General features: G+C 41.9%; 1 protein-coding gene across 3 annotated transcripts; it reads right to left on the bottom strand.

The window, feature by feature from the left end:
- Positions 1-8,912: 8,912 nt before the first annotated feature.
- Positions 8,913-62,271, bottom strand: MORC4 (MORC family CW-type zinc finger 4). 3 transcript variants are annotated; one of them, XM_077889780.1, is made up of 17 exons: positions 61,891-62,271; positions 61,700-61,772; positions 55,607-55,739; positions 49,999-50,216; positions 49,211-49,358; positions 46,434-46,566; positions 46,001-46,129; positions 41,795-41,914; positions 40,077-40,177; positions 28,636-28,734; positions 25,310-25,438; positions 23,760-23,828; positions 23,268-23,319; positions 21,718-21,893; positions 10,755-11,442; positions 10,167-10,450; positions 8,913-9,848 (listed from the first exon to the last, which is right to left on the bottom strand). In XM_077889780.1, exons 1-17 carry the CDS (start codon positions 61,990-61,992, stop codon positions 9,695-9,697), a joined length of 2,808 nt encoding a protein of 935 aa, XP_077745906.1. In that variant the 5' UTR covers positions 61,993-62,271; the 3' UTR covers positions 8,913-9,694. The 3 variants fall into 3 exon arrangements, with proteins under 3 accessions (XP_077745906.1, XP_077745908.1, XP_077745909.1); XM_077889782.1 differs by having other exon boundaries at positions 10,205-10,450; XM_077889783.1 differs by lacking the exons at positions 49,211-49,358; positions 49,999-50,216.
- Between the last annotated feature and the right edge of the window lie 2,346 nt (positions 62,272-64,617).

The raw sequence follows: 64,617 nt of genomic DNA, 5'->3' as shown, positions 1-64,617 counted from the left end.
TCAGTATGAAGGGAGGGTCTGGCACCATTTGAGCTATTGGAGGGGGTGGGGTGCAGAGGGCAGGGGAAGGATGATCAAAAGAAAGTGCTTTCTGCGGTCTCCGGGGCACGGGAAACAGGGAAGAAAGGCAGACAGCAGTGTTCAGGAGGGAACAGGATGGTACTGCACCGCCCACCCAGAACCCCTTTGAGTTTACCTCACAGGACTCCCAAGTGGCTCCAGCAGAAAGAGTGACCCTGGGGCTCAGCCTCCCGTCCTTTACCTCCTTCTCTGGGGCAGGTCTCTGGCATCTGTTGGGGGCAGCAGAGGCAGTGCCCATCCAGGTAACCTGAGGCCTTTTGGCCCCGGACCAGAGAAGCACAAATGTGGGAGAAGGGAGAGAGGAAGGAGAAGTGTATAGTGCTAAGGGAAAGCACACAGGGCCTCGCAGGGTCAACTGTGCCCTCCCACTCAGCCCTGGGCCTGCGGGCAGGAGGTTCTTTGGTGCCTGTCATAGCTGCCCACTCGGGGACACAGAGGCTCCAGGCTGGGAAGCGCATGTGCTCCTCAGCTGGCTGGAGCCTGGCCTTTGCCCAGCCTGATCTTCCTGGCCAAGCGGCTGAGAGCTTTGATGGGAAATCCTGTTATCTCAACAGGAGAGAGATCCTTAAACAGGAAGTCCAGCAGGTTATCTCTCTCTTTGGCCCTAAATGCGGTGGCTCATCCATGCCGCGATGTGATCACTGATAAAATATTAACAGGTTTTTATCTGGCACAGCGATACAGAAGGTGTGATGGGACCACCACCCTGCCTCACACAAGCAAACCACTTCCCTGAGAACTGCTGCTCTGGAAGTCCCAGATAACTCTTGTCCACAGTTCCTTGCCCTGGGCCTCTTTCCTCCCAAAATGAGCGAGCAGCAGTGCCTCAGGGCTTCACAAAGCAGGAGGTCACCCTACAAGGGCAGATCATTTGGTTTGGCTCTCCTGATGTCCCCTGAAATTCCTATTTCTCCAGAATGGCACCCCTGCCACTTCATAAGTCACTTCCTCAGAGGGCTTCGAAGAGCTTTCTATTTGCAGTCATGGCCCTGGGTGGGTGGGTGGGTGGGGTAACATTGAGAAAACACTTGTGCTCTCAAACAGATATGTAAATAAAGCTGCGTGAAATAAGGTGCCAAATGAGCATGAGTGGCTGGAGCAGGCAACCCCGAGTTTCGGTGGCAGCCCTTTTACTCCAATGGCCCTTTCTAGGTCTGTGACATTTGACAAAGTTCCTTGCGGGTTGCTCAGGAGAAAAACATGACAAAATCACAAGCAGCCTCTTTATTTGCGTTTATTTCTGGAATCACCCAGTGGGAGGCAAGGAGGTGCATCAGCATCCCCCACAAAGACTGTCTGATGATATGGTGAAGACTGCTCCTTTGGTTGAAAGGCACTGAGTGCCTTGATGGGTGGGGGGTGGTGGTGGAGAAAGCACGTATGTTTTTCTTTTTTTTTTTAAAAAAAGATTTTATTTGTGTATTCATGAGAGACACAGGGAGAGAGGCAGAGACACAGGCAGAGGGAGAAGCAGGCTCCATGCAGGGAGCCCAATGTGGGACTTGATTCCAGGACCCAGAGATCACACCCTGAGCCAAAGGTAGACGCTCAACCACAAAGTCACCCAGTCCCATGTATATTTTTCTAGCAAGAGAAACCCATTCAGTCATAGATTAGCCACTGCCATCAGCATTTGCACTAGTTTCTCAGTTTAGTGCTCTTTAAAAAGGAGCCAGAATGAGAAGAGGAGTCCAATGGGCTTAAGAAAAACTAGAACACTGATTCAGAGGCAGTGGACACTGGAATCTCAGGGGGAGTAGGGGACTTCTCTGAGTAACACATGCACTCTTCAACTAAATCATTCAAGAGCCTTCCATGGAGATGAAGTAGAAATCAAGAAAGAGACAAGATGACAAAGATGGTGTCATTTTTTCTTGGCAATTCCATAGGCACCTCAGGTGGTTAATTTTACTCTTCTGTGTGTAATCATAAACTAGTGTGTTCTCAAGTGTCACTTTTGCACTCCCCAAGAAACTTGCCCACCTCAGCACTGTCTGCGGTGGGGGTGCGGTACAAAGGAGCCAGTAAGAGCACTCCCAGCAGAGGCCAAGAAGTCCAAGACCTCCTGGAGTGTAAGAATAGGATCTTGATGGCTGTTTTGATATCAGGAAAGCTGCCAAGTGACAGCTCTGAGTGAAAAACCCAGTCAAGAGGAAATGAATTTCCACATTGTTTGGAGGGATATTCGTTACATAAGTGAACAATTTCCTGATCATGAGGGCAGTTAAACATTGTGTGAGACTGTGGAACTTTCTTCCTTGGAAATTCCTATTAGTGTGGGCTGGCTTTAGCCTTTTTCTTATCAAAAGGAGGAAGAGGAGACTAGTTATTTTCAAGACAAGCAGTGGGAGTAGTGGGCCAAGAGCCTGGGCTTTGGAGTCAGACAAACCCGGGTTCAGTTTGGCTCTCTGTGTGGCCTTGGGAGAGTCACTTCAATTCTTTACACTGTAGTTTCCACAAATGTGAAATGGACATGATGCCTGCCTCTCAGTGTGGTCATGGCATAGAGCAGGTCCTCGACAAGTGATTAACTGTGTTCTAAGCATGTTGGTGACCCAGAGGGTCATGTCAAAGTCACAACAAAATGTGTGCCTGTGGGGAGCAGGGGCAGATGACAAGGTATATTTCCCACCACAGATCTGAATCTACACCAGCAAGGGATACTTTCTTGGGTCAAAACTCCTCAAGATTCTTCCCAAAAGTCAAAATACCTTGGAGACCTTGGGTGGATTTCGGCTCATCAGATTCCATTGACAGAGGCCAGAGGAAGAGCAGATTTGAGAAGGTAGAGAAGAAAGGAGGGGTGATGGCTCTTTGCCCTTCATCCAGATCTGCAAAAAATCTGAGGCGGAACAGAACCATGATCAATCAGGACCTACTTCTAGAGAAAATCTTATTCCAAGGGGACTGCAATCTGAGTTAATGCCCCCAACTCTGGGACGGTTGGGGAGATACAACCACCACTTTCCTATTTCGTAGCCTACAAGGGTGCCATTGGTAAACAGATTTAGCATTGCCCCCACCCCCATCCCCTTACTGATATGCCCTGGCCCTTCTCCGGCCCTTCTCCATTCTGTTCCTGGTGCTTCAAATGAGATAATTTCACATTCCTCTAACACACTTGGGTATTCCTTGATTCATAACCCCTCCCCCCACCTAGTCTTGGGACTTTACTAACATACTCTTCCCTACAACCTGGAAAACCCTCCCCCACACACCTCCACCTTCCGCATCCTCACTGGTTTCCATAGCCTTGTGGAAAATCAGACCTTTTGGGAGCACCTTCCTGAGCCTCTGCCTGAAGTCATCTTGCCTGCCCTTGAGGACTCAGTGGTCAGAGGTGTGAAATATCTTTGGCACATGGAAGGCACCCAAACCATCTGAACTAATCTCATCTAAAAAGGGTTGGGGGATCCCTGGGTGGCGCAGTGGTTTAGCGCCTGCCTTTGGCCCAGGGCGCGATCCTGGAGACCCGGGATCGAATCCCACGTCGGGCTCCCGGTGCATGGAGCCTGCTTCTCCCTCTGCCTGTGTCTCTGCCTCTCTCTCTCTCTCTGTGTGTGTGTGACTATCATAAATAAATAAAAATTAAAAAAAAGGGTTGGGGTTTCAGATGATTCATACCAAAACTTTGGACTTGCAGATGGAGGCACGTAACAAAAACACATTACTTCTGCAGAAAATGAATGCTATGTGTGTCTCAAAGACTAAAGTTTCAAGACTACCTGGGTTAGTTCTTTCCAACCATCTAGTTCATTATCCAACCATGTGCCCTGACTTTGGATTCAGAAAGTATGGTCCCTGGGGGGCACCTGGGTGGCTCAGTGGTTGAGTTTCTGCCTTTGGCTCAGGGCGTGATCCCGGGGTCCTGGGATTGCGTGCCACATCAGGTTCCCCACAGGGAGCCTGCTTCTGCCTAGGTCTCTGTGTCTCTCATGAATAAATAAATAAAATCTTTAAAAAAGCACAGTCCCTGAATTTCCTCTCTCCCTGAGAAGTAAGTTAGGGGGTGTCCTTGTTAAGAAGAACACGTTATTCTCTGGGGGAAATTACACTTGACTCGGCCTGAGCTCATCCCTAGCTTTCTTGAGCATACCCCCTGCTTCACTCCTAATGTGGTACTACAGAGACAGCTTTTGATTCATACATAGTACAGAACTCTGATATGTGCTCTATCTGGGGACTGCCCTTGGGAACCGAGAGCCTGCCAATTAAGCCTCTGCTTCTAAATTATTGACCCAGATTATTCGCAATCACTGGACATGGACAACCATATCTTTCTGCCCCTCACCCAGGGGGCCACCAAGTCTCTGACTTGGTCCTCTGCTAGCTGCCCATTTGTTCATCCAACAAGCATGTACTGACTTCCTGACATGCACCAGGGACTTATTTTCTTGTAGAAAATAGAAAAAAGAGAGGCTTGCTCTGTCTACTCTTTATGGGTAGCTCCTATTTATCCTGTTGTTGTTTTTCTAAATATTTTAATATTTATTTATTTATTATTTATTTATTTATTTAAAAAGTATTTATTTTAGAGAGAGAGAGAAACTCAAGCACGCCCTGAGCCAAGCATGGAGCTTGACTTGGGGCTCGATCTCAAGACCCCCGAGATCACCACCAGAGCAGAAACACTCAACTGACTGTGCCACCCAGGACCCCTGTGTCTTCTCTTGAAAGATGCTATCACTGCTCTGGGCAAAAGGGAATGGAAGACCTCTTCAGAAATGTTTTTTTTTATTCTTCTTTTAGTTCTCTCTCTCACGATCTGGTCTCTATAGACCTCCTGACTGCAGTCTGTAAGTCTCAGTATTTTAAAATTGCATGCTAGGGAGCTTCCTTTTGATAACATTTGGAGTCTGTGGGAAAGAACAGCCATATTCCCTTTTGCCTTTGGCAGCCTTTCCAATTATCCAAACGAAAACTCAGCTTAAGAGAAACGCTAGGTCACTCCAGCTCATGCATTCTGAAATGCTTTATGTCTGTTTTTATCTACCTAGCTCACAATGATTTAGCCAACCCCTTCTATGAATGAAGTGCTGCTACAGGCTCTCGAGGGAGATGGAAATATCGACAAGTTCCCATCATTAGCTCATTCATTAAGAATTATTGATTACCTACTATCAACCAGGTACTATGCTAAGCTGGGGCATAAAGCAGTTGGCAAATACCAGTGTGGCCCTTCCCCTCGTGGAACTTACTAGGCAAAGAGACACACAGACATCGTGTGTGCTGTGTTCACCACTGTGTATCACACAGGACATAGTAGGTAGCCAGTATTTGTTGAATGACTGAAAGTAAACAGCCAGATAGGTAACAGAAAATTGTAAGAATTGGAGAGGTGGGTGTTCTAGAAGAGCAAACAGTATGGGTAAAAGCTCAGAGGTAAATAAGAGCCTGACCTGTGTCAGTGGGAAGACCATGGTGAGGAAGAGGAAAAGTGAGTAATGATGAAAAGTTGCAAGACACAAAGTAGACGAAGTAGAGAAGGTGGATTTTTAAAAAGATTTTATTTATTCATGAGAGAGGCAGAGAGAGAATCAGGCTCCCTGTGGGGAGCCCAATGCAGGACTCAATCCCAGGATCCCGGGATTATGGCCTGAGCCGAAGGCAGACGCTCAACCACTGAGCCACCTAAGGGCCCCAGGAGGGTGGGTTTTATTCTAAGTGCAATGAGAAGTCATTGGAGGGCTTTCAGCAGGGAGTTATGTCATCGGATTTGTGTGTGTGTGTGTGTGTGTGTGTGTGTGTGTGTTTTGTTTTGTTGTTGTTTTTTTACATCTGGCTGTTGTGGTAAGACAATTGTGGGAATGAGAGTGGAAGCAAGGACACCAGTTGGGAGCCACAATTATCTGCGGGAGTTGCTGGTTGTTTGGACTAAGGTGGCTGTGGTAAAAGCCAGTGAAGTCAAGATCTATTTTGGCAACAGAACTGACAGATTGGACGTGGGGGACTACGAAAGAGGAAAACTAAGGATGACTTCCAGGTTTCTAGCTTCTGTGACAGGTGGGTGGAGGTGCCATTCTCTAAAATGAGGATAACTGCGGGAAAGAACTGTCCTGGGGTGTGTCACTGTTTATTTTTATTTATTTTTTTAAAGATTTTATTTATTTATTCATGAAACACACAGAGAGAGAGAAAGAGGAGAGACACAGGCAGAGGCAGAAGCAGGCTCCATGCAGGAAGCCCGATGTGGGACTCGATCCTGGGACTCCAGGATCATGCCCTGTGCCGAAGACAGGCGCCAAACCCCTGAGCCACCCAGGGATCCCTTTATTTTTATTTTTAAATATTTTATTTATTTATGAGAGAGAGGAGAGAGAGACAGAGAGACAGAGAGAGACAGAGACACAGGCTGAGGGAGGAGAAGCAGGCTCCATGCAAGGAGCCTGATGTGGGACTTGATCCCAGGAATCCGGGATCACACCCTGAGCCAAAGGCAGATGCCCAACTGCTGAGCCACCCAGGCGTCCCATCACTGTTTATTTTTAACAAATTTTATTTGAAATGCCTGTGAGACATGTAAATGTAAATGTCAAGTAGGCAGTTAGTTATTTGAATCTAGAGCTTTCTAATAGGAAGACAGGACAAGGAAGTTTGCGATAAAAGCCTTGTGAGTGACACAAAACTTACATCTTCAAAGAAAACATTATGCCTGGCTGGGTTACTTAGGGGAATTTGTGGGGTGGGGGAGGTTGACATTCCAGCCAAAGGAAAGTTGACGAAGGAGAACACTCTAGGTGAAGGGAACTGAATAGCAAAGGTGGAGTAGAACATCTCTGGGCAGGTTCAGAAACTGGGAAAAAAAAAAAAAAAAGCTCAGCTAGGATGGAATGAGGTTTGTGCTTGTAATGCTAAAAAGAGGAGTCTAGAGGGCACAGTGCCCGCCACGTGGGACTCTGTATTGCTTTTGCTCTGGAAGCACCAGCGAGTCTTTGAGCAGAGGCACAGCCCTGAGGAGGTCATCCAAAGCAGTTTCATGACAGTCGAGTGGATGGAAGGCACGAGAACAGGAGGAAAGGGAGGCCAGTGATGAGCTGATTTCCATTTTACAGGCATGAGATGATCAGGGCCTGAAGGCTGATTGGGAAAAGGAAAAGTTAAAGGGTGAACAGGAGGGATGTTAGAAAGGACAATTATCATTATGTTAACCTAAGAGGAGAGCCAGGAGGAGGTGCCCACTTCTGGTTTCTGGGTGGCTTTTGCCTCCATGCTGGACCAACTCTGGTAAGGCTGGGGGGCATTCTTTAATCTATCGTGGCATTTAACACTGGTTAAAAGGTCCTCACACTGGCGTGGTTTCACTGCAAATAGGTAACAAAGGGGAAGCTCTGGAATCGGCATTGTAGTAAATGGAGTCACACACGTAAACTGTTGCTGGAAGCAGCCCTCTGGGTTGGGCCTCGGAAATGGGCGGGGAGTAAGTGCTCGTAAAGAGTGGTGACATTTCTCCAACTTTTTTCTATTTTTTTCCCCTTTACAGATTCTATCCATTTATTCGTGAGAGAAACACAGAGAGAGGCAGAGACACAGGCAGAGACAGAAGCAGGCTCCTCATGGGTAGCCTGCCATGCGGGACTCTATCCCAGTAACCCCAGGATCAATTCCTGAGCTGAAGGCAATTGCTTGACACTGAGCCACCCAAGCACCCCCCCTTTTCTTCTTAAGAGCCCAACTTCCCATATTCTTTCCTACTTTGCCCCTCACTCACCCAACACATGGCCGCACATGCTCACTCCCTCCGCCACAGGCTGGACCTTCAACACTATGAATGTTTTTCTGATACCATCTTCCATCCGTGTTGCCTGCCTCCAGGCCAAGTCCCACTTTTGCACAGCACCCCCTCTGAAGAGTAAGGATCGCTGAGAGGATAGCTGAATGTGCTTCCTACCCCCCGGTCCCAATTTCAGTACATATTTCTATTTAGACAACTGGGGCCTTGGATATCATACCCCAAATGTCTGGCTTGAAGATGAATCAGGTGGCAGGCTAGAGCTGCGGAGAGGTGAGGGCCCGGGGGTGGGTGGTGGGGCCCGGGGTAACTATCAGCACTGGTTCTGCTGGTGGAGCCTGGCTCAGGCCTCCTCCCACTCCTTACGGTCTCACTGGACAGTACCTGGACCAGGCCTCATCTCCAAGGAGGAAAAATAAGCTCGGGAGGGTTTTCCAAAGTAACTCTGCATGGGAAAAGATCTCCAAAACATTCCTTGGCACTACCTAATCCTATTGCCATTGCTTGATCCCGCCGCCCCCACCTCTCCCACTTTGATTGCTTCTCCCTTCCTACTTCTTTTTCATTGTTGGTATATTTTCATGTGTTCATCGTTCAACGTCTGATGAAGAGTGCCTTGAACTTTTTGGAGAGTCCGTTCTATATAAACACAATAAAGCAATGAGTAAACAAAATGTCTACTTTTACAAGGGTATAGGTTTTACTATTTTCGGGTAATAGGAGATCAGCCCCCTTCCTCAGCACTGTTCTGAGTGAGGGATAGTAAATAGATCTCCCTGCTCTAAAATAGCTCCCTCGCTACCTGAAATCCCAGTCTGGTGACACATATTTTTTGAGTTGGGAGCCCTGATTTCTTTTTCAGAACTTATGAAAGTGCAAATACTGTGTGCGGCTGGGGAGATGGGCTGTTATTCAACCTTGGTTCCCTTTACATGAACCCATCGTTTCTACCAAATGAACATGCTTTTCACATTCCAGCTTTTCCCCTGCTTTTGGACATGCTATTCTTCTGGAGGTGATGCTAAATATAATATCAATCATAAATATAAAATTACATTATATGTTCAAGAGTCTCTCATCTGAGATCTAAATCCAAACCTCATTCTTTTTAAAAACAATTTATTTTTTTCCAATGTAAGACGAATAATGGGTTTATTATAGAAAATTTGAAAAAGGCAGGAAGATAGCAAGAAGAAAAAAATATCAACCATAGTCCTATCATCTAAAGAACCACCATTGTTGCCACTGTTGCCAGCATGGTCATGCTTGTTCTTTAAACAAATCTAAGTTTAGGTCCCATTTCTGATGTGAAGCCTTCCTTCACCTTCCTCCCCCAGAACCTCCCTACCATGTCTGTACCACTCACTTGTACCAGTTAGTTAATGTGGTATGTGTCCTGTGTTTCCAACTAGGTTGTTCAGATTCTTGAAGGCTGAAACCATGAATTATACTTCTTAATTTATCTCCCAACACCTACTCCATTGGACACAGTATTTGCTGACTGATTGAACCTAAGTGCATACAAACCATTTCAGAAAGGATATGAAACAGGTCAAGTATCTACGTCATGAAAATTAAAGCTTTCAGGTCACCTGGCTTGGTGACTATTGCTTTTCTGTTCCTGGAACTCCTGAAAGCCTATGAAACTAGCCTCTTTCTCCACACGAAAACTGAATAAGAAGCAGACTGAGTAAGAGCCAGGATTTACTCAAATATTCTCTACATAAGGCATAAAGGTGAGAAGGAGAAAGAGACCACACACACAAGGAGAGAGAGGGGGAGAAGGGGAGGGAGGGGAGGAAGAAGTGAAGATAAGAGAAGACCAGAGAAGACAAAAGAGCAGGGTAGGGTACAGAAGGGTATATAGAGTATATAGTCCGGTGCTCAATCCAGTATGTGATTTGCCTCCAGCACCGTATACAGGATCCCATCCACTTGTTCTGAGTCAAACCCGATCTCACGAAGCTCCAAGTGAGGGAGGACAGAAGTAAGGAGATAGCTGACGTGGATACGCAGCCGCGTAAGCTTGGCCAAAGCCCTGTATGATGGAGTGAGGGGGGCAGAAGAGATGACATGAAGTCATTAGCCATCAGAACCAAATGAAGCCCCTTAAAAACGGGCCTACATTCCTCAATAATGATGCATCCATTAGCTAGGCAGAAAGAAGAAAGCGTGGTGCCATTGAGCACGGGGAGGCCGACTGCAGCTCTCTAGGTAACTCCTCGATCCTTGGTGGTCTCTAAATTAAGGCTTCCTCCCTTATCTATGGCCAGTGACAGGGGGTAGGGGGGGCGGGTCCTAAGGCCTGCTTTCCCATTAGCACTCACAAACTGAGAACTAAACCCTAGGAATTAACCTTTCTAGGTCATCTCCCTCTGGGGTCCGGTAGGAGACCTGAGCCTTCTGCAGCACTTCCAGGTGTGTCTCTGTCTCCTTCAGTTTCTCTTTCAGTTCCTGCTTTTCTTCCTTGGTTCTCTCCAGCTCAGCTTTCAGAATCTGGAATTCAGCTTGGCGATAGCCCATGTGTTTCTTGCTCCAGTATAAGCCTTCGGTCTCCTGGGTGGTGTAGGTTACCAATTCACTCTGGACTTTCTGGAATTCGGAATGCCAGTGATTCCTCTCCTGTTCCAGCTCCTCCACCTGCAGTCCAAGAAACAGAAACGCAATGACCCCCACATGCTACGAGCGTGCCAAGGCGTGTCCCCTAATACATTCACTCCACGGGTACTCCATACACGGGCCACTTAGGGACCTTCTCCCAATTCCCCCAAATACGGGAGGGGAAGCCCATTCTCGTTCATTCAATATGAGACAAGGCACAGAACGATTCAATGGTGTCTTTTGCCTTGAGGCCTCCCAGGCCAGGGAATCCACCTGAGCCTCGGCTTTGGGCTCTCCAGGTTAAAACGCTCTCTCAGTCCCAGCAGTAAGGTGTGGCCCTGACCTTTTGCTGGAACAAATTCCGCTCGGCCAAAACACGTTCCAGTTTTTCTGTGGTTCTTTTCAGTTCTTCTAGCTCCCTGTGGTTCTTCATCTTGGGTGCGCTGTGGCCTCCGCTCTCGTCGAAGCCTCTGCCTGGTCCCCCAGCGGCCGTAGCTGGGGCTGCGCCGGAGGCCCCAGAGGAGTAGGGTGCTGGGTTCCAGGACTCCACGGCTTTTCTCCTCTCGGCCAGCTCCTCTCTGTTGAAGGGGATCAGCTGGATGGGAGCCCCCGAATCTCGGACGCCTTTGGCGACGCCGACCACAGCTACAAAAGGTCCCTTGTGTGCCTCCTCCTTGTTTGTGCTGCCTCTGTTAGACTCTTCTGCTACCAACCTGGGCATCTGGTCTTCTAATTCTTCGTGGAGCAGGGACCCCTGGTGGTGGTCTGGGGCCCCTGAATACAGCACTGTAACCTCCCGGCTCTGACTGCTATTCTTGCTTGCTTCTGGGTATTCTGGAGAAAGGTATGGCGGGGTGCTTCTCTCCGAACTGGATTTCTCGTGGCTGTTCTCCCCTTCTGGGTAGGCGGCAGCTGCCTCAGCCCTCCTGTAAGGGCCAGGCATGGAATAATCTAGAGGAGGTGTTGTCATCTCATTCTGGAGCCTTCTGCGTTTCTCTACCGGCTCCTCTCCCAGAATCCATTTGTACTTGCTGCAAGAAGAAGGGAAAATTAAATGTTAGTTTTAAATTAAAAATTAAATTAAATTGTTGAAATACAAGCTAGGCATATTCTTTTCCTTTGGAGTCTCTCTCCAAACTCCATGGATTAGAGCAGACTCTAGCTGTTAACCACACTCAGTTTGGGTTAGGAATACAACTCTACCTACCCCTGCCCCTACTGCTGGAACATCAAACTCTGCACTCATCCACCTTGTTGAGACAGCAACCAGTCTGAAGGGAGAGGTGAAATCAAAAGGTATGAGAGCTAGCTAGACCAGGCTGACTGACCTTGGTAAGAATTCTGAAAGTAGGACTGAAACCAGCCCAACTCAGAAGTCTCCAAACTGCAAAGAAAGGCATAAACACACACACACACACACACACGCAAAATCCTCTCACACGAGAATGGAAAAAAAGGTCATAAAAAGCCTAGTAGAGTATGCGGAGGAAAACTGAGCCAGCTCGTTAATTTTAAAGTGTCACAAAAACCTTCCAGTTTCAAAGACTTAGGCACATATTTTTTTATTATTGCAACAGAACACCACGCAGTTCCTTTGCCAGCCAACTGGATTGTGGCTACTGCCCATTATTCACTCGTAAAAGTTAATTAAAACACAGGGCCCTCGTCGTTGTCGTTGGAAACAAACAAGTTAAATCGGCCAATTCAAGTCATTTCCCTCTTACGGCAAAAGAACTCCCTTCTGCCAGGGCAAACAGGCACTCCCTCATTTCTTCAGGAAAAGTACAGGATAGGAATCTCAAATTGCCTTCCATTTCTGGCTGCTATATGTACTAACTGTTCTCGAAGGAACCAATGAATCTGGTGCCAATGAAATCTATAGGCAATTTAAAAACAGCCAGGAGGATGGGACCTCCCCCTTTCTTTCTCCCCCATCCTTTTTACCCTGAGCACTATTTTGGCCCTCCCTGCACAAAACCATGACATTTCGAGGTGAGAACCACTTTTCAAATTTTTGATGAGAAAGAGTCCAGTATATTATGTATCAGCCATGTCACAGTACAGTATTTCAAGGCCATCCGCCCACTCGTCTCTGCAAGTTCTGAGAACATCTGTAAGACATCTCAAAACTTGGCTTCTCACAGGGCCCTGAATGTCCCTCGAAACTAGGGTTCTCCTGGAAAGAAAACTGGTCTGCATCTTAACAGAAATTGCTGTGTCAACCTTAGGGGGAAAGCAACAGTATTTAGGGGCAGGGTGAAGCCAAATGTATTCCTCTCTGGCATGCTAGGGGCCACTGCAGAGGGTCCGTGTAGTTGTGCTATGCAGCGAGACAGAGGAACAGTCAGTTTGGATGTAGGGAGGAAGGGTAGATGATACCAGATAGCAACACCACAGTTCTATGAAAGGCAATTGGAGTCAGATGATCTCCCTTCTCTTCCATTTCCCACTTCTAGGGGTTCTGCCCTTAATCACCTCTCCCTGTATTTCTCTCCTTGGGTAATCTCACACAACTCCATGGCTATAGCCTCCCAGCCCTGGTCTCTAGTGGTGCACTTCCAGTTGCCCATCCCATATTCCTTCCTGGTGGTCCCCACCGGTATCTTGGGATGTATAAAAGTGGCCTTTTATTTTCAACTTCAAACCTGTCCCCTCTCCTAGGTTTCTGATCTGTGGGATGACACCAGCCAACTCAGGAATTTTATATAGTTCTATGGGCTATCGACACCCAGGTTTGAGCTCATGTAACTGCTCCTGAACCACTGCAACAGCTTCTCCCCAGTCTCCCCTTTTCTTACCTCCGATCACCTGCTGCCAAGTTAATTATCTTCCTAAGGCACTACCCTGATTATGTTACACCCTTCTTTGAAATCTTTATCTGTTGTTCCCCACAACATAAAAGCTTAAACGTCTGTCTTAGCTTGGTGTTCCATTCCGAATCACAAAAAATATTTATTGAGCACTTACTCTGTGTCAGACAGTGTGATAAGGGTTTAACGTGTATGGTCTCATTCCATTTTCCCTGAGGTAGGTGGTATGTTTGTCAGAATTTTTTAAAGAGGAAACTCAGATGTAGAGAGGTTAACTTTCTCAAGGTCATAGAGGTAGTCAGTGGCAGAGCTGGGACATCACTTGGCCCTAGCTTCCTTGAAAGATGCCAGCCAAAAGAAATGCCCCATGATTTCTCATGCTGCTTGTTTTGATTGGAATGCCCTTCTCCAACCCAACACTGTATGTCTAAGACTAGCTCAAATGCTACTTCTGAATTCCTATAGCACTCTAGCTCTCTATTATAATACACATCACTTTTTACCTTGTGTGTGTGTGTGTGTCTTGTATGTTCCCTACCAGAAGGACTAAAGTATAAGCTCCCCTACAGAATAGAGCTTAACTAACTGCGAGGTGGGAAGAAAGGAACGAAAGTCTGCACCTAAGAGGAAATCAGAAAGCAACTACTGTGTGAATGAGAGGAAAAGAAGTGGATTTTACGGAGTGGTTCTAGTACTTAACTAGTTCTATAAGTAACGGTCTGGTTCTTCCCTTTAGGAATTGATTCTTATTCTAGACCTGTCTTCACTCATTTAATAAGGATTAATTTTGGGTTCACATACCAGGGATTCTTTTCCAACTACATAGCTGGTTTCTTCTCATTTTTTCTTTTATCATACACCTAAATTGTCTGTCTACAGCTGATATTTTCACAGGGACTGCATCGAATCTGTAGCTCAATCTGGGGACTACTGCCATCATAACAACACTGTACCCTCTGATCCATAAACATGAAATGTCTTTCCATTTATTTAGGTCTTCCTTAATCTCATTCAATAATGTTTTATGGTTTTGTTTCCAAGGCTTACTTGCACTTCTGTTAAAATTTATTCCTGAATACTGTATTCTTGAAGCTACTATAAATGGAGTCATTTTACTAATTGCTTTCTTAATTTTTTCAGTGGCTTTTATTTGAAGTATAGTTAATGTAGTGTTTTATTAGCTTCATATGTACAATATAACAATTCAACAATTCTATACAGTACTCAATGCTCATCCAGATAAGTCTACTCTTAACTCCCTTTATCTATTTACCCCCCACACTTCCCCTCTGGCAACCACCAATTTGTTTTCTATATTAAAGAGTCTGGTTTTTCTATTTGACTCTTTTTTCTTTGTCTCTTTTTTAATTTGTTCACCTGTTTGGTTTTGTAAATTCCACATAGGAGTGAAATCATATGGTATTTGTCTTTCTATATATGACTTTTCACTTAGGACTATACCCTCTAGTGCTGCAGTGGTAAGATCACATTCTTTTAACAGCAGAGTAATATTTCACTCTGTGTGTGTGTGCACATACCACATCTTCTTTATCTATTCACCTGTCAATGAACATTTGGTCTGCTTCCATATCTTAGTTATTGTAAATAATGCTGCAATAAACCTAGGGCTGCATATTATCTATTCAAATTAGTGTTTTTATTTTCTTTGGTAAATACCAGCAGTGCAATTACTGGATCATATGGTAATTCTATTTTTAATTTTTTCAGGAACTTCCATACTGTTTTCCACAGTGGCTGTACCAGTTTGCATTCCCAACAGTGCAGGAGGGTTCCCCTTTTTTTACATCCTCCCCAATACCTATTGTTTCTTGTGTTGTTGATTTTAGCCATTCTGGCAGGTATGAGGTGATATCTCATTGTGGTTTTGATTTGCCTTTTCCTGATGATGAGTGATTGACCATCTTTTCATGTGTCTGTTGGTCATTTGTATGTCTTCTTTGGAGAAATGTCTGTTTAGGCCCTTTGCCCATTTTTTTAACCAAATTATTTGGTGCTGTGTTAAGTTCTTTATATATTTTGGGTATTGGTAACCTCTTATTGGATATATAATTTGGAAACATTTTGTTCCACTCAGTAGGCTGCTTTGTCATTTTGTTGATGGTTTCCTTCACTATGCAAAAGCTTTTGGTTTTGTTAAATTTCCATGTGTTTGTCAATTTCCCAAATCGCCTTCTGTTGGTGATTCTATTCCACTGTGATTAGAGTAAAACCTTTGTATACTATCAATCCTTTCAATTTATTGAGGCTTGTTTTGTAAACACATGGTCTATCCTGGAGACTATTCCATGTACATTTGAGAAGAATATGAAGTGCTCTATATGTATATGTCAGGTCCAGCTGGTTAATGGCATTCTTCAATTCTTCTGTTTCCTTGTTGATCTTCTATCCATTATGGAAGGTGGGGCACTGAAGTCTTCAATTATTATTGATATCTGTTTCTCCCTTCGATTTTGTCTGCTTTTGCTTCATATATTTTGGGGTCTGTTATTAGGTCCACATAGAAGTGTAATTGTTACACCTTCCTGATAAACCCTGTCATTATGAAATGTCCCTCTGGATTTCTGGGTAACATTTTTTGTTTAAAGTCTATTTTGTCTGATAGTAGCATAACCATTCCAGCTTTTGTATGGTATATCTGTTTCCACTCTTATTTTCAACCTATTTATATATTTGAATCTAAGGCATATTTCCTGTATATCTGGATATTTTAAAATACATTTCTTACTATGGTGTTTCCTTACTCCAGTACTGCTTTGGTCCTACTCTCCTTCTTTATGCTATCATTGTCAAACATTTACATCTGTTGGATGAGCCCAACAATAAAGTTGTATGCATATATAAAATCATATATATATATATATATATATACACACATATAGTTTTATGAAATTATTCTTTAAATTAGTTAAGAATAGAGACTGGGAAAAACGCCATTATACTGCCTTTTATAATTGCCATTGCCAGTACTCTTGTTTTTTTTCATGTGAGTTTGAATTACTCTTTGGTATCTATCACGTGCTTTCAGCCTAAAGAACTCCCTTTAGTATTTTTTGAAAGGCAGTTTTTCTAGAAACAAATTCCATCTGCTTGTCTTTACCTGGGAATGTATTATTTCACCCTCATTTTCTTTTTTTTTCTCTTCATTTTCTAAAGATAGTTTTACTGGACTTCAGCTTCTTGCTTGATACTCCTTCTTTTACTACCTTGAATATGTGATCCTACTGCCCTCTGGTCTCCACTGTTTTTGTTTGTTTTAGTTTCAGAGGTAGCATGTAGTGATTCATTAATTGCAAATAATACTCAGTGCTCATTATATCAAGTGCCCTCCTCAATGCCTATCACCGAATTATCCCATCCTTATAATGGCTGCCTTGAAGTCTTTGTGGGCTAAATCCAACATGTGGGTCTCTTTAAGAGCAGTTTCTATTATCTGCTTCTTGCTTTTTCCTATGTACAGGTCACTTTCCTGTTTCTTTGTATGTTTCATAATTGTTGGCTGAGACTGGATAGTTTATAAGTTTTTTTTTTTTAATTTTTAAGTAATCTCTGCAGTCAGCGTGGGGCATTAACTACCAACCCTGAGATCATGAGTCACACACTCCACCAACCAAGGCAGCCAGGTGCTCTGACATATGAATATTTTAGGTAACACAGTATAACACCTCTGGATACTGCTACCATCTCCCTGAGTGGTTGATGTTGTTGTTGTTTGCCTGGTTGGTTATCTAGTGACTTGGCTGAACTGTCTCCATGAAATCTACTTCTGCTACAGGATGCAGCCTCCAATACTCCTGCTCAGATTTCTGGGTTTTTCTATCTCACCTGGCAATGTGGGATTCACCCTGGGGTCAGCATCAGGCCACTTACTGATCAAGGATTATGTTTAAGTCCTCTTAGCCAGTTAGATTTTTACCCTTTACCACTGGATGTATGTGTGGCTTTGGAAGCTGCTATTACAGTTCAAGGAATCTACTTCTGCCCCATGTTCAGCCAGCCCAGTAGAAGTGGCTTGACTTTTCCCTCTCTAATCACCTCTCAAAGGGCACAACTTTGAGCATGCACACAGTCTTCCCATCTACCAGGATATGTATGTGTGATTTATTTTTAAGTATGGTTTCCTAGGGGTTGCCCCTGGGTCAGAAAAGCTTCTTTTTCATCCAGTGGTTCCTCAGAGGCCATGTTTAAGCCCCTACTGCCAGCGAGGACCCTGTCCCCTTTGTTGTTTGTTCTGTGTGAGGTTGGAGGGCTGCTTTAAAGCCCACCTCATGTCCTAGCCAGATTGCTCCTGAGTAAACCGTAGCCTTGTGCTTATGCACAGCCTTGCTAATACCAGAGCTGACTGTGATCCCAGGAGAGGTCTCCTTGACTTTTTCCTTTGCTCTGTTACCAAACTTCTGACTGCTTGGCCCTTTTGCTTGTTGCAATGTGTATCATAGAGCTATGAGTGCCCTCAGTTATGGTTCACCAAGACTTCCATTATTTCTGAGAATGCTTCGATGTTCTCTTGGCTTGCTTCTTCAGGTATGAACTTCTGCCCTATATGCATGCAAGCTGTGGCTGGGGCAATAAGAGTCTGGTATTGCTGGCATGTTGCTCCTAAATGAGTGTTTCCACCCTAAATGGGGGCTGGGTGGGAGAAGAGAGACCCAGTCCTACTGGGTCGGTCCAGAAGAGAGCTTTTGCAAGACAGACTTGGGGAACATGTGAAATGTTGGAGGTCTTTCTGACCGTGGTGAAACCATAGCTGTAGACTGGGAGCAAGGGAAAGAGGAGTCCCTAGCTTCTTGACCACAACCACCTGGATAAGAGCTCCCTGAGCCCCCCCTTCCCCCCTTTTGGGTAAAATATAGCTTGGAGGGGGATGGCAGCAAGCTCAATGCTGAAGATTGTTGCCGTTCTCTCCGAGATTTCATAGATTTTCTTGAATGGATGTTTATTTGCTGTAAGCCTCTGGGACAATCCCCAGGAGCTTCAAATGCTTGTTTTGTTTTGTGTAAAAATATTTTCCACTCAGACGGTTATTTGTTGGTAAGAGTCTGTCACATTCCTCATTTCTCCATTCTGGAAGTCTCTCTCATTAAACTGTTAAAACTGGCTGCTGAATCAATCTTACTCACTTAACAAAATTGTTCTTCTGTTTCTACCTTGTGTCTGTGGTTTCAAATATGCCTTTAGACACATCAGAAAGTCTGTCTTCAACTCCTTCAACTATTACAGTGTAATTTCTTTTTTTTTTGTTATCCTTTTAAAACATGAACTATTTAAATTAGCCTTTGATGTATAGTTTATTCAAGGGGTCTCTAAATATCTAAATAAATTACAGCTACTAATTGTCTCCTCTATCCATATACTAGTGGGTACTTTTTTTTTTTAAATCTTTTTTTTTTAATTTTTATTTATTTATGATAGTCACAGAGAGAGAGAGAGAGAGAGAGAGAGAGAGAGAGGGGCAGAGACACAGGCAGAGGGAGAAGCAGGCTCCATGCACCGGGAGCCTGATGTGGGATTCGATCCCGGGTCTCCAGGATCGCGCCCTGGGCCAAAGGCAGGCGCCAAACCGCTGCGCCACCCAGGGATCCCTAGTGGGTACTTTAAATATTAAGTTTGCGACCACACATATGAAACCCAGCATGTACTGGGGATACTTATGTATCTAACTTAGACTACCATAAGCTCCTTCATTCTTGATTCCATCACTGCCTTAGAACATTTCCTTTCATACAGCAAGCACTCAAATGTATGCAGAGTGAATGAACACAAAGAACTATTTCCTTGAACAGAAATAAGCAGGAAGATTATGCTTGCTTAGATACTGGCTGAATCCATTCTATACTGCAAGTCCTCCCATCCCCTTGGCTAGTTTGTGAAACTCACAAAGCTATTTCCAATGACCCCTCTGAGGCCCCTGCTGGGTCACAGAACTTACCCTGCTAGAACCTTTAAAAACTCTCTTGTGTAGTGTGGGCTTTATTTAATCTAGAGTTGGAAGGCTGTACTACATGACCCAAGGACTCTTACCAGCTTCAGGTTTTGATTAATAACAAAGGAGACCTTTGTAACTCCTGACTAAACCTATTATTTCATTAACATTGTTTTACCAAGAAAACCCTGTATGTTTTATGAAACTAGCATACCTTCATTTCTCCCTACAAAAAAGGCAGACTCTGCAATCGATCTGAATCTCCTTATACATGTAGCTTATAATGACACAATCAGCTTACTGACCTTACATAAAGCATGACATTAGCAACATCAACTATCACATTCTGTCTTTCCCTTGAAAGGATATTATTCTCAAATTAAAATTATACACGAATGAAACACTTTACCTGTCCTCTACAGCCAAAACCCAAATCTGGACATAGCAGTTCCATAAATATTTCATACAGAAATCCCATTACAGATTGATGAAGTATGCCACCCAATGGACGTACTGCTGTACTGCACTCATCGAATACACACATTTATGTATCAGCAGTTGATATCTCCTTCAGGTGTACGAGAAACCACTCTAGAGTAAGAAAAGAGACACTGAAGAAAAAGCAAAAGAAAGTGGTCCCAGCAGGGAAATGATAGCCTTCTGAGAGCAACAACACCTTGAAATGCCAATGGCAATTCAGGTGCATGATCACCTCAAGGAGATCAAAGTAGAAAGGCAACAATGTGCTTCAAAAACGCACAGCACTTTACTGGATGTCACTCTGGACCTAAAGTGGGGGGTAGAAAACTATGGATGGGAACAGAGTGGAATTAGACTCAAGGCCCTGAGACTGGCTGGACTAGGTCTTGCTGCACAGTTCTATGTTAGAACCAGCTCCTTCCCTAGGGCTCCAATTTAACATTAGTTACCAAGTGCCTACTATCTTCCAAGGCACTGTTCTAGATGAGCTCACAGATTCTCATTTAATTCCTTTGGAGTTTTTTTTTAAGATTTGATTTATTTATTCATGAGAGACACACACAGAGAGAGAGAGAGAGAGGCGCAGAGACACAGGCAGAGGGAGAAGCAGGCTCCAATGCAGGGAGCCCAACGTGGGACTCAATCCCGGATCTCCAGGATCAGGCCCTGGGCTGAAGGCAGCACTAAACCGCTAAGCCACCGGGCTGCTCTCCTTTGGAGTTTTATTAGTTTCACTCCTAATAGCTTACTTCCTCTTGAGACTTTTTGTTCATGTTCAGGGAGAGTCATGGGGTCCTTCCAGTTATCTACAGGGCTTAATTGTGAAGAATCACAGAATAGGGGATTGCACACATGCAGAGATGTTTGTCTAGGTGAGAAGCTGAAAAGGCTCACCTATGAAGCAAGAGACAAGGAAAAGAATCAGTATCATTAGGGGAAAAAGCCAGGAGTTACTTTTTCACCTTGATATGTATTCCATTGCTTCTACCCTAGAATATATTAAAAGATACCCCAAATGAAAAGGGTCAATGAAAAGTCACAACCCATTACATAATAGTCACATAATCGACGACTACATTAGTTTCTACTGTTAGGGAGCAACTCTGTACCTGCCTTATGGTTTGGCCCTGCCAGAAGTGAGAAGCATAGTAGAGAGGAGAAGGCAAGTCATATTAGGAGTCCTGAGTTCCAGTCTCATGGTAGTAGAGGGGCAGTCATATCTTTCAGCACTTCACATATTCCTGTTATTTAAGAAAAATAAAAGGTATGCTCCTTCCTGTTATGAAGACTAACAAAATTATACCAATGAGGTGCTAGAAGATGGACAAGTAAAACCCAAAACGAAACTCACATTCATAATTGATTCTAGGAGACAACAAACTAGAAGGCTTGCCTCACAGCAAACTTCTTTTTTTTAAAATATTTTTAAAATTTATTTATGATAGGCACATAGTGAGAGAGAGAAAGAGAGAGTCAGAGACACAGGCTGAGGGAGAAGCAGGCTCCATGCACCAGGAGCCCGATGTGGGATTTGACCCCGGGTCTCCAGGATTGCGCCCTGGGTCAAAGGCAGGCGCTAAACCACTGCGCCACCCAGGGATCCCTCACAGCAAACTTCTAATAGTTATTTTTGATATGTGGTCAACATGTGCTAGGCCTAGGGGGCCCCACAGGACTTCTATATTCATCAACTTAAGGGAGAGAAATAATACTTCTCTATGTAACATCACCTTACATTTGGATTGTACATTATGCTTTTCAAAGACTTTTCAAGTCCATTGTTTCACTTAACATGGTTCCCAATGTAATGTGACTACATAACACATTAAAGAGTACTTGTCAGAAGATTACCTCCAAAGAGAGACAGATAGACTTGACATAGCAGTTTCAGCAGTAATACTGAAAACATGCAATTACATGCAACACACAACTCTATTGACCCAAAATCGTGCGTCTCTACCCAAAGTCCATTGCTAGACATTAGGAAAAACATAAACATGATAACCATACCAGCTGACTTTACAGGAAAATGGACCCAGAGGCTTATTATTGAAGAGACTATGTTTCTGACCCACCTGGAAAACTGAAAAACACTGGAGTCCAGAGGCTTAAGCTGAAGAGAAGGTGTCCTGCTCTCTTCTCCAACAGATGGAGGCCGGCTAGGAGTATCGATTCCCTCATATCCGATTGTCTTATTGTTCAATTCATCCACATTTTGAATAGCAGGGATCTTCAGTGGATTAACAAATACCTAGCAAACAAAGAAATGATTCGTAAATAATCCTAATTTCAAACAAAACACCAAAGGATGAGTCAATCCTTCAGATGCTAGGAGAAAAGCTTGGCCAAAAAAAAAAAAAAAAAAAACTGGTTTCCTATGGCAAACAAACAGCGCGCAGTAATGTACACTCGAACACTGAGCCCAGTTTGGTTATAACCTTAGCAGCTGGACACCTACAGACCTCCCTAACTCACTTACTGGCTTCTAGAGTTTCCCAACCCACAACATAAACCCAGGCCCCCTAATCACCATCTAATTTTCTCCTGTGGCCCAGTTTAAGGCTGGGTTTTCACTCCTCTGAGATCTGTGATGCGGGCAGGGCTGGAGGGGCTAAGCATTGCAGCAAGTGTCAGGGCTGGTTTCGAAGAAATGCATGCAAGAGACTAACACATAATCACAGTGCACACACACAGAGACATGCATCTAAGATCTTGTGGGAGAGCCAGCTGATGGAGACAGCATAAATGATGAAGGTGGATGAATATAAAGGGGAGGTAAACTGAATGAGGACAGGGCAGTCCCAGGAAATCTCCTGATCTCCAGATCAGACTCTTAGGCCAAGACATGAGGGTATGAAACCTGTTATGTTCATATACCTGGCTTTCGGTTGGATGTCAGAAGAATTAGTATTAGATTGCCTCTATCCTCACCAGTCTGACCTACCCTGATTGAGTGGGGGAGAAGGTGCATCTAACATGCTACGAGCAGATATCTTTGGGAAAGAGGGTCAAGAGGAAAATCATGCAGAAAGGCGAGGTTGGGTGGGGAAGATACATGGGTGCTATGGTGGCTGTCAGGAAAGGATTGTCCCTGAGAGGACGGCCAACCTTATTGCACCCTTCAGCGTCCGGAGCTGGGCAACCATGTCCGAGAGACAGTGCTCCTGAAAATTCAAAACAGCAGAGTCTTTATAAAGCCAGCCAGCCTGAAAGCAGGGATAGGGGAGGGGCACAGAGAACCACCCCTTCTTCCCAGAGAGGAAGGAGGAAGGAATCACCCCTGAATTCTGGAAGAAATGAGACTGAGGAAAAAACAAGAGCAGCCTGTACGAGGATGCACAATCCTGAATATTCTGTGACACTGAACGTGACTGTCCAGAATCAGTGCGAAATCCAAATCTGGGAAGTAAATGACTTTGGCTCTTCTATTTCTGGTGATCTGAACATCAGTAACAGCAGATCAAAGGATCAAAGCAAAGTCAAAAGATCCCATGGGAAAAAGACCACCAGAAGCAGTGGTTCGTTATTTCTATGCAGCTCTCAAGACAGCTGCCTCGTTCAACCTATGTCCTCTGTTGGGGGAAAATTTTGCATGAGAAAAGAAAAAGGGCAGACTGTCTCTCACCTGGTGGTTCTCATTGTCCACCAGCAGCTTCTTCCTCTCAAGGGCTTGATCTCTAGGAGAAGATAAGAGGGCTATTTAGTTCACTCATGGCATTTCTCTGTCTGAAATGGATTACCAATTGTAGCCTTAGCTCATAATGTCCCTGCCAAATTAGTGGGCCCCACTGAGTAAATGATGCTGGAGAGAGGTCAACTGCCCCCACCCAAAGAGTGAGGGGGAGGGGAGGGACAAAAGACAATCACTAGTTAAGATACACAGGAGATGACTAGAAGGAATAAAGAATTGGGAGAACAGGGGAGGGAGAGGGAACTCATTCAAAGCCAAAAAAAAAAAAACACAAAAGAAAGAAAAAGAAAGAAGAAAGAAAGAAAGAAAGAAAGAAAGAAAGAAAGAAAGAAAGAAAGAAAAATCTCTCTTCTCAAAACTTCCCTGTCCTGTTAGGAAGAGTCAGGCCCCTCGGCTGTATGATCTAGAATCTTAAAGATACTCAACTGTTTCTTAGCTTTGCTCAAGTATAGGTCTTCATCGATGAGTTCTTGTTCCTCTGGAACAGAGCATCTCCTGTGATACAGAGAAGAAATCATCTTTTGGAAACAACATGTGCCCTTTGGTCTTACCCTTTAGTTTCCCTATAGCCTTAACAAGGTAGGTCTTGGAGGCTAATAACAATCCCCTGACATTACAGAGTTCAGATTCCCCCCACATTACAAAACCTGTGTGCCAAGTTAGCATGTAGCAATTCTTAGTTCAAGGCACACTGTCACCTATTTTTGGTGCATACATTACCTTTCTCCCAAGACATTCAAAGTACCTAAAAAAAAAAAAAAAAGTACCTGACACCTGCAAAAATCCTACTATTGGTGGACAGCAAGAGGCATAAGCTCTATTTTTACAGTGGATTTCCAGCACAGGAGAGACCTGCCTGAGGTTCCATACAAAGAAATCATTACAGAGACCAGAACCTGAGTCTTTTGCCTCATTTACTGAGAAGGTATTCCCAAGGGGCAGTCTAGAAGCATGAGACTAGCTAAATGAGGTGATGATGCCTGAAGAAGAAAATCAGAGGCTATGACAGAGAGAAGCAATAAGGGATTAGGAGCTTAAGTCATAAAAACAACACAATGGAGGTTAGCAAAGAGGAGAGAAAGGAAGAGTCTATAAATGGAAAGAGATCTGCTATATGTAAAGCACAAGGAAGAGAATCTTATGAGTAAACACCGAAAGGCATACTCAAAAATGTATTCAGTGGTCAAAAGCAATCCTAGGAACAAATATACAAACGTTAGTAATAACTGGAAACCCTATGGTATACCCATTTTATAAGGAGGCAGTGTCCTGGAAGTCTACATGTCCTGGCTATGTGTAAACTGACTGAAGATTCAGGCTTCAGAAATGAGACTCCCAAACACTCCATCCCACATTCCAGTCCCACAATCCCACTGCTGCCCAGGGAGAGCCCTTGTTCCCAAATAGTTTACAATCTCTTGAAGAGCTGAAGTACATACATATGCAAAATGTCTAAAAAATACAAAACCGTATTGAACAAATGTCAAGAATTAAATACCACAGGAAGCCAGCATAAAATTACTGTAAACTATTATCAATAGGAGAAGTATATCACACAGAAATACTTCAGCTTCCCAGATGGATATGATTTGGATAGGCAGATGGAATGCAGAAAGTCATCGTAAACAAGAAGAATGACACTGTCAAGTCACAGAGGAGGGAACAGTCATGGCCCATGTGCGGAACACTGGAGCCACAGGCCTGGCTAAAGCATACAGTGGAAAATAAGGCTGGATAGGTAGGGTGGGATCAGTTAGCAAGGGGCTCCGGTGTTAGGCTGAAGAGTGTGGGCTGGAGATGAAAAGTATTTTAGTGGGCAAAATGAGTGAAAGAGAGAGGGGTTCCGCTTATGGAATGAACGAGTCATGGGAATAAAAGGTACTATACTCAAAGAAAAAATCTTTTTAAAAAGCGTTTTTAGAATATAGAGACAAATCAGCAATTTTCTCTGCCACAGTAATGAGTCCTAATCTTACCTGTACTTTGGATGGGAGTTATAGTAACAAAACCATCTTGCAGGTAATGTAGATGGATCAACCTTGCCAGGAAGCTTCCTCCACTTAAGACACTCATCACACTGTACCCATGTCTGGTCAGGAATCTTCCTGAATGAAGGAAAATAGAGGTATGACTGTGTATATCCTAGCTCTGTGCCCTTCTGTTAGAAAGGCACACCCTAAAAGTGAAAGAACAAAATTTTGTACATGAAATGTGTTAGAACTCTAATGTTATAGTCCAGGTATCTAAAATACATATCTTGAACTTCACAAATAAGATAATAATAGAACTATGCCAGATATGGATATGAAAAAATAGTAACAAGTATTCAACATAGTAAGCTACCATTATTTATGGAAGTAAATAATGTTTATCCAGAATCTCTTGTTCTAAGCAAATGAGGATAATTTTAACTCTAAAATTAATTAACTAGGAAAACATTTATATACATATAAATATACATGTTAACACTATTACCAAGAAATAAAACCAAAAGATTCATTTTATTTGCTTCTATCCAACTGTGTGACTGATTTGAAATGCATTTGTGGGAGTCACGGAAGCATCATCATCATAAAGTCTCCCTCATTTCCCTGCAGACTCCCTAGTCCTCTCTTTTTTCCATTCAAAAGTCTTTGTTTATACTTCAATCAAAATTTTATTAGGTTGATATTCCCAACATTAACCTTTTAAAAAGTCCTACAAGTGTGATTAAATTTCATAGTTAAACATGGTCACTCCAGTCCAACAACTGGGTTAAATAAAGGTAAAATACTTCTAGACTTCTATGCTTAAGACACAAAACCACTCCCATCCCTGGCAGGAAGCCTAACCCGGTCACCTACACCTCATAGTGAATGTATTTCTCTGTGAATGAAAAGAGGTGGTCCATATATATAATCAAAGCAGTGAGCATCTAAAGTGTGAAAAGCAGACTAGAGGGAGAAGGCTAGAGAAAAGAAGCAGAAAGAGGACAGAGGGGCACCAAGGGCCAATTTGAGAAACATGTAATTTAGCCTAGAAGTATGATGTGTGTGTTACATTTGTGCCGCTCTTATACTAGCCATTTCACTAGAGTGATATGGTTCTTTTTTGTCTTAGTTCAATATTCTCCTTATCTTTTTTTTTTTTTAAGAGAGAAAGAGAATGCAAGCTGGGGCTGGGGTGGGGGAGGGGAAGGAGGAAAGGGAGGGAGTGACTCTTAAGCAGGCCCCTTGCCTAGTGTGGAGCCCAATGTGGGGCTCGAGCCCACGATTCTGAGATCATGACCTGAACCAAAATCAAGAGTCAGATGTTTCACCAACTGTGCCACCCAGGAGCCCCTTCCTTATCTTTTTAAATAATGGGGTTATTTTATAAAAATGTAAGATTATAGAAAACCTAGAAAATACAGAAAGATATAAAAAAAGACCAAAGGTACTCGTATTTCTACCCCTCAACCACAATGTCCTCTTCTTGTTTGAAACTCTATTTTAACAGAGAATTCATACATGTTTTTGGATATATAGCTCCCCATCTCCTAGCTCCAGGCTGCTCCAGTTTTGTAATCTCTAAACTCTGAGCTCAGGTCTGACCTCTGGTGTCCATGTATTTCCATTCAGCCACTGTTTTATCTAGAGCCAGAGATAGCCAAAAGCAGTTTCAGCCTTAGTGGGAGGGGAGAGGAAAGGTCCTATTAGCTTTGATTTTACATGTTAGACACCCAGAAGACCTGCTTGCAGAAGCCTGCCACTATTACTGTCTTGGGGACTAGCAACTCTTAGCCTCAGGTTACACTGAATTATGGGAGATCCTTCCATCCAGGCAGATAGGAGAGGCATTTGGCTCGTACTTGCAATAAACAGGTAGTTGGAGGGGTTGCACAATATTCCCCTCACTGCATCCTCCTTCTAGAAGAGTCATGCCTAAGAACTTGGGCTTTCGGGGGCTGACCACCTGTATTTGAACCTCGAATCTACCACTTTCTATTTGTTTCATCTTGAACAAGTTACTTTTTTTTTTAAAGATTTTATTTATTTATTAATGAGAGACACACAGAGAGAGAGAGTGGCAGAGACATGGGCAGAGGGAGAAGCAGGCTCCATGCAGGGAGCCTGACGTGGGTCTCGATCCTGGGTCTCCAGGATCAGGCCCTGGGCTGAAGGCAGCGCTAAACTGCTGAGCCGCCTGGGCTCCCCTTGAGCAAGTTACTTAAGCTCAGTGTATCAGCATCTACATTTGTAAAGAGGTAATAATGTGATTCTGTCTACCTCACAGGGTTGTTGTAATGATCAAATAAATGTAAACCACATGTAAAGGACTTTTACAGGGCCAGGTACATAAGTACTCAATAAACAATAATAATTATTACAATTGTGCCCCCAGAAAGGTCTTATAACACATGCACACACACTCTAGCAATATATGAACATCTGCTTCATTGTATTAATCACTGCCTGTTTCAAAAGGCATCTCATCTAAGTTGGCTTTTTTTTGACAACACAGAGGCTGGACAGGAGCAGAGATCTTTAGAGTAAGGCAGTGATATTCACACAACAGCCGATCATGCTACATTTGAAACAAAATCTTGTATCATACATTTGCCTGATCATTTCCATTTAAAAAAAAACCCACAGGTGTCAACCCCCAAAATGAACTTTTAACACTCTATAATCTTTGTCACGATGGTGGTGTAAGTGATTATACATGTATTGTCACACATTCTATACTCTGTTTTATGCTCCTTTTGTGGCTCACTGAGCCATGTCATCCTGATCCATGTTCTGTATGGAATTCTCCATCTTAAATTCAATAAATTCCTGATATGCTGAGTTCTCTACTTTTACCCTCAAATTTCTTGGTACAGGTCCAACAATGTTCACTAAAACAAAGAGAAGGGAAGTTTGCTAATATTTTTGAACACCTACTATATGCCAGGTCCTATACTAAAAATGTTATGCTATCTAATTTCAAATTCTCCCGGAGGTGAGGTAACTTACTTACCCAAGCTCACCCAACTATTAAGAAGCAGATCCAGATTTTCAACCCAGGAGTGTCTCATTTAAATGGCCATCATCTTCCATTATATCACACTGCCTGTAGGATAAACTCACAGCACTAAACTCTTCATATTTATGCTCTAAGCCACACAAATGTTAAACCAGAGTGAAGAGGTCTAGAGAATGATGAAATCAGTACCTGTGATTTCCCCTTTTTTTGTTAATTAAACCTCCTTAAATGAAAAGCACCATCTTACTCTTGTTCCTTCCATTTGCTCTATGGATATCACCCCAAATACCTTTATATTCTGTTATTTACTACTCACGGTATTGGCCTGGCTATGGCTGAAGACTCAAAATTTTCTTGAGATGTCTTTTCCTTCCAATAAGCATTGAGCTTCTGGGCAAGGGCATTTATTGTCAACCTGAAAGAAAAAGCAAGAAGTATGTCAAAGCTGGGGATCTGTTGAACAATTTTACGATCTTTGAGATGTTCCCATTTAACAGAAGTTGACACTGCAGAATAAGCAGCCTAATGGTGAACATCTATACTTTCAGAAACTAGGATGGGAATTCACTATCTTTGCAAATGACATGTCAAAATGATGAAGCCATAATGTCGAATGGTCACTTTGGTTGCAAAGGCAAAATGGTCACTAGTCCCAAAAAGTACTGTATTCTTCAAATTTTCAGGACTTCTAGAATCATGAGGTGGCAGAATTAACATCATAGACAATGACAGAAGATTCAACTGCAGAGGCAGGACAGAGACAAATACTGGGAAGTTGATGGGGTGTTGCTTAGGCTGTCAGAAGACTACAGGTAAACAATTCAGGACCAAGTTGAAAGTCAGGGGATCAAATACTGCACCCTACCTATTACAAATCCATCCAGTACTAACTTAAAAACTGTCTACAGTAAAAACTGTCTACTCTGTCTACACAGTTCTTCATTCAAATGTTGATCATGGCAGTCAGGGCACCGATGGACAATAACTGTCTACACAGTTCTTCATTCAAATGTTGATCATGGCAGTCAGGGCACTGATGGACTATAAAGTCCCCTTCAACCCTCTGCTATGTATCTGTTAGTGGAGGCTGGACCCTAGCTCTGGCTCTTGCTCTTTCTCTTTTATCTCTCTTCCCCAGTGAACAACAGTAAACCTACGGTCAAACAATGTAATGTGTATAAGTCAAAATCTGAATTTCACTTTTTTTGTTTTTGGATTTTACTTTTAAAAACTCCCAATTTCTAATGACTAATCCCTATTTAATTCTACAACCTAGGATCACACCTTAATGCAGAGTTGTAGACACCTGAAATACTACAAATTTAGAGTTCTTAAAAAATCTCTGGACTCCTTGGATCATTCCCCAAGGGTTTTGTAGACCTCTTATCTCCTTCAGAGGAATTCTTCCTTACCTCCACCTAATATTATGTTAGATTCTGACCACACAGAGAAGAGCTCTTCTATACTCTCTCTCCTCCAACCTACTGATGGTCACACTTCTATGTTTGTATCTTTCCTTCAAGTCACAGATGAAGAACTATTCCAAATTTTCTCTTAAAATTCTGTTTTAAAATTATTTTCAAAAGAAGTAGATTAGGGGCACCTGGGTGGCTCAGTCTACTAAGCATCTGCTTTCAGCTCAGGTCATGATCCCAGGGTCCTGGGATCCAGCACTCGTATGTCAGGCTCCCCACTTTTCCCTCTGCCTCTGCCCCTCCCCCTGCTTTGTGTGCGCTTTCTCTCTCCCTCTCCCTCTCTCTCTCATGTGTGCACACACTCACTCTCTCAAATAAATACAATCTTTAAAAAAAATAAAACAAGTAGATTAGATGGGATTCTGGAAAGATGGAGTAGGAAGCATCAAGACTATATCCCTTCACCTAGACAGTCATTGCACTGGCAGAATTGTCTGAGCTATTTGGAATTTTAGAGTCTACTAATGCCTTGCAACTTTCAGGAGGCTTAAATGATAAACTAGCAAATTTCAGCTCTTAAAACAGGAAAACTGCTATAAAATATACACAAAAAGAAATGAGAAATAAATTGTCACTATAAAAAATCAACTGAACACAAAAGAAGACAGTAATACAGGAAATTAGGGCCAAAAAATCTTATGAGTCATACAGAAAACAAAGCAAAATGACAAAAGTCCCTCCTTATCTCTAAGTGCTTTAAATGTAAATGGCTTAAACTTTCCAATCAAAAAAGAGTTTGGTGGAATGAGTAAGAGAAACTCAAAAACCATGATGTAAATATATGCTGCCCAGAGGAGATGAACTTTAGACACAAAAGACACAAGTAGGTTGAGAGAGAAAGGATGGAAAGAATAGTCCATGTAAATAGTAACCAAAAGAGAGAAATGGTGGCTATACTAGTATCAGATAAAATAGACTATAAGTCACAAGGGCTAGAATGTGGAAGCAACCCAATTGTCTGTTGATGGATGAATGGATAAGCAAACTGTATTGTGCATGCACGTGTATGTGTACACATATAGATATATACACACACGGTAGAATATTATACAGCCTTTAAAAAGGAGGGAAATTCTGGCACATGATAAAACATGCATTAAGCTTGAGGACACTATGCTAGGTGAAATGAGTCAATCACAAAAAGACAAATTACTGTATGATTTCACTTAAATGAGGTACTTAGAGTAGTCAAAATCTTAAGAAACAGACAGTAGAATGAAGGTTGGCAGGGGCTGGTAGAAGTGGGAATGGGGAATTATTGTTTAACAGATATAGAGTTTCAGTTTTGCAAGATGAAAAGAGTTCTAGAGATGGGTGGTAGTGATGGTTGCATGATGGTGTGAATGTCCTTAATGCCACTTAACAATACACCTAAAGATGGTTAGGATGGTAAATTTTATGGTACATGTATTTTTACCATGATAAAAAGGAAACTGGGAAAAAAGGGAAATAGATTATGTGGTTGCCAGGGATTGGAATGACTGCTAATGGACAAGGAATAGCTTTCTGGGATGGTGGAGATGTTTTGGAGTTCGATACTGGTGATGGTTGTACAATTTGTGAATATACTAAGAACCACTATAGTGAAGACTTAATTATGGTGACATTCATGGTATGTGAATTTTATCTTAACTAAAAAGAAAAATAAAGCTCTGTTCTCATGTATCCAGGTAAAATTTACAGAGTAGAATGCATCTTTTTAAGTGTGTAGTTCCATCAGTTTTGACAAATGTATACAGTCACATAACCACCACCTCAACCAAGATAACCATTGCCATGTATTCTGAAATCCCATTTCTTCTCAAAAAACCCTGGTTTGACTCCACTGTTCTATTAATCTCCTTCCTTTGGCTTCCCCAATCCTGGTCTATGTGGTCTACACCTACTACTTCCTCTTCATTCTCCCATCTTAACCTCCTACAGTCTAGTTTCCACAATCGCCACCCCATGAAATGGTTCCTTTGTCCAAAGTAGAGTCATTACTTTATCAATGATCCTGCCAATAACCCACTGTACTAAATTCAAGACTTTGCAGTGATCTTTTGATTCTTTTCTCTCCTTTATACCCCTTATTTAACATGCCACCAAAATCTTTTGAACTTTTCTTCACAGCATCTGTCCTCTACTTCCTTTTCCGTGGCTCTTGTTTCAGACATTCATCTCACACCTAGGTTACTCCAAGAGCCTTTAATCCTTCCTTCAATCCATCCTGCGTCATTTCCAGATTTATCAACTGACCTAATTCATGCCAAGCACCTTAAGAACCATAAAGCAGTATATGGTTGTAACATACTATATCCGGAAGATAGAACTGTTTCAAGTCACTCCCCTAGTCAAGAAAACACAATGAAGTTCTCACTGTCTAAGGCATCAGCTACTCTATCCAACATTCCTCTAAGACAGTTGTTCTTAAACCTCCTTGGTTCATGGCACCCCTTGTGTCTCAAGTTTTTCATGCTACCTGTAGGTCAAAACCAATATGGACCAGGTCTGGTTACTAGACAAGTTAGGTCCAAACAATTTAATCAGTATTTATGTGCTAACATTTAGTATCTATTTGAGAAAATAATGCATATCAATTGAAAAAAAGATTTTATTTCATTCTTAAATAGCCACAATCACTAATGGGATGGCTGTGTGTGTATGCCTGCTGGGCGGGGTGCCACTACCCAAACCTTGGAACGAAATTGGACACAGCTCCCCTCATTTCTTATTCAACCCTGCTTCTCATGTATCACTTAGTTTTTTGTCACAGCAACCAATGAAAACCCAGGTTTGCCAAGGTATGATGTAGTCAAAAGGAATGAAACAAATCTTGGTACTCAGAAAGGTGGTGCTGCTACAACAAATACCTATGAATATGGAAGTAGCTTTAGATTTGCACAGTGGGCAGGGGCTGTGGACCATGACAGAAATGGCTGAGACTGTAATCTAGATTCTAGACTGAACAGTTAGTGGAAATACAGAGGTTGGGCCCCCCTCCCCTGGTCAGGGCTCAGAAGGAGGTAAAGGGCCATGGGGGAGAAAACAAAGATTTCCTCAGAGAATACCTACATTACTGGGAACAGACTGTTAGCAGAACCACAGATGGTGGAGCTGCTGCTGGTGAAGGCTTGGGAGAAGATGAGGAACATGCTACTGGAAAATTTGAGGGAAGGTGATCCCAATTAGATAGTGGCAGAGAGCTTAACAGGAGTGTGTCCTGCAGTTCCGTGGAAAGCAAAACTTGCAATGATGCCACAGGACTGTTAGCCGAGGAGACTTCCAGGCAACCTGTTGACAGTGTGGCCCAGTGTCTTCAGGCTGCTTACATAAAATATGGGAGGAGACAAAGACGTTGAGAGGGAACTCTTGGACAAAAAGGGACCAGGACTTAATGATTCTGTAAGTCCTCAGCTTCTCTCCAGACAGCAAAAGATACTAAAATGGAGATATTCATGGTCAGAAAAGCACACTGGAGAAAAAGCCAGGGCTGTGGTTAGAGAACCTTTCGCTAATATGTCAGATCAAAAGGTCAGAGTATTCTGTCGCACAAAAAAGCTCTTTGAAAAGATTAAACATGTGACTCAGATCTCCACAGCCATTTCAGCAGAAGCCAAGAATAGAAATAGGATTATCTAGGAAAAGACCTGTCAAGAGCTTCTTGTCTGAGTGAATATCCGTGACATACATGTAAGATCCATAAGATTCCTGAGAATGGTGTCCTGGCATGAAAATTGCTACCCTAGGCTGACAAGGATGGAGAGGGTACAAAATGAGAAGGAGGCTGGTGGACCTCCACAACTCTACAGTCAGAACACAGGCCGATGAAGATCCAGAGCCACGGATGCATACCCCGTGCTTACCCCGTGCATACCCCTTTTTGCTGAAAAAGGAAAGAGGACTCTGAGGGTGCAGTGATGAGCCCAGAGGGCAGAGCCTCAAGTTCAGCAGAGGAGGCTGCAAGCCCCAGAACATTAGTTGCAGGGCTTGAGACTTAATGGAATTACTGTGGCTGGAGTTTGAAATTGCTTGAGGCCTGTGACTCTGTTTTCCTTCCATTTTCCTCCCTGTTTGAACTGGAATATCTTGACCTGGTAAGCCTGTCCCACCATTCTATTTTGAGAGTGAAATGGAGAGGAATTTGACCCCAGGTTGTATGGGACCCACACCTGGTTCAGATAATGAGATTTGGGAATCCTGAACTGCTGACATTAAGACAGGAGCTTAAGACTTAGAGTTGCTGTAATAGTTGAGATTTGGGGATGTTGGGAGGGGGTGAATGTATTTTGTGTGTGAAATATAAGTGGATCCTAGAAGCCCAGGGGGCAGGTTGTGGCAGGTGGAATACCAGTCCTCCAAAGATTTCTATGTCCTAAAACCTCGAGCCTGTGACTGTATCAGGTTACATGGCAAAGGAGAATTAAGGTTGCAGATGGAATTAAGGTTACTTACTTACCAGCGGACCTTAAGAGGGGGAGATTATGCTGAATTATCCAGTGTAATCACAAGGGTCCTTAAAAGAAGAAGAGTGAAGGCAGAAGAGTCAGAATCAGAGAAGGAGATGTGATGACAGAAGTAGGGTCATTGTTCTACTAAAGCTGTTCAGAAAGATAGAAAGAGATGGAATACTTCCAAACTCGTTCTATAAGGCCAGCATCACCTTAATTCCAAAACCAGACAAAGACCCCACCAAAAAGGAGAATTACAGACCAATATCCCTGATCAACATGGATGCAAAAATTCTCAACAAGATACTAGCCAATAGGATACAACAATACATTAAGAAGATTATTCACCATGACCAAATAGGATTTGATCCCCTGGTTCAACACTCGTAAAACAATCAATGTGATTCATCATATCAGCAAGAGAAAACACAAGAACCATATGATCCTCTCATTAGATGCAGAGAAAGCATTTGACAAAAGACAGCATCCATTCCTGGTCAAAACTCTTCAGAGTGTAGGGATAGAGGGAACATTCCTCAACATCTTAAAAGCCATCTACCAAAAGCCCACAGCAAATATCATTCTCAATGGGGAAGCACTGGGAGCCTTTCCCCTAAGATCAGGAACAAGACAGGGATGTCCACTCTCACCACTGCTATTCAACATAGTACTAGAAGCAATCTAGGCAACAAAAAGAAATAAAAGGCATTCAAATTGGCAAAGAAGAAGTCAAACTCTCCCTCTTCGCCGATGACATGATACTATACATAGAAAACCCAAAAGACTCCACCCCAAGATTGCTAGAACTCATACAGCAATTTGGCAGTGTGGCAGGATACAAAATCAATGCCCCGAAGTCAGTGGCATTTCTATACACTAACAATGAGACTGAAGAAAGAGAAATGAAGGGGTCAATCCCATTTACAATCGCATCCAAAAGCATAAGATACCTAGGAATAAACCTAACCAAAGAGGTAAAGGATCTATACCCTAAAACCTCCAGAACACTTCTGAAAGAAATTGAGGAAGACACAAAGAGATGGAAAAATATTCCATGCTCATGGATTGGAAGAATTAATATTGTGAAAATGTCAATGTTACCCAGGGCAATTTACATGTTTCATGCAATCCCTATCAAAATACCATGGACTTTCTTCAAAGAGTTGGAACAAATTATCTTAAGATTTGTGTGGAATCAGAAAAGACCCCCAAATAGCCAGGGGAATATTAAAAAAAAACATAGCTGGGGGCATCACAATGCCAGATTTCAGGGTGTACTACAAAGCTGTGGTCATCAAGACAGTGTGGTACTGGCACAAAAACAGGCACATAGATCAATGGAACAGAATAGAGAATCCAGAAGTGGACCCTCAACTTTATGGTCAACTAATATTCGACAAAGCAGGAAAGACTATCCACTGGAAAAAGGACAGTCTCTTCAATAAATAGTGCTGGGAAAATTGGACATCCACATGCAGAAGAATGAAACTGGACCATTCTCTTACACCATACACAAAGATAAACTCAAAATGGATGAAAGATCTTAAAGTGAGACAAGATTCCACAAAATCCTAGAGGAGAACACAGGCAACACCCTTTTTGAACTTGGCCACAGTAACTTCTTGCAAGATACATCCATGAAGGCAAGAGAAACAAAAGCAAAAATGAACTATTGGGACTTCATCAAGATAAGAAGCTTTTGCAAAGCAAAAGAAACAGTCAACAAAACTGAAAGACAACCTACAGAATGGGAGAAGATATTTGCAAATGATGTATCAGATAAAGGGCTAGTATCCAAGATCTATAAAGAACTTATTAAACTCAACACCAAAGAAACAAACAATCCAATCATGAAATGGGCAAAAGACATGAACAGAAATCTCACAGAGGAAGACATAGACATGGCCAACAAGCACCTGAGAAAATGCTCTGCATCACTTGCCACCCGGGAAATACAAATCAAAACCACAATGAGATACCACCTCACACCAGTGAGAATGGGGAAAATTAACAAGGCAAGAAACCACAAATGTTGGAGAAGATGTGGAGAAAGGGGAACCCTCCCGCACTGTGGGTGGGAATGTGAACTGGTTCAGCCACTCTGGAAAACTGCGAGGAGGTTCCTCAAAGAGTTAAAAATAGATCTGCCCTACGACCCAGCAATTGCATTGCTGGGGATTTACCCCAAAGATACAGATGCAATGAAACGCCGGGACACCTGCACCCCGATGTTTCTAGCAGCAATGTCCACGATAGCCCAACTGTGGAAGGAGCCTCGGTGTCCATCAAAAGATGAATGGATAAAGAAGGTGTGGTTTATGTATACAATGGAATATTACTCAGCCATTAGAAACAACAAATACCCACCATTTGCTTTGACGTGGATGGAACTGGAGGGTATTATGCTGAATGAAATAAGTCAATCAGAGAAGGACAAACATTATATGGTCTCATTCATTTGGGAAATATAAAAATAGTGAAAGTGAATAAAGGGGAAAGGAGAAAAAAATGAGTGGGAAATATCAGAAAGGGAGACAGAACATGAGAGACTCCTAACTCTGGGAAACGAACTAGGTAGGGGTGGTGGAAGGGGAAGTGGGTGGAGGGTGGGGGTGTCTGGGTGACGGGCATTGAGGGGGGCACTTGATGGGATGAGCACTGGGTGTTATTCTATATGTTGGCAAATTGAACACCAATAAAAAAAAAAAGAAGTAGGATCATCGGAGTGATGTGATGTGAGAAGGACTTGACCCACCACTGATGGCTCTGAAGATGGAGAGAGAGGGCCATGCACAGGACAAGGAATGCCAGCAGCCTCTAGGAGTTGGAAACTTCTAGAAATGGATTCCCCCCCTGGAGCCCTCAGAGAGGAATGTAGCCCTGCTAACCTTAATTTTAGCCTAGTGAGGCTAGACACAAATTTTATTTGTGTTGGGACTTCTAACCTACAGAACTCTAAGGCAATAAATCAGCATTGTCTTAAGCCACGAAGTTTGTGGTGATTTGCTCGAACAGGAAGAGAAGACCATTTCTATTATTTAGAGGTAGAAGTTGAGTGTCACGGTACTTTCCTCAAAAATATAGAATACCCTATTGCTCCCCTCTGTTTGAGTTTATTATGTGCAGCTTGGCATGCAGTCTGGGAACTGTGGCTCTAGGGTAGGAGTCAGCAAACTACAGACTGTGGACCAAATTCAGGCCACTGCCTGCTTTTGTAAAAGAAAAATGTCTTGGACACAGACATGCTCATTCCTTTACTTATTTTCTAGGGCTTTTAAACTGCTTTTATACTACAGTAGAACTGAGTAGTGTGACAGACCACATGGCCCACAAAAACTAAAATATTTACTTCCTGGCCCTTCACAGGAAAAGTGTGTCAATTCCTGCTTCAGGAGATGGCCCTATTCTGTCTATTCAACTCTATTTCCCTTCACTCTAGTTGTGTTCTCTTCCCACACCCTATATTCTCACCATTTTGAGTTCCTGTCACTACTTGTCATGCTATAGTTCCATCCTGGAATTTCTTTCCCTCCTGTTTCTAAGTCCTATATCCTTTCAGACAAATCTCAAGTCATAACTTCCACTTAAAACCTTCCCTATCTGTTCTATCAGGGCATTTTTCCTGTACCATATCACTTAGGTTTTGACTGATCACACAGCCATTTTATTGCTGTCTAAACTGTTTCACATATATGACAATTCATCATTACAAACAGACTGTAAGCTCCTGAAAGGCAGCATCCATACCTTGAATTTCTCTGGAAGACTCCACAAAGCCCAGCCACGGTGCCATTGCACCAGTGAGGTGGTCAGTGGGTGTGTGTTCATGGTATTTCTTAAGCTGAAATTCACTCTAAAAACGTTGTCAGTTTGAGCCCTGATAGTTGCAGCTGAAATCTGATATCCATAACTATTAAGAGTGATATTACAGATGATTTATTTGTAGACATTCCAGTACTATGATGGCTGGTATCTCTTTTAGCATTTGCAGTTTTGATTTCTATCATACTCTTAGGATGAGTTTCTGATAGCAGACAGCCTTCTCTAATCCCCTTCTCAAAGTCTTCTGTTTTTTTTTTTAACTAAACACCTTTTCATTTATATAAAATACAGTGAAAAAGGATAATGATGCCAGAATTGGGATAAGAGTAATACAAATTTGTTATCCTCAAAAGATTCTGTATGTAGGATAGTATACTAGTTTCCTGTTTTCAATAAAATGTGTAGCAGATATTAAGCTACTTAAGCAAAAGTCCTAGATATTTAACTAGATAAAACTACGGTCTATGGAATATCTCTATTTAAATGCCCTGCAATCACCTCAAACTCATCATAGTAAAACAAAACATCACAAGCCAAGGTCTAATCCCTCTAAAATTTAAAAGGTAGATGTGGGGGGGGGGTAACAAAGATGATATAAGAAAGATGTTAAGTACTGTTTAATATCTAATATTTGGACTTCACAAATCTTAACTATTTCATTTTCACCAGAAATTCACTGTTCCTTTCACTCAAGAGAAAAAGAATGACTTGGCTCTGAAACTTGTCCAACTGATGTCATTTCTAAACTTTCACTCTTAAGAGTCAGGTCCTAGTGGAAGATCTCTATTATGGGCCAGACTCATTTAAAAGGCCATATTCCTTAAACTGAGGGCAGGTGGTTACCACACCCACTGGGTGGCCTGAGGAATCAAGAACCCATTGCCCTGAAATTAATTTAGGGTTGCCACCCAAACAGCTGTCTCTTTTTCAAGCAGTAAACCGAAAATTCCTATGGCTCCTGATAAATTACGGTGTAAGATTTAACTAATTCTATTACATTTTTTGGGTACAAACCAAAATAAATTTGGGGAAGGCTTCCTGCCCCCCCTTTAAAATTTGCTATGAGGTTTTAGGGAAAAGGACACCAAATGTCCTCATACCTTCTTTCTCCTTACTACTAGAGCACCGCCTACCCTCTCCTGCCTAGACTTTCCTCTGCTTAGAATGTCTTTTCCCTATCTGTCTACCTAGCAAACTCCAATTTCTCCTTCAAGATTAAGCTCAAGTAGGATCTGCTCTGTGAAGCTTTGTTTGACCCTTTAGGCATATTTGAAGGCTCTTCCCATTTTGCATGTATCCTCCATTGAAGCAACTATTTTATGGGTATTTGTTTCTTCTTTGCATACATCTCATCTAGTTTGTTCACAGGCATCAAGGATTCTTATCTTTCATTCTTCTGTCCCTAGTAGCTAGCACATAGGAGATATACTTAAGAAGGAATGAATAATCCATCCCTCGCTAAAAGTTTTACAACAAATTGTTGTTATCTTGGCTTCATTGACTCCTTTTTTTGTCTCCTAAAAATATCCTTGCTGTTTCAGCCTCAGTGTCAAGTTCCTTTTTCATTTTTTGTCTCACTTATGAAATCTAGATGCTTCCATGAAAACACACACATCTCTCCTGCTGCTTTCCTCTCAATCTGTTCACCGGCTTCAAGAAATTCTTTTGGAACAAACTTCAAACTGTGGCTTCTTTTCCCCTAACATATTTGATGCCTGCAGATCCTTTCATCCCTTTTCATTAAGATCAATCCCAACTCTTTGTTTTACCAGAAGTATCTTATGAAGTGACTGCCATGCTCTTTCCATACTTTTTAAAGGTAAATTTTATCTCAACTGGGCTCTCTCTATATAATGTATCAATAAGCTTTCATTGAAAAATCAAGTAATTTTATCTCTCATCTTGGAAGAGTGGTTTAAAGGAATTCTCAGCTCATCTGGCTGGCTTTTAGTGATGATTTGAGAAACTGCAGAGGATAGAATCAGATCTGAATAGACTATCAGAAACACCTCAGGTTGGGAGTGACTCACCGGTACTCCTTGGTGTATTCAAAGTCTTGTTTGTTATATGCAGGTTTTAAGAAATTGCACTCGATGACTCCAATTACTCCCACACCTTCTCCATGAGTTGGCTTTGAAAAAAAATATTAAGTTCAACACTTACATTACTGTTGACCATCTGGAAGCATTTCCTTTTGATTTTAAGCAGTAATAGAAAGGTTACATAACATTCAAAGGCAAGGAAAGTACAGCAACATCTAGAGAAATACCCAGGATGAACTTGAACAGACCACAAGTATTCCACTGGACTGGAACCTCTGACCAATTCTAAGGCAGAAATTTTCAAACTATGATCCATAGATTCTCTAGGATTTTCCAGGGATTAATAGCCATCTCTACTTCATGCACACTACTTCCACCTTCATCTGTTTTATATTATGGGATTGCTGTAAGATTTCCTTTGAACAAAGAATGACAATGCTAAAAAAAAAAAAACAAAGACAAACAAGGCTACATACTACTTTTCTATGGAATAGAAACCAACCTTCATCAGAAAAGCAATTTTAAGGATAATATGTAAACATCACACTCTACAAAAATAAGTAATTTTTATATATTTAGGCTACCAAACAATTACAAAAGGGAGTCAGGGGACGCTTCTGTGGCTCAACAGTTTAGTGTCTGCTTTTGGCCCAGGGCATGATCCTGGAGTCCTGGGATTGAGTCCCACATCAGGCTCCCTGCATGCAGCCTGCTTCTCCCTCTGCTGGTGTCTCTGCCTCTCTCTCTTTCTCTCTCTCTATGTCTCTCATGAATAAATAAAATCTTTAAAAAAAAAGGGGGGGAGTCAGACTAGCAGTGGTTATTAATGACAAGCTGATATAAAATACTTTGGGATTTAAAAAGTCAAGGTGTAATTAGGATGGCATTCATATATGTGTTGTACATATAAAGATGATATAACAATGAAAAGCAGCATAGGCTGTAAATTAGCTATCCTAGATCTTCTATAACTTTGTCCTACTGTGTAACGCAAAGCGGTTTACCATCTTTCATGCTTTAGCAATCTTATCTATAAAATGGGAATGAATAGGATATTTGTGGATCTGACAACTTGAACATGCCATTAAAACACTGAAGATGATGGTAGTATTTGTACAGTTCAATTTGTATAGTATATTCATTATTTATCCCATTTAAGCTTCTCAGCCTGGTAAGCTGTAGGGTAGGCAGAGCAGATAAAATCATTTCTGTTGCTTTTATTTTACAGGGAAGGAAAGATGAGCCTTAGAGAAATGTAAAAATTTAGTTAAAGTTCCTCAGATTTTAAGTGGAAAAGGCAGAATTCAAATCCGGGTCAAATTTAGTGGTCATCAACCACTAAATTTCATTCTGCTTCTACTGTGCCTTATTGTCTCTCCAAGAAAGTAGAAAGAGCTATCTTAAACACTAATAAACCAATACACATGGCAAAGTTACTGGTGTTCTAATACTCTCTCTTCTCAACAGCTACCTGGAAAATGCATTCAGTAAAGCTCCTGGATTAATTAACACCGGTGAAGAATGAGAAGTAGAAAGAGCTTTCCAACAAAAGACAGCTCACTGATAACACAGAGTTCCAGGATCAGATTTAACAACCATCATAAGGTGGGAGTAAAAGCAATTAATGAGTCTATCCCCTTTGCAAATTTCAAATCCTCTTCTTTCTCTTTTCAGCCTTCTATGACAAAGAAACATTAACCACTCACCTTCACCTGGCATCCCACCTTCTCAAAAGACTTTATGAGTCGGTTGTTATGATACATCATGACTCCAAACTGGTTATAATTCTTGCAAGAGAACCCAAAAGTTATTTTCACTTGCTTATTCTGAGAGGAAAATCATTAAGGAATCAAACACCATGGGATTTAGCAAACAATATTTTGCACTGTTAGAGAAAAAAAAAAAAAAAAAAAACATCATATACCATTGGATTTAAGTTGGTATAACCCTTCCAGGGGACATTTACAAAATCTGTAGCAATAACTTTAAAAATATTCTTAATCTGTGACCAAGTAATTCTCCTTCCAGGAATTTATCCTAGAGAAATAGGAAAGTTCATAAAGGCTTATGAGTTATAGAGATTGGTCAATTAGCTAGAATGACAGAAAAACAAATAATTTAAATGTCTGACAATAAGGGGATGTCTAAATAAATGTTAGTATATTTACATGGTCTATTACATGCCTTTGAAAATTATGTCCCTGAAAAATATTTAGGGACATTAGGAAATGTTCAGAATATAATGATAAGTATTATCTAAAAATATGTATATAGGAATACATGCATAGAAAAGAGTATAGGAAATACACCAAAATATCATCAGTGGTTCAAAAATTCATAAACAATCACAAAACATTTCTTAACCTGTGCGAGTTGCTCAATTTGCTGCTAGGTAAGATAAGAGTGGTAGCTAGTACAATACAAATCCACACAATTACAGGTGATGCTTGAACAGTATGGATTTGCACTGCACAGATCTACTTGTGCATAGATTTTTTTTCAATAAATACACTGGAAAAATTCTTGGAGATTTGTGCCAATTTTTGAAGACTCACAAATACACTGTGCAGCCCAGAAGTGCCCCCCGCAAAAAAAAGAAAAAGTTAGGTATTATTGTAAGGATGCAGTTTATACTACCATACAGAACATATGTTAATTGTTCATGTTATTAGTAAAGCCTCCTAACAAGAGTATGCTATTAGTAGTTAGGATTCTGGGGAGTCCAAAGTTATACTCAGATTTGTGACTGTGCAAGGGAGTAGGTGTCCCTAACCCTTGTATTGTTCAAGAGTCAACTGTATAAGCAATAAGGTAAGTCCTGCTAATCATGCAAAACACAATGAAAGCAAAAGCGAGAATAAAGAAGAATAAAGTCACTTTTTAAGGGTAAAGGACAATGAATAGTCCTGTTGTAATATGTTTCATGGAAAGAAGTGAACAAGCTTGGAGACATGAAATAAAGTGAATTAAATATTATACGTAAAAGATGAACAATGATATGTTTTTAGCAGGTTCTATTTGATTCAAAAACCAAGATAAGAGAGTGAGAAAGACAAAGGGGGAGACAGAGAAACTGAAATTTCTATTAAAACAAATACTAAGAAATCTTCAGGTCCAAATGAGCTGAAATTTGTTACTGATTCCAAAAACGATCTCCATTGCCCTCTCTATGTAATATTAGTCACTTGCATTGAATCCAGTTAACAAATAGGTCAGGTATGATACAAAGACATCATACAGGGGGCTACACGACAGAGTAAAGTTTGGCTCAGAAATTACGTTCTGGGCTCGAGAAGTTCCAATCAAATCTCAGGTAAGACTATTCCCATGAAAAAGCAAAACAGGACAAACTCCCCAAAACAAACTCAAACTCTATACTATCAAATTTAACATTTTTTAGAGATATGTCAAATTCTTGTGTTGCATGCTTTTAAAATTCTAAATCATGGGGTGGCAGTGCACTGGGGTAGGAGGTTTCCCAAACTAGTATAAGAAGGAAGGACAAGAAGAGAAAAGAGGCCTTTGATAACTGAGGAATAATTAAGTCTACATCAGTGATCTTGTCTCTCTTTGATGTTGGGGTAAATTTTATCAGAAGTTTCATGTCATTCATGCCTATAGTGAATTCATTTAGCCCAAATTCTAACAGGGGAAGATAACTAGTTTAATGGGAAATTAGGCTGAAGTATATGTCACATGCATTGCTGTTAAAAAAAGAAAAACTGTGGGGGGTGGCACCTAGGTGGCTGAGTGGTTGCTTTGTCTCAGGTCATGATTCCAGGGTCCTGGGATCGAGTCCCGCATCAGGCTCCCCCCTCCCAGGGAGCCTGTTTCTCCCTCTGCTTATGTCTCTGTCTCTCTGTCTGTGTCTCTCATGAATAAATAAAATCTTTAAAAAAAAAAGAAAAAAGAAAAAATGGGCACCTGGGTGGCTCAGTCTGTTAAGCCTCTAACTTGTGATTTCGGCCCAGGTCACAATCTCATGGGTCATGACACTAAGCCAGGCGGGGGGCTTCCGGCTCAGCAGGGAGTCTGCTTGAGATTCTCTCTCTCCCTCTCCCCCCACACATGTACATGTGCTCACTCTCTTATATAAATACATTGAAAAAAAGCCCAAATTGGAATCATTTGCCCCCCAAGTAAACAAATCAGGACTTAGTTCTGGCTCTAAACAATCCCAGGAGTATGACCTTTCAAGAGTCCATCTGAAATTTCCTGCTCAACACTATGTACATGATAAAAACCCTGCTTTTCCCTTCTCCCACAAAAAGAAGCTGACCTGGCCTAAAATAATCCTTTCTTTTCTTTTGCTAACAACTTTTTGCTCCATCCTATAATACCTTCCACTTTGTATAGCTCCTGGGACCATCTCTTAATTGCTAAATGGGATGCTGCCCTCTTCACAGATCACTTAATAAAACCAATTAGATCTTCAGGAGAATTGTATTTTTCAGCAGTGCACAGGAATTGCTCTGACAGAAACCCACAAAAGAAAGAAGCTGGAGACAGAAATGTGGCATCCCCTGAAATAGTGGTTGGAAAGTACTTCTTTACAACTGGCTCTGTTAAACCTAGGACATTAAGATCCTAGCCTACATACAGCGAATTACAGCTAATGTACCTACAAAATATAACAACACTAGTTCTGGGTTTGCTAAGATGGCCTTGTTCAGGGCTTTTTTCTTTTTCAAAAGCTTTTGTAGTAGAGAAGGTATGTGATCCCCAAAAAAGGAGAAAATCACTTGACTTATGAGTAAGGACTTACACAGCTTTTAAGAAAGGGAATAACAATTTCTAATTTTTGGTCACATAAGAAAGACAAAGCAAACTAGGTAAAGCAAATCGGGTGGGAACATGTTTCTTGGGCCAAGAGCTGTGCTTAGTTACTAGAAAATAAATTATGAGAGCAATTCTTCATGACTGCTTAGGAGTTCTCCCCTTCCAAAGACTTTATTTTTGCCCCAAAAGCCATCAACAGAGTTGGACCTAATTTCCATAGTTCATCTTAAGATTTTTCTCAAGAATCTGAAATCCATTCCCAGGGTAATAGGGGGTAGAAGTGAAAATCAGTATTACTTCTTTGAGTGGCTCCCATTATGACAAGTATCAGGAAATCCATGTCAAACCTGTTGAGGATTTACCTCACCCTAGGAAATCAACCTTTAATTTTCACTCTCCTAACTTCCATCAATATAAGTCTAGACTTGTAACAACAAAGATCATACTATGCCCAAAAGATTAACATGTTCTAGTTAATATTTGATTATTTCAATGTAACATATAACAAAATTCAAGTGCAAACCATACAGCATGGATCACTCCTTATGGCAGAGAGTCTCAAACCTGGCTACTCAGTAGAATTAGCTGAAGATTTAAAAATAAATTATTCCTATTAGAAAAAGAGATTTCAGAATCTTCTAACCCAGAATCTCCAAAATCTCAGGATGCTGTATGATTTTAATAATTTCCAGATGGTTTCTGATAAAACTAATATATCTATTGGCATTTAAGAAATACTTTCAAAAAAAAAAAAAGAAACACCTTCTTAAAGAATATACTATGGGTACCTGGGTGGCTCAGTTAGTTAAGCATCCAACTCTTGATTTCAGCTCAGGTTATGATCTTGGGGATGTAAGATTGAGCCCCACATTGGGCTCCACATGGAGCCTGCTTGAGATTCTCTCTCTCCCTCTCCCTCTGCCCCTCCTCCCTGTTCTTGCTCTCTCTCTCTAAAAAAAAAAGAATATACTGTTATAAGATTTGTATTACAACACACATTTTTCTTTTTTCTTTTTTTTTTTTCAACACACATTTTTCAATTGGGAAAAAAAATCATTTTTGTTTTTTTTATTTCAACGTGGAAATCTAATCCTGAAATGAAGAGGTCCAATTTCATGTAGTTGTAAGGATACAGTAAAAGTAGGTTTATATAAATCATATCCTACATTAGCCAGGCTCTTGGCAATCATCTGAGTAGTCACCTTCTTTTGACGCAGAAAAATTTTCATTCGTGGCTTCATATACAGAATACCACAAAATGCCTATGGAACAGCAAAGGGAAAATTATTATATGACATCACCAATTCTACTAACATCCTCATAAACACTGCTAGTGACTGAGATCTATTCTGGGTAAAGATGTGGCTTAGTTTCTCTACCTTGTTATCTCAACTACTGCACAAAAGTGCTACTGACAGTATTAGCTATAGAGGAGACAGTGAAAAGGAATCCTAGCACAGGGCTAAAAGTTTGTCATCTTTATATAACTGAGATCTTGTTCTGAAATATTTTCATGTTACAAGAGATCTTACCTCTCGTTGTTGAAGAAAAACCACTCTTACTCACCCGTAAAGAATACTCTGTTTCTGGCAGCTCACAGGTAACATCAGCAGTCTCTTTTTCTTCTGTGCCAAAGTCTGATACCAGGATGTCATATTGATCTGTATCAAAGTCCAACTCAGATTTTCCATCTTTATTTCTGGGTAAAAGAGACAAGTACCAATCTAACAAATACTGATTCCAAAGGACAAAAATGCATCAGGAACCCAAGAGAGAAGAAACAATATAAGCCAAAACTCAGACACATATTTCTTTCCCTATCAGTACAAAGGAGCTATAAATTACTTGGTTTGAAGATCACACAATACTTAGAGGTATTCCTAGTCTAAACAAATCGACTGTTTCATAGAAGTGGTGAGCCAAGTACAAAAGACAAAAAAAGGGAAAGTGGAAATGTCTGATTTGATAAATCAAATGGATGTCAGCTACTCTCAGACTGGGATCTTAAAATAGATCCAAACTTTCTGGGTACTGCTGGGTAGGTCATTCAACATCATCCACTCTAACTGAATAAATAGAAGAATGAATCAAAACCTACTTCTGATTTCAGCAATAGTATAAGGACTCATGAAATACCAAGATTCCCTAGATCTAATCCTATTTCTTTGAGGAAGGAAAAAAAGGTTGCCATAGAAACAGCATGTATCTGCTAGTCCTCTGAAATATCATTTATGGAATTATCATTTAAATATAATAGTGCTCATATTCCTTTCACAAGGATCTTTCTTCTTCTCATAATCCTTTTGGGCTACTTAGCTTTGATCCATTCTGAGACCCTGGACTATATTGCTAACAACTGCCAGGGTGAAAAGGCAAGACCCATCTTTGTTCCTGGAAAAAAACCCAAAACAAGAGATGAGCTACAGAGAAAACATATATATCAGAACAGCCGTTCCCAAAGTTTGTTCTGTGGAACAGTAGTTCCCCTAAATACGAAATAAGTAGGGACACCTGGGTGGCTCAGTGGTTGAGCATCTGCCTTCGGCTCAGGGCCTGATACTGGGGTCCTGGGATCGATTCCTGCATTGGGCTCCCCACAGAGAGGAGCCTTCTTCCTCTGCCTGTATCTTTGCCTCTCTCAGTGTGTCTTCCATGAATAAATAAATAAAATCTTTTTTTAAAAAGAGAAGTAAGTAATAAGGGTTGTATGACTGAATAAAATTGAGAAACAATTCTTGGCCCTCAGGGCCACCTCAAGCTCTAGTGATACCTCCTCTCATACTTCAGCCTCTATTAGCTCAGAGGTGCTGTGTTGAAAATGTAAAAAACGCCCACCTCACTATAATAGTACATTCTGAATTTTCCAGGATGTTCCTGATTCTTGCTACCTCACTCCACTTGCACACATTCTCTAAGGAGGTTCCCTGCCCTCCTTGCACCCAACCATTCACCATTCAAGGAAAACAGGTCTGGAGAAACTGCTTTTTTTTTTTTTAAATTGGGAAAACCACATACTATATAGCTCTCTTACACATTTTCAAGGCCAACTGAAATAACATTAGCATAAGAAAGCCTCTGAGAAATCCTGCAAAAAAGCAACATGGTAAACTTTGTTTCAGACAGCTTTTCCCCCAGTTATTTTTTTTTTTTAATTTTTTTTTTTTTTAATTTATGATAGTCACAGAGAGAGAGAGAGAGGCAGAGACACAGGCAGAGGGAGAAGCAGGCTCCATGCAGGGAGCCCGACGTGGGATTCGATCCCGGGTCTCCAGGATCGCGCCCTGGGCCAAAGGCAGGCGCCAAACCGCTGCGCCACCCAGGGATCCCTCCCCCAGTTATTGACCATGGAATCTTTTATTCACATAACACCTAATACCATGTAACTGAGAAACAATGTACAAAGAAAAAAGTCTTCTTAATGTGTTTAAATCATTGGAAACACCTCAGGAAAATGATCCTTTATAATATAAATTAAATTTACTTGAGATTTTTCCCAGTAGGACACAGGAAGATCTAAATTACCAATGTATATATATATTTTTAAAAATCTCCTTATTTTATTTTTAATTGAAAGTACTCTTTATAAAATACCAGCATACTTTATACAGTTTTACCAGCTAAGAAATGAGGCAAAATACTTGACCTAAGGAGAAAAAGAATGAATACATCTGATACCCTGTTCTGTTAAAGATACCAGTATCCCTTCTATCTTATATATAAGGTTTGTAGACTTTTGTGGACACTGTTAAATGTATTCTACCAGACATGACAAATTAAACAAATGATGACATATCCTAAAGTATTTCCAGATGGTTTTATTAGCTCTAAACATATGATGTGAAGCCAGTATCATTATTATAGTTCAAATTTATCTGCTTCAAAGATTTTCATACTTCTAAGCCAGCTGCTCTGAAGGCAGAAATAAGAGGTCCTTATTTTCAAAGATCATGTTGTGCTTTGTTATTTCTCTTTCTCATACTTCATTTTCATTGTCAAATGCATAAAATAACTATCATTATTCTATCTCAAAACAATGTCCATGAATCTAAGAAATTCATAATGTATTCTGAAGATCTTATAATAATGTTGAACTGTCTTGGTTATTTCTGGCAATAGCCTCAGAATATGTGGATCTCCACTTTATCAAGCTCCACATCTCACCAGTTAAGAACCACTTTCTCAAACAGGAACTGTGGTTCAATGAAAGTGAAGGAAAGATGTGCAATGAGATCCAAATATGCATCCAAATTTATCTACTCTGCTTCTCTAGAGAGGGGTTTGTCAAGTGTCCTTCATCCTACTACCTTTGCTTACTTGAGTCTATCACCCCTAAGATACAATACCTGCGGATGTTCCAGATGAGAACCCGAGTGCCTTTTTTGCCTGGGATGGCGTCAAACTGGGACAGCAAGTCATTTTCACTGTTGAAAATGGAATAGTTCAAGATGGCTTCTAGGCTGGGCAAGGAGTCCTCAGTGATGATCATTTTTTGTAAGACCAAATACAGTCAAAGAAAAATGAGTATCTTAAAAGGATACGATCAATTTGGGACATCTGGGTTGCATGTTGGGACAAAATATAGTCATACAGTTGGAAGCATGAGCATTATTGCTACAGAAAAAAGGGAAGGGGGAAAATGGAGAAAGGTCACAGAGACACTCAAATTAGTCACCCTTGCAGACTACCGCTTTGAAAATACACTGTGAACCAAAGCTGTTTAAGAAACAGATCAAAGGCTGAATCTTTAGACTCAGGAAGCAATGAGTTCAAACTTTACTGCAGTGTTGCTTGGGTCTAGACAACCTGTCATTCTCATAGAAATAACAGCTTGTCTTAGGTGTATAGGGAAATGACCCATTCTGCTCTCAGATAAGCTGACAAATACTATGTATCTCAAAAACAATGGAAGTTTCAATACAATAAAAAACATTTCTAAGCTTCTATCAACAGTTCTTTTACTTCCAAAAGTATTTCATAGGGTGAAATTCCAGTTAAATTTAGGACACTTGAATATCTCTTTAAATATGAAAACTTTTGATAGCTGGATTTGAGCTGAAGACAAGAGATTTCTATTGTAATAGGCAGATCAGACTCATTCTGAACGGACATTCTCCATTTTCAGAAAGGATATTGTTTTGCTGGTTGAATGGAACAATTGGTACAATAACTGCCTGGGCCTGGACACATTCCAGATAGGTCTGTGATAGGAGTCCAACAGTGAGCGTACCCCCATTCTTGGTGAAGACAAGAGCGTCCTTTCCTAGCCGCATGGAACCTGACTTGAAACCATTACCAAAGATGCCGATGGGACACTGGCTCTTCTTTATTACTTTATCTGTAAAGCCAAAGCTGTAATTACACAAAAAAAAATCAGAAAGGTAAAAAGCATCCTAAGACAGGTTGACAGGCAGAATGGCTTTCAGATGAAAAACACTTATAAAAGTCACTCCTTCTTTCTTCCTTTTGGTACCTCTGGGCAAAACTATCAAGTGAAAGCCATATGACATTACTATGAGGTAGCGGCCCTGGTTCTCCCGTGTGGCTGGTGTGTGTACAGATGCCTCCATCACAGTAGTCAGACTTGATGAACGTGAAGATGGCCTCTTCTTGCTGCCTAACAGGGAGAACTGGAGGAGGCCACGAGCAGCTGCCTTTCTTGTCTGGATAGAATGGTTGTGATTACTAATAGTAAAGTAAGGGTAGGGTGAAAAGGGTGGTTATCTCACAGAGCACATGGGTGTGGGTCACAAAATCAACCCACAGCAGTGCTGGTCAGAAATACCAGACGAGGCATCCCCCCTATATCACCTTCTCGAAATCTGAGAAGTCAGAGGTTGCGTATCTTAACAATTTCAACTCTCCACCCAAAGGATAACCCTTTCAATTCTTAACCTCTGCTCCATCTGCTGAGACAGTTTGTTGGAATGTGGTCAGAGAATAAAAATAGGTAATTAATTCTGCCACTGAATACCAGCAAGCAGCTGCGGTCTGAGGTCTCTCTTGTTTGATCAGGGGGCTTTCATTGGGTCACCTCGACAATCTCTGCAGCCAGATACTTTCCCTTTTCCTAGGCTCCCCATTCCAACACACAACAGAATAACAGAAGCAGAAAAGTGGAAGATACAAAATCCAGAATGATGATTGGCTCCTTCATAGGTCTTCTCTTGCCACAAATAAAATTTTAAGGACTGCTTCTCTCCAGACAAAGTGCATAATGTTGTACGGTAACATTCATTCAATAAATATTGACTGAGTCCCTATTATGTACTATGCATTGTGCTAAAGCACTGGAGACATGATGGTTAGTAAAAAAAAAAAAAAGAAGACTTGATTCTTTCTTTCATGGTTTACAGTCTAAGGAGGGATTTCATCTATTACAGATTAGATGCTTCTCCAATACCAATTAAGTAGACACTCTATCTGCCATGGCTGAGTGGTTTGGCCTTGGTTCTTACTCTTCTGAGCAGGGTTGAGGTGCCTAGTTTCTACTTCCTGAAGGCTGTGGCTTGTGCTTACGCCCTATGAAAGAGGGACCACCTTTTACTTTTCTATTTCAAAACATGTTACACAATAATGCCATCGTGTCCTTCTAGATCCTTCCTAGGAGCTTTGATTATCCTATGGATAATTCCACTCACAGTAAAAGGTAGTTTCTAGGGCAGAAGTTCCTTTGAAAATACCAAAAGATCACGGAGTTTCTGCTGTCTATGGGCCTCAGTAATCCAGGAAATGAACTTCTAGAAGCTGGTAAAATCCAGGCATTCCTAATCCTCTTGTGTAACAAGTGCCTAGAAAAGATTCTAGGAGTTGTTAGGAGGATTACATTATATACTGTCTAGGGGCACCTGGGTGGCTCAGTGGTTGAGCTTCTGCCTTTGGCTCAAGTCATGATCCCAGGGTCCTGAGACCGAGCCCCACATCGGGTTCCCTGCAGGGAGTCTGCTTCTCCCTCTGCCTATGTCTCTGCTTCTCTCTGTCTCTCATGAATAAATAAATAAAATATTTTTTAAAATTATATACTGTCTATACAATACTCTTTTAAACTATAAAGTAGTATTCAGAGCTTAATTTTGAACTAACTCTAGAAGTCATTCTGAGAACTGTCCTGCACTATCCTGTACCACTACTTCAGATTGAATGTTGTTACCTAAAACTCAGGGCTCTTCAGAGATAGTCATCTTACCTGTCACATGGAATAGATTTATGTGCTTATTTCGACTTAAATTATCTCTAGTGCCATGAAAGCTTCACTGAAGTAGTTTAAGGGAAAGTGGTGAATACAGGGAGAATATATTAAATCCCCTCAATTTCCCAGCTTTTCCTGCCTCTTCTGCCACTTAACATTCCTTTTTTCCTTTGTAAGTATAAACCCTCATTGTGTTACTTAGTTTGGAAGAGACCAAATGACTATATGAGCTTGAGGAGATTAAGTAATAGCACGGGGCCAGAAATCAGAAGTGAAAAGGATAAGAGAAGTTAGAAGAGAGGAGCCAGAAGCTCTGGATTTTGTTGTTGTTGTTGTTATGTTCCACTTAACCCATTTATGTTTCTTTTATGCCATTTATGTTCCCATGTTAGGTATTCTGCTTAACTGAAAATTGTGGAATGGATGCCACATACTGATCAAATAACTACCGAGTGTAGAAGCCCTCACAACCAAGAAGAGAATTGTGGGGATGCATTTTATGTAGTTTATGTGTTTATGTAGTTGGTATAGCTCCCTAATTTTCCGAATATCTCTTGGCTTAGACGGTGGCTTCCCTAAGTAAGTCCTGTTCTATCCTTTCATGTAAGAGACACCAATGGTAGTGTTTACATCCCGGCAGGGGGGAAGGGCTTGGATGTCAGCTTTTTGAGTGGAATCCAGGGAGTCAGCAGCTTGCTCCCGAGTTCCTTAGAATGTCAAGATTCTAGAATCTAAAGAGATCAGCTTAAATTGGGACTCTGATCAATGAAACAAACCTCAGCAAATCTGTGGCCATATGAGGGCAGGCAGTGCTGTTTCCTAGATAAATGATACAGAATATAAAGCAATGGAACACTGCTAAACACAGTTATTCTCTGGCTGTTGATTTAGAAGAACAGACCTACTAGGAAATGCACTTCTGAGCAGAGGTGGCAAATATTTTAATCCACAGATCTGTGCCTCTTTTTAATCCCTTACCTTTGAAAGAGCTTTCCTACCTTGTGGAGAAAGGTAACTGAACATATAGACTAGCTGGCTCACCACTATCCCCAGAAGCTAAAGAGAATTCACTGTGGACTTGAAAGGAATTTAATAATAGGCTTTTCCTTCTTAATTTTATTTTCATTGGGATTCTGTATTTATGGGAGAAACTTGCTGCAGCTATAGAACTATTTTATTAGCTCAGAAAAAGGAAGAGTACCATGAAGAGTTGGAAACTATGGGTAAGATTATTACAAATGTTATCGGTGAAATAAGAGTATCAGTGGGCTTAACCATTCTGCACCATTAGAGGTAATTACTTTACTATTATATAAAAGTAATATGTCCCTAACCAAAACCAAATGAACATACTTAATTTTCAAAGCTACCTCTAAAGTCCAATTATTTATAACGAAATTGTGGTAAGTGGAATCCATGGCTAGGAGTTAGGATTAGACTAAATGAACTTTTAAATAAATGGGACCTCCTAGCTCATTAAAGTTAGTTTTAAGATATGATCACAAATAGTATCTGGTACATATACATTAATCCAGGACTCAGTAAAAAATGGTCTAAAATTAATTTTTCAGTATGAAGAACAATGGCCCAGCTCAAATTAGTGGGAAAAATACTTGGTATGGTAACGCCAAAAAATGGTATGACAAGTAAGTTTCTGCCTGTTTTGCTATTTTGTTCCTTGGGGAGGGAACAAAATTATGAATGCATGATACTTACCCCTTTATCCTTCAGCTCAAATGCCACATCTTCAGGGTAGCCTGTTTTGATTCTCTAGACTAGGTTAGGTTAGAGCCTTCCATTATATATTCTCGTTGAAACTGTAGTCTTCCTTCATAGCACTTACCACTAGGTGAGATAACCTATTTAGTTGTATTACTGGTCAATTCTTTGCTATACTTCTCACTAAACCATCAGCCCCTTGAGGGTGAGGATCCTGTCTATCTGGTTCACCACTTTATCTCCAGTGACTTTCACATAGGGGCTCAGTAAAAATTTGTTGAATGAATCTGGAACAAAAATTTTGATTACTTTGAAACCACCCTCCTCTTTTCTCCTGCCTTATAACTATAAGCTCCAGCTTTCATAGAGGTAGTTCTGCCCACAAAACGGAAGGCACTCAGATTTACTGGGCCCACTATCTGGCACCCATGTTGCTGGGATAAAGTGTGGTGGAAAGGAACTATTAAAAAATAGGGAAAAAATGAATACATATGTAATTAGAGGTATCAATGCTTTGGTTCCATTCCATCTAAAATTGTATTTTTTTAATATTAGCTTGAGGAGCTAAATGTAATGCTATAAATTAAAAGATAGGGCCAACTCTATGCCTTTACCAACATACTGGCCACATCTTTATCTTACTTCTAGAAGCTTTCCTCGAATATTCTTCTGATTATGCGGGTCTGAGACACCAAGTACACAGGCTGCTGAGTGGTAAAACCTGACATTTTACTTGGTTAATGCCCAAATTTCATTTCTTTGCTTTGCTGGATCAAAGGGATTTCCCTATAAACGGGGTTACAGAATTAGAATGCCTTCCAAGAGAACTACGACCCATGCTTAAAAAGGGAGGATAGAAGGAAGGAGTTGAGGAAACACTTGTCTTTTACTGAGTAATAAACGAAGATAATCAAGTAGAAACTTATATTCTCAACTACAAACATTTTCAAGTGATTAAATGAACTGAGAGTGGTGACAGAAATCTCAGCCACCAACTTCAGCAGGTAGAAGAGAGAACGCCCTAATTTTGCAATTCTACTGCAACACTTTCCAAGATGATGTGTATGAATGTCTTCTATTCATCTTTCCTGGGGCTTGGTTATACCCAAGCACATTCATGCATTTAATCCAAAGATCATCCCAACTGCAATACTTCTGATCTAAGAATGAGTTAAGGCTAATATCATTTGGAGGAGGTCTCAGACCAGTCAAGGCCTTCAGGTCCTTAAGCTTGCTATTCTCTGCCTGAACTCTTATTCCTTGCTCCCTGATCCTTTACCCTGTTAAATTCTACTACTCACTCTCAGATTGCTTTATTTATTTATAAAGATTTTGCTTATTTATTTATGAGAGATACATACAGAGAGAGAGGCAAAGACACAGGCAGAGGGAGAAGCAGGCTTCCTGTGGGGAGCCTGATGTGGGACTCAATCCCAGAACCCCAGGATCATGAGAGCTAAAAGCAGATGCTCAACCACTGAGCCAGGTGCCCCCAGATCTCAGTTTAAATATCACTTCATCTAAGAGGCTCTGTTGACTTCCTGGATCAGATATGGTTCTCCTCCTGGCCTACCCCATTGCATCCTATCCTTTTCTAGCATACTTGTCATTTTTAAATTATGATTACTGCCTCATTGTCTGAATTGCCAGCTAAACTGTAAGTTCTATGAGGGCAAGAATAGTGTCTACTTCATAACCAGTGCCCTGGCACATAATACATGCTCAATAAATTATTTGCTGAGTGAATAAAGGGAAAGCGAAATATTAAAGAAAATTATGAAGCCTTAAATAGAGTTCATGAACTCGAAACAAGAAAGAATGAAGGCATTTTTACCTGAGCATTCGGTGTAGTTTATGAGGTGTCATCCCACATCCATCATCAGTAAAGGTCAAACAAGATTTATTCTTGATCTCTTCAACATCTATAAAGACTGTCCTGGCGGATACATCTGGATCTACAGCATTATCTGCAAAAGGTAGAAATCTGTAATATTAGATCCCTTTTTCTAGTATTTCAGTAAAATCTCTAGTTCAGTGCCCCAAGACAAAGAAACTCGCCTTTATTCCCCCTAGGTGGATGTCCCCAAAGGTGGGCAGGATGTGTACTTACTAGGTTATGGGAACAATAGATATGATGACAGGTGGGATTGTGAAGCTGCTTTCTAGATTTCATATAATGACTGAACTGCAATGTGTCTTTCGCCCTTCACATTTCGGGATCTGTAGGAAAAATAACTCCTGTACACAAAGCATTTTGCTCCATTTTTATCTTATTCCTCTTTCTTACCTTTCAGGTGCTTCACTGCTCAGGAGCACATACAGTTAAAGGGTGGCTATGGGGAACAGCTGAATTTGCAATTTCAGTACAAATTGATGCATACTATACATGTTACAGTGCATCTGTGAACATTTTGTTTTCTACTTTTTTACATCACCTCCTCTGTTAAAGAACACAGATATTATCACTGTCCCTGTTTATGGCCTAAGAGGCCCTGAAAGAGGTAGAAGTTCAAATGGAAACATTTAATGCCCGCCCAGATTCCAGTGAATGCTAACAAGAATGCTTAGAGAGAAGGAGGGATTCTGCTTCAGTACTTTGTAAAAGTATTAAAGGTGAAGCTGTCCCACTCTCATCAAATAGAGAACACAGAATTAAAGCAGAAAAAAAATTGTAGGTCAAGCTTTAGATTCCTCCTGAGTTAGGTCTTCAAAATGGGCTCATCATTTACGATTCCAAAGGCACCAATATAACCACATTCTAACATATGTGCAAAGTCTACAACCCTAAGGGGTGCCAATGTCTAGAAGCCACATCTTTTATGCCAGAAACTACAGTTCAACTGTCACTCATTGACACATGGACTGTAAAAGTTTCATTAGGACTCGCTGGCCCAGAGGCACCTGAGTGGCTCAGTGGGTTGAGCATCTGCCTTTGGCTCAGGTCATGATCCCAGGGTTCTGGGGTTGAGCCCCGCATAGGGCTCCCTGCTCAGTGGGGCCGCTGCTTCTCCCTCTCCCTCTGCTCCCCTGCTCCTGCTCTCTCACTCTCACTCTATCTCAAATAAATAAATAAAATTAAAAAAAAAAAAGACTCACTGGCCTGAGTGGGAGGGCAGTTTGTATGATCTATCAAATGGGTTCCCCAAGCACTCCTGTCCCTACTAGCTCTTTCACCAAGACTGAGACCTTCCCTTTCACCCCCTTTCCCTTTTTTTTTTAAAAAAAAGATTTTATTTATTCATTCATGAGAGACACACAGAGTGAGGCAGAGACACAGGCAGAGGGAGAAGCAGGCTCCATGCAGGGAGCCCGACATGGGACTTGATCCCGGGATCCCAGGATCATGCTTGGGCTGAAGGCAGGCGCTAAACTGCTGAGCCACCTAGGCTTCCCCCACCCGCCTTCCCTTTTCCCTGGCATCGCCACATGGCTGGGCTGAGAGAGCCAGGTGGGCTCCTGGCTGTATACTTGTCCCACTACCACTGTTGAAATTGTGCCATTTCTCCACTGGGAACATCCCTTACAAGCAAGAGAAATATTACTCATATTCAGAATATCAATTTTTATAATTAAGTTCAGTTACCACCACCTAGATGTGCATAACGTTCACCAAATAAAACAAGACACAGAGTGATTTCAAGGGCCATAAAGATGCTGCCTGTGTTCACTGCTAAACCCCTCACAAACTGTCACCCCAAAAAAGTCATGACAGCAGTAAACCATCACCAATAGTCCCAGAAGGGAGGTAAGAGGTCTGATAATAGTCTATCTTTAAGGGCTAGGTGGGGCCAAAGCCTTGGGTCATGTGGTAAAACAAGTGGGCCAACTTTCATCAGGAATTGTAGGTTTGACATGCAATAGAGGCTTTATCAGAAATACAGTGTTTTACTTTGTGTGAGAGGCAGCAGTTTTTTTTTTTTTTTTTTTTTTGAATTGACAGAAGGATCCAGCACTGGGAAGCTACCTACACTGTTTCAAGAAACCACTTGGCAAGCAGACCCAGAATTGTTTTAGGACTTATCAGTCACTCTTGCTGGCAGAAAGCCAGGGCCATTGAGACGGATACCTTTACCTTGTCAACCGACAGGGCATCGTTTCTATTTTGAAGGCTTTGGACACAGGAGAAAGTTTTTCTAACACTTCATGAACATTCACAAATCAAACACGTAACACCTATCAATTCCAATTCCAAGTTTATGTGACCACACATTCAATGGGTCTGCGTGTGCTTCTCACAAAATCACTTTTCTTCCTTTCCTGTTTACTGCAGATTCTGCCCAAACGTTATTAGATGCTTTTTTTTTTAATGTGGAAACATACCAGAGCATTTTAACACAGGCACTTCAGGGGTTACAACGTAGCTTCCCAGGGAAGCTAGACATTTTATCTCCTTGGTTAGAGGCTGCTGGGGTCCAGGGTGGAGGGGCCCAGCAGCAGCCAGGGGTGGCCCTAGCAGCTTAGGACAAGACAGCAGCAGGCGGCAGTAAGCCCAGCTTTACACTTATCTTCCATCTGAAGTAGCTTTTCCCTTGGCCTCAACAAATGAACTTATAATAATAAGGCACCAATCTGGTGGCTGGTTTCAATCCGATCTCTTGCTGCTGAACCTTCCAAAAATTTACCAACCTGTAGCACATGCTATCCCAGCCGGCACTGCCTATAAACAGGCAGGACAGCAAGAGAGAACCCCTGCTCCCTGCCACTACCCCCTACTTAGGCAAGAACTACACTACCAGAGCCTGGGATGTCTTTATCCCCCTAACCTGGCCCATACAACCTCATGTGCTCCCGGATCCCAAGAAGTCCTCTCTCTCCTAACTTGGCCCATGCTCCCCGGAGCAGGAGGACCCTATCTCTGCCTCCCCTTGCCCCCCTTAGGCAAGAACATGAGAAACATGATCCTAGGGAATCTATCTTCTCCTGTTAACCTGGTCCACCCGACTCCTGGTCAATAAATAAATAAATAAATAAATAAATAAATAAATGCAGCATTCCAACTGAATGAAGCCTCATAGCTCATCAGAATCTGGGAGGCAGTGAGAAACTGTCCTGTGATGGCCTCTCTGAGGTAGCCCTTTGCAAGCCTCCCATCCTCTTCTATTCCAGGAGGGCCCTATGTGGATTCCTGCAAGGCTGCCAGGGCCAAACTGCTGCCATACAGACATCCTACATGTATCTAAAAGCATTCTTGTTTAAAATTAAGGTCACCATCCTTCCAACACAAGCCTATTCATCCTCTGTTCCATATATACAAATATACAGATACATATACAAATATACACACACACATAGACACACAGAGCCAGCATTCAAATGACCACAAGTTTGATTCAAAAATTTTTTATCTCTCACTTTCTCTTACCCTATGTATCCCTAAAATCTCTCACATCTAGCTTTTTCTAGTCCCATTGTCACTTTCTTAGTTTACAGTTTATTCCATCTCATCTGGATTATCACCGTAACCTCCTAGTCAGTCTTTCGAAGCCATGGCTCTCCTCCAATCCATCTTTTACACACTGCTGCAAGATTAACTTTCCTGAAGCACAGTTCTGATCAGGACTTTCCCCTGTTCAGAAAACTTCAGGCTAAAAAGCCAAATACCTGGGTCTCCTGGTCCCACCCTGGTCCCAGGCCGCCTTTCTGACCTCATTACCTACTTGGTACTTGGAGTAAAAAGACCTGCACTTGAGTTCTTGACCTGCCACTTACTAGACATGCAACTTTGGACAAGTCAGTTCACTTCTTTGACCCTCTGTATCTTGATCTGCAGCATGAGAATAATAATGATGATAATGACAATAATAATATTAATGATAATCATGCCATATAATAATATCTCAAGGGGTACAGTTAAAAATGTACTTGTGACAGCCCTTTAGAAACTCTCTAAGGATCTACAGTTGTGACAATTTGTAAACTCCACGCTCTAAAGAAACTCAATGACTCCGTATTCTTTGTGCCTTTGTTCATGCAGTTGCTTCTTTTGCCTGGAATGCCCTCCCCTCCCCACACCCAAATCCACATGTCCCAATCCTTCAAATCTCAGCTCAAATGTCAGCTCCTCTACAAAGCCTTTCCTAACCCTCCTCTTCCTGGTAAGCTGGAAGTCATCCCTCCTTCCTCTGAATTCCCACAGCACTCGAAATGTAGATCTTTGCTGATATGTCACTTTCTATTTAACTGTTACTCAAAGCATAAACCTTATATACCTTCTCCCCCTACTAAAAAAGTGAGACTATCTTGTATTCATTTTTTTCCTGCCATAGTGGCCTTGCCCATGGCGAATGCTCCATAAATATTCACTGAATGAAGGAGTCACTAGAAAATTAATGCATGAATGGAGGAGAAAAATATTGAGAACAAACCTAAAATGAAAGCTTTGGATTACCAGTAACACTTTGCTCTCCTTTTTCTCTCTGATTGTTAATGTTACCACAAATAGCTGTGATTTGGTGTAAAAAACTGCATTCCACATGCATGTGCACAGGGACACGTGTCTGTGTATCTAATACACACATGCTCTCAGAGGAGACATCTTAGGCCAGGCTTAGGTTCTTTTTGTTTAATGCTTGGGCCAAAAATAATCTAGCATATTCTAAATTGCATACAGAACACACACTCTTTGGATCACCTGTAAAGTTCAGTACACAGTTCGGGGTAGGTACACCCAGTTTTACACAGTGAAGCTGTCCGGGAAGAACACACCTCTGTCTCCCATTTCCCCCCTAAGTAAATTGTTACTTTTCCCTCTTTTTCCTTTCTTATAAGCTACAGGCACTGAGATCTCATTCCACAGAGCAGAATTTCTCTCCAAGCATGGTGCAAACCCTTAAAGATCCAGTTCTTGTTCTCTAGGATTCAAAATGCATCAATGTCAGTGTTTTTCTTTTTCCCCTTGCACCTTCAAAAGAACAGTCATACATAATGTAAGCATTCTTGTTATGGTCCAACTAATAATCCTTCCAAAGAGCTCTTTTTTTTTTTTTTCCCAAAGAGCTCTCTTAACCCTCCTGCTGCCTGCTGACTTCTAGCTCAAAACAGCTCGGCCCTGTGGGGCCACAGCAATTGCTTCAGTAGGGGTGGGGCTCCTCTGGCGAGCCTGGAAACCACTTTCAAGATTTTATTCTGTGCTACCTTGTCCCAATACCGGCTCTCCCTTCCCTCCATTTCCAAAACATTTACAAATGCGCTGTTTGAGGCATTTTGTCCAGGAATGCCTTTCTTCTTTGCTTTCCACACAGTATTTAGCACACTACTGCAAAAGCTGGTGTACTTGGCTTCAAGGGATCAACTGAAAACGCTTTAAAAGCAAACCCCGGTGGAGCGAGAGGTTAAGTGCTCAGTGTTCATTCCAGCGGTGTGGGGGCGCTCGTGGACCACGGACCCAGCTCTCCACAGTCGCAGGGAGCCAAATGCACTCGTGTCATCTCTTAAAAGATGTCTCATCATTCCCAGAATTTCTGGTCCCAAAAGTTAAAGGACTCCGTCTTCCAGACTTTTCTCTAGGACCCTACCGGCTCCTCCACAATGCCCCTCTGCTAGCTTGGCGCCCTCCGTCGGTCGCCAGTCCCTGCGGAGCCCAGCTGCCCCGGGGCCCGATATTTTTATGCATCTCCTTTTGATTATTAACTAAGCTATCCTAAAGTGCCCGGAACATCACGATCCAGAGAGAAAAAGCGCACGGGCGTCCTAACTCTCCGGACACACCTTGTTTCCTCCGCTTTATCCGCGAGACCTCGTTCCCCCGGGGCCAGAGAGCCGCCCCCTCCTCCGCCTGCGGGGCCAGGACGGTCCCAACGCCACCCACCCCAGCCCCGCCCCGCCCCGCTCCGCCCCGCACCGCTCCGCGCTTTCCTCTCGCGTCTGCGGCACCACGTTGGCACCACTGCCTCGGGCGATCGCGGCCAAGCCCGCCCTCGCCACTCACCTAGCAGCTCCGCGATGGCACTGAAGGGTCGCGTGTGGCTGCTGGAGTTGCTCTGTAGGTAGCGGGGGCTCATCTGGGGGCGAGAGAAGGTCCCGTCCCGCGTGAGGCCTCGGCCCGCCGGGCCCTCCCCGCTCGCCCCCCGCAGCCCCGGGGCCCGCGCGCGCGTCCGCCCCCTCGGGCCCCCGACCTACCGTGCTCAGGCGGATCCCGAAGGCCTGTGGGCCGCCGCTCGGCCGGGCCAGCCCGCTGCCCGGCGCGCCAGGGCCTGCGGGGGCCCCTCGGTACAGGAGCATTTTTTTGGCCGCCACGATACTCGTTTGCTGCCGCCGGACTCCTCGCCCGGCCGTCCCGGACTGGCCCTCGCTCACTCTCCCTCGCAGCTGGCGGCAGCCGTCCGGGGCTGGCTGGCCCTCCTTGCTCCCCCCGCAGCTGGCGGGGGCGGGGCACGCTCCAGCCACCTGTCCCGGGCGGGAGGGGTGAGGCCGGCAGTGCCGAGCGGCGGCCCCGCCCTGTCAGCACCTCTCCCGACCCGCGGACTGCCTGCCCGGGCGGCCTCAGGGCCGTACAGAAATATGGCGACCTCCTGACAGCCGCTCCTTGATCCCCGCCCCTAATTAATTCTTGGCGTTTGCCATAGGCCAGGCCGCTGAGCGGGAAAGCGCGGGGGGGGGGGTGGTGGGAATGAGGCAAGAGGAGGAAGAGGTTGTAGGGATTTCTGGAACGGAGTCCCAGTTAGGCTGCATGACTAACGGGCAGGATAAGACAAGTCTTACAAGTTCGAAAGACTACAGTTTTGCTATCTGGGAAGATAGCAGGCTCGCATGATGGGAAAGCATTCTGACTATGCTGGCTCCAGTGCCTCCAGGAGCACCCAGAACTTTCTGGAAGGCAACTGGCAACTCATCTTCAAAGCTTTGCAAGCGTGGGGGAAGCATTGCAAGCGCGCAGGGAGGCTGATTATAAAAGAAAACTTTGGAATGCACGTACATGCCCCAAATACAAGATTGGTTGAGTTACAGAGGACCCATGGAATGGAATGCTATGCAGATCTTGAAGGCCATAGTTGTAGATGAATATTTATTGATGTGGAAAATATTCACGAAGGTATTAAAGAAACCAGAAGACCCAACATGGTCTGTAACGTTATATCTTTTTTTTTATCGGAAAATAAGCATATATATACACACATATTCACACATACGTAATACATATGCATGCATATACACACACAATGAAAAACACTTGAAATGACGTATTCCAAGATATCTCCAGGTCTGGAACTATAAATGTGTTTATTTTTTTATTTGCATTTTCTAATTTTTGTACTATCACATATACACTGATTATAGAAAAAAACGCTTTTTAAAGAAGATTTTATTTATTTGACAGAGAGAGAGAGAGAAGCAGGCACCCTGCTCAGCATGGGGACTGATCCCAAGATCCTGGGATCATGACCTGAGCCAAAGGCTCACCGACTGAGCTGCCCAGGTGCCCCAGAAAAAAAGATTTTTAATTAAAAAAATAACATTCCGTGGTATGGATAAACCATAATTTATTTGACCATCCTTCTAGGATAACTCAAGTTGTTTACGACTTTTTTTTTTCACAACACAAAAAGTGCTGCCTCAGACATTCTCGTGTATAGATCATTAATTCCTGGTACTATAATTTATACAGAATGTTGCTGTCTAATAGCATGTACATGGTTTACTCTTAATAACTATTGTAAGATGGGAGCAATTTGCCCTCCCAGCAAGTCAGCTATTCTGCCATGCTCATAGTGCTAGATATCTGGTGCTGCTCCTTGGACTTCTTGCCCATCTTTTGAATAAAAGATAGTATCTCCTTATTGTTTTAATTTGCATTTCCCCATCTACCAGTGAAGCTGAAATGTTTGTTGTCATTTGAATCTACTTCTCTATAAGTGCCTGTTTATATCCTTTGAGCATCATTTTTCCTTCCATTGAGTTCTTTGCATTTGTCCTTTTCCTGGTATCCTAAAAAAATATTTTTTTAAATACACAAAAGTACGGAGAATGATATAACGAATCCCCATATACTTATTACTCAGATTCAAAAATTATCAAGACTTTGCCATACCTGTTTATATATTCTTTTTTCTTTTGTTTTTAATTTCTGTAAGCAATTTAGAGCAAGTCTCAAACATCATACCATTTTACCCTATATACGTCAGTGTCCTCTGAAAACATGGACCCTTTTCTTAAAAACTTAACCACAATGCCACTTTCACCCTAACCATAATTCATAACAACTCTTAATGTCCTCTAGTACCACTTCATATTCTGATTTCCTCAATTATCTCAAAAATTTGCCTTTCTTTTACACTTGCTTTGTTTAAACCTAGATCCAAACAAGATGCACACATTGCACTTGGTATTTGCCCTGAACCTACTTTAATTTAAAACAATCTCCACGCTTTTACTTCATGCTCTTAAGTTGCTGAAGAAATGAAGTTACTTGTACTGTTGAATGCCCTTACATTCTCATTTGTCTGTTTGCTTCTTCATATTGTCACTTAGCTTGCTCCTCTTGTTAGAGGAATAAGTGTAACTTAACTATAAATCATCAGTTGGCTCTGAAGCCTTCATTAGAGTCTGGTACAAAGGTATTTTGAAAGCAGGAATGCTCATAGATGGTGCTATAGACTTCAGCTGCATCGCATCAGGAAGTACATGGGATCCAACACTTAATGATATTCAGATTGATCAGTGGGTTCAGGTGGAGGCAGCCTGTATATTCCACCCTAGAATTCTCCATCAGCCTTTTACTTTATGGTCTCATCAATCGATATTTGTTGGCTGAAAAAAAATTTTATTGGAGTTGCAAAACAATCATTCTCATCCCATAATTTTTTTAAATGTATGAACTGGAGCCTTCTATGTAGAACTTCCCCTCAT

The sequence above is a fragment of the Canis aureus genome, chromosome X (genome assembly GCF_053574225.1).
Source record: "Canis aureus isolate CA01 chromosome X, VMU_Caureus_v.1.0, whole genome shotgun sequence".
NCBI classification, from domain to species: domain Eukaryota; kingdom Metazoa; phylum Chordata; class Mammalia; order Carnivora; family Canidae; genus Canis; species Canis aureus.
Note: the sequence above shows the minus strand (reverse complement) of the source record. Positions and strands in the feature narration are given on the sequence as shown.

Coding starts and splice junctions, on each gene's coding strand:
- MORC4 (XM_077889780.1), bottom strand. CDS start 61,992: ATGCTCCTGTACCGAGGGGCCCCCGCAGGCCCTGGCGCGCCGGGCAGC. Junction 49,359..49,998: donor TCCATTCAACCAGCAAAACA/ATATCCTTTCTG, acceptor ATTTGGTCTTAC/AAAAAATGATCATCACTGAG. Junction 9,849..10,166: donor GAGGGAGATGACCTAGAAAG/GTTAATTCCTAG, acceptor TCCATCATACAG/GGCTTTGGCCAAGCTTACGC.